General features: G+C 37.6%; 2 protein-coding genes across 2 annotated transcripts; both read right to left on the reverse strand.

Moving 5' to 3' along the window:
• Positions 1 to 11,275: 11,275 nt before the first annotated feature.
• Positions 11,276 to 25,601, reverse strand: LOC131680888 (uncharacterized). The gene is made up of 5 exons (XM_058961604.1): positions 25,219 to 25,601; positions 12,492 to 12,752; positions 11,644 to 11,961; positions 11,432 to 11,590; positions 11,276 to 11,380 (listed from the first exon to the last, which is right to left on the reverse strand). Exons 1-5 carry the CDS (start codon positions 25,576 to 25,578, stop codon positions 11,276 to 11,278), a joined length of 1,203 nt encoding a protein of 400 aa, XP_058817587.1. The 5' UTR covers positions 25,579 to 25,601.
• Positions 25,602 to 25,674: 73 nt separating this feature from the next.
• On the reverse strand, positions 25,675 to 27,033 carry LOC131680889 (uncharacterized). Its single transcript, XM_058961605.1, has 4 exons — positions 26,635 to 27,033; positions 26,196 to 26,579; positions 25,796 to 26,137; positions 25,675 to 25,731 (listed from the first exon to the last, which is right to left on the reverse strand). The coding sequence occupies exons 1-4, from the start codon at positions 27,031 to 27,033 to the stop codon at positions 25,675 to 25,677; spliced, it is 1,182 nt and encodes a 393-aa protein (XP_058817588.1).
• Between the last annotated feature and the right edge of the window lie 45,056 nt (positions 27,034 to 72,089).

Consider the following 72,089-nt stretch of genomic DNA (forward strand, 5'->3'; position numbering starts at 1 on the left):
TTTATTTCTTTTTAATAAACCGAAGCTATTTAGCAATTTAGGTTTTGTGATAGCTTTATAGCCACTCATAAAACTTAGTTTGCACTTGTAGTGTGCTATAAAACTTCAATTGTTGCTTGGGATAATACTGGTTGGTCGATAAAATCGGGTCAAAAAACTGATAAAAACAGGGGCTGATAAAAATAGGTTTTCAATGTATATAAATTATAATTAATTTATTTTTTAAAGATAAAAAATTATTTTAGGAGGTTAGTTGTTTATTGGTTATAATCTTTCCAAAAATTATTTCTCTGAAATTTATTTTATTTAAATAATTTTTTTCGAGATTTCATTTTTTTATATTCATTATTTTCTAGTTTATTCATTTCAATAATTTAGACACAATTCAATTTGAGAGGCTGAGAGCAAGAGTGGGTTAAAATATTCTGTTAGATCAGATATTTTTATCACAACCTCAGACAAGAGTGGGTCAAATAGTGGGAACTAGCGAATAAATACTTCGACAAAATTTTCAGGGCACGAAAGGTGTAGAATGTAAATCCATTTTTGCGCTAAGAGAATAATAAATAAAATGAGTTCATAACAGGCGTTCAGAATATTTCTTATTCGGACTTGTAGGTAATGAAATTTTAGTAAATTTTTCGATGCGATAGAAATCGTGAGATATGGGATCCATGTAGTTTGGTAGCTAACGGAAATTGTTTATTGACGCCCCATTCATTTGGATCTGAAATTGACGATTGGCGCCATTTCGAAATCTAAGATGGCGACTTTCGGTTACCATAAAATAGTGAGAACCATCGTCGATATGGTTGTTATTTGAAAGAAGCGGTCAGCAAACTTCGGAGATTGACGATTAGCGCCAGTTTGAAAACCAAGATGGCGACTTCCGGTTACCACTAAATAGTGAGAACTTTTATTTCAATATGGATGTCATTTGAAAAGGGGTTGTCAGCAGACATCAGAAATTGACGATTAACGCCATGATCGTTATTTTTTATTAGTTCAAATGATTGCATGGTTCTATGTTGCTAGGGCCGCGGGTAGAGACTTCCGGACGTAATCGGTTCATGATCAAGTGAACACGGGCGTTTCTAGGTTTGACAGCCCGTGCTGGTAAATTAGTAAGTGCTAAACGGTTCTCTTTATCTCCGGGGTGTTTTCATGTTTGGGAGATCGCTGGCGTAGGTTTGTGTGGATAATCGCGATGGGCTGTTAAAGATCATCTGGTATTGTGTTATCTTCGGCAGTCCTGGCATGGGACACTCTAAGTTTAAAAGAGTTTCCAAATAGGGCTCATAGCTAAGCCCAGGGTACCTCCAGAGAGAACTTGGCCCTAAACCTATTTCGCACATTATTTCGACCATGGAATGATTAGGTAATATTATAATTATAATAGGCCGCAAAGATAATAAATAATTTCGATCACAACTTAACTAAAGAGAAAGTAGTTGTAGCCAAGGTTTCTATGTGATATAATCACTATAGTGCTGTTTTACTGCAAAGCTCAGACCACGTCAAGGAACAGTATGATGCTAAGAGATTCAGCTTTGTTACCGATCGTTTCATATAAAACCTTTATTAAACTCTAAAAGAAGAATATCAATAGATAATCGCGATTCAGATTATGCAGCATAATTGGAAGAAAAACTATCGATCTAGTTGAATTATGCTTTCGAAAAAATGGCTGTCATTTTTTGTCGCACTACAACACTGAACTGGGATGCGAAACGTTATCTATTCAATATCAATTCTTCAAAAGGGCTAATAAGATTTTTATAAACAAACTTATTTCGCTCATTACTCCGCTGTCGAGTCAAATTTCATGAAAGATACACATGAATCAACATCTTTACCCTTGGTAGAATCAATTTCAAATGTCTTCTGGGTTGAAAATATAACAAATTAAGAGAAATCAGCAAAACAAAAGTTTGTTTACAAATCTTATTAGCCCTATTCTAATGTTGATATGGTATTCATATCATATCGTCCTATGTCCGTACTAATCAGGAAGTATCCATAGTGTAAGTAAGATCGTAACGCTAGTCATGTAACTGGCATCCTTGCCTATTGACAACTCCATTTCAAATGATACCCATATTCTCACTATTTTGCGGTAACCGGAATTCGCCATCTTGGATTTCACTCATGAATTTTCGATGTCTACCACTTCTTTACAAATGACACCAATATTGATGACGGTTTTCACTATTTTGTGATCACCGGGAGTCGCCATCTTGGATTTCAAAATGGCGTTAATCATCAATTTCTGATGTCTGCTGATCACTGCCTTTCAAAGGACATCCATATTCATGATGGTTATCACTATTTTGTGGTAACCGAAAGTCGCCATCTTGGATGGCGCTAATCATCAATTTCAAAATGGCGACAATCACGCATTTTCGATGTATACTGGTTCGGAAAAATCTTAAAAATATTTTATTTAAATGTTAGTCTTTCTATAATGTGTATATGTTGAAAAACTGTGTATCGCATATTCTTGGTACTGCAAGTTCTGACTTTCTTATAGTGAAGAAATGAACCGTTGAAAACTGTGAAGTATTCTTGTTCGAGTGTGAATAATAATATTGTCGGTTTAGTGAAAACGTCAGCATCGGTGTCGGTTTGCCACTCATTTTCTGTAAGAATCGTCACCCCTCATCGATGTCTTCTTCGTCAACTGCATCGATGTCTTCTTCGTCAACTGCATCTCAAAGTTTTAATTGCTGTGGTTCCTAATGCCTACCACCACCCAAATAAATTTGGTGAGATCAATCCGGTTTATAAAAATTTTCATTATTCATTTTGTTGAATATATAAAATTACTCCAGACCCACATCCCATTTTCCCTCCCTACTAACAAAATCTAACATCCGTAATACCTATGGAGATTGCGTGCGTTCCCCGTATCTTCTTAAGGAGGTATTCAACTAACATTCTCTTCCCTTTAGCGATCGTAAGGACATGGTCAGGTGTGCAGTGAACTATACGGTCGTATAAAAATAATTCACTGTATCAGTCACCCATGATGAAAGCGGTCGTTTTTGCTATGCTATGCTATGCTATGCTATCACGCATTTTCGATGTATACTAACCACCCCCTTTCAAATAACACATATGTTGATGATTTTGACTATATTGTGAACACCGAAAGACGCCATATTGGATTTCAAAATGGCGCTAATCATCAATTTCCGATGCTTACTAACTACCCCCTTTCAAATGACAACCATATTGAAGATGGCTCTCAGTATTTTGTGATAAACGGATGTCGCCGAATTGGATTTGAAAATGGCGCTAATCATCCATTTCCAATGTTTATTAATTTTGTTAATTTCATTTTTATTTATTTAAAAAAATCTAGTTCATTTATTTTATTCAGTTTTTTTCATTTTACTAATTTTTCAACTCTGTCCAGTCATTCTTTTTATTCATTTCATCCAATCAATTAGATTGAATCAATTTGATTTACTCTATTCGTTTTGCATTAATTTTTAAATATAGTCTACTTTTTATTTGAGCTGAACTAGTTTGATTTATTTATGTTATTATATTATTCATTCTACCCATTTTATGAATTTTATGATTTTTTTCATATTTTTGGTTTATTAATATTTTTAATTTTATGTGTCTTATTGATTTTCAGTAATTCTATCAGATTATTGGAAGCTTTACAAACTTATGTATGATCAAACAGTGATAGTTTGTATTTCTCATCTCATTTCTGGGTAGATTAAATCGATTTTGTTAAGGTACACCTGGGCAAGTTGAAACGGATTTTTCAAAGTTAAAATTTGAACTTCTCTAAAGTAATCATAAAATAAACGATTTCCAATCTAATACCGGAATAATATCCATTTATACCTCCTTATTATTTCGCGCTAAATCGTATTCAGAGTTGGCAGCACCTTCTCAGATTTTAATGAAACTTTCTGTACATGAAGACTTTGTCACAAAAAGCCATTTTGCATACTTTGCTTTTCCAAAAATGATCTAGACTGTCTTTTGAAAAGGGGCAAATTTTTACCATTTTTTTCAAAAGGTTATAGTCTAAAATAACAAATCCTTTAAAAAATATTGTAGGAGTGATTTTCATAAAATTAGTCAAATTTTTGAATAAAAATATTGAAAAAGTTTTTCATCGACTCCTACAATGGAAAAAAACAACGATTAAAAAAAAATTAAGCCGATTAACAAATAGAAAATCTTTGATTTGGATGAAATTTTGTTCCAAGATAGGTAATTATGTTCCCTACCTACCCTCAAAAATTCAAGTTGTGAACTTTCAAGGAAAAAAAAAATTATTTGAAAAAAAATTTCTTATCCTAGCTGAATTTTTTTTCAGTGTATTTTTATTGAAAACTAAACCAATGGAAGTCATAATCATCTCAGAATCTAATAAAATTCAGTTTGTGAGAAGATATTGTCTAGTTTAGTAACTAAGTAGTTTTTTAAACATTGAAAAGAGTTTATCTCATTTAATAAATATTCCATTATTACTTCATTATTTCCTTGTTTAGTTCTGAGGAAGGATCAGGGAAAGAAATAACCACCACAACATTATGTATTGAGTTTTACATAATTATTTATTTATTTATATTTATAACATTGTACTTTCCGTTGAATCTATTCCGAATATATATTTTCGCACGGATTGCGTAATTTGCAATGATTTTTTGATACGATATTTCCAATTTTAAAATTCCTTTTTGCCGCTTGCCGCTCGTAGTGCGATAAGTTAAAATATTATGATTTCACGAATTGGAGGTTTAGTTTTTGGACCAAACATTGCATGATACACAAAATCACGCTCGCCGTACTGAATTGTATGGTTAGTTACCTCGTCGTTCAATATTTCGGTGCTGCGCATTCATTCAGTTATTTTCTGTTCAAATGCAATTTTGTTGCAAACTGAATTTCGATTCTACACTGTCTCTGAGTGGAATTATCGAGCAAAAATACATCTACCTCCAATTTGTCCATATATATCAAATGAATACTTTGGTTGCTAAATGTATTCAAAAATTTTCTACATTGGTGGCATTGGATTCTACATGAAATTTCAGTCAGCTTAGAAGTGAATGAGTGGGAAAGGCGTTGAAACTGAATGATGGTTTCGGTCAATTCAAATAGGCAATTCTAAATTAGAGATTTCGCATCACTGCTGCCGATCAAATTACAAATGAAAATAAATTAAATATTGCGCACTTCCCACCAACCTGGACTCCGCACTTTCAAAGTGCGAGTGATCAAACTGCTACTGAAAACTGCGAGCTGTTAAAACACATGCATTTCAAGTGATGGAGATTGTACTTTCATTGACAGACAAGTAGAACTAACCAGTCTATGAGAAGAATTTAATAGAATAATAGTAAGTGCGCATTGCGGTTAGAATCCAGTTTTTAGTGCAACAAACAATATGTATCAACTTGTTATAAACATGTAGAAGAATTGTGTGGCTTCCTGGCGTACTAGTGGACGATAATGGGTGCTAAAACAAAATTATCAACTCCGAATCGAAGATTAGTGAATTATTACTATCGTTCCAACTTGCTCCTCTGTATGCAGTTCCATTTGCCCTAAGGAGTGTCAAAATACGGGGTATGATGAAACGATAAAAATTCAACCTGCACAATGGTTTCTCAGCAGACATTTCATAAAACCAATCGATATTTGCGCATGCAATTTTAATACCCAAGCCCACTGTCCGTCATGTAAATAATGTTTGAAAAAAAACCCTATCGCTGAGTAGCAAAACTATAATTAGTCCAACAGACCTTAACTGTCTATAAACATATATAAATTTAGGCGTATACCAACCCACTCACTCCAACTGATACAAGATTAATTAAAAGCGGATACAGCTTCCTAGCCAATCAAAATTCAGTATGCTAATTAGAATAAAACAATAGCTTGAACCGGAAACAATTTTGTAGCCAATCAGATCGTACATCAAACAATCCTGTACTGGGCTGAAGGCGCAGTACAGTTTGAGATTCCATTTCTCGATCAATTTGGTGGAGACCGTACTTGAGTGAAGGTGTTATTTCGAGGAATTCGAGAGGTTTATAGGAGCGCGAGTAGTAACTTTAAAAAAAAGCTGTGAGTTAATTAATTTTTAAATGGATCAAAGAAATTCTCTAATCGGTTTTTCAAATAGTGCTTAGAGTTTTGATGCGCGTACGTGACTTGGATTGTGATAGTTTTGAACTAGAATTGGTCTGAATTAAGGTAAGCTTTATTATTCCAAAAATTTTGTGAGTGCAACTTAGACTAAGAATACACGTTGAACAGGTCCGTTAACCCATTCAACGTGGGTGTTTGGTCTGGGGACCAGTGACACACGGGCGTAGCTGGAAGGCAAGCAGCTGGTTCTCCGCCAAATTTCATCCGGGAACGCAACCATCCCGTCGATATTCGTCCGGGAAAACACGAATCCCGCCTACCGGCCATCGCTACATCGGCCGAGCTGTGCGGCCTTCCAGTCCTTCCCGCCATCCGTGGTCCATGCGGTCACAGTCACACCGCTAGAATCGTTCCGGATCGTCATCCTTCAAACCGTCGCATCCGTCGTTGGAACACCGTCGTGGCTGGCCAGCGATACCAAGTAAGACCGTTCATTTTGTACTCACTAACCAGAGCTCTGGGGGGAAGAAACCAACCATTGTAAATAATGTTAAACGCCAGTGTAAATATAAAAGGCTAGATTAGATGTGATAATTTTGCGATCTTTAGTTTATTTTTAATTTTGGTTCAGAATTACGGTCTCGGATTAAATCTCGATACAATTTTTTGGTATTATTATTATTATTTGGGAAACGTTTTAGAGAACTAGTTCGGTGTAGGGCAAAATCGGGGGACGACCTCGTTAAAACATCTGGAATTGTGCGTTGTAATGCTTGAGCGACGGTGCGTCTCCATTGAACAGATCGTTTGCTTCGCGTTGTTCGAGCAGTTGGCTCGCTGATTCAAGACTCGAACCTGTTCCCGATTTCGAAGCTTTTGGGTGGTTGGGAGTGAAGTGCAGTTTGGGTGAGAATTGGGATACGTTTTACCCGCCCTAATTACCCTAATACGGGATACATTTTCTGCTATATCGCAAACAGCACATTTTCGCTACATCAATACATTTATTTACAATTCTTCACATTCCTCATTCTGAGATTCATTTCGACCTAGCTATGCAGTTTTCCCTTCCCATTTGCTCGTGTTCCCTCTCCTATCTCTAGAGCGACGCTCTACTATCTATTGTGCGTGCTCTCGGGGTGTGCTTGTTCGGGGCTGTGCTAATTGAACGGCAATCTATATGGTCGAGCCACGCATGGCAAAATTTGACGGTAGGGTATGGCCGTCTATGGTGACCCCATGCGCATGGACATCACAAACATAAAATCACTCTACTCACGACCTAGGGTTTACGTGACGATGTTGGGCGGGAGACGGCGCTTCCTTCTACTGCTACTGCTGCTGATGCGACGTGCGATCACTCCTGATCGCACCTAACGGACGACGATAATCTCCACCGCCGATTCGTGGACTGCTGGCGGGGTAGTTCCGCCTAATCTTCCGGTCATCACCGGAAAATGTGCTGGATGTGCTGGTACTGGTTTCGGTAGTCGAATGGTCCTGCCAAGGCGCGGTTTAACGGATGCTGCCTTCTTCCGGCCACGTGTTCCACCGGGATCAACCTTGAACCGTGGGGTCAAGAATAGTTACCAATGAGGAGATGTGATGCTTCTGGACGCTCGACGGCTGCCACGAACCTGTGAAATAGATTGCCGTTGCACGGGAACAAATAAGCACAAGCACATTTTTTTGGTAACCAAAATTACGGGTTTACCTTAAAATCTTCTTCGGCGCGCACACAAGAATCACCAAGCTAATTGGGTTGCACTATCAATTGCTATTCTGTTAGGGAAGGGAAACTGATTATTGAACTTGGTGAAGCTTTTAAGGTCGAATTTAATTACCACGCTGAATACATCACGGTCCGAACAAATGACGAACCACTCTTACCTCTTCCACTGATTAGTTCAAAGTGGTTTATTAGGCTTTGAGAATCCTCAGATTAACCGCGGTTTGAAGGTCTTCGTTAGCGGATCTGACGTATTTTCCAAGAAGTGGACAATAGCGACATTCTCGAATTCGCATTAACAGTCCCGAGTTTCCCCAGCTGCATAACTGCATCTCATTTCTACGGGTGGCTTCAATTGTGCCAGCCTGTCGCTTGCCAGCCATCAGAGTGAAACAGACTCTTCACCGAAGGGTGCAAGGACTCGTGAACTCTTGATAAGGTCGATAGCCTCTTTCGGTAGCCAAATTACACTCCCATCGGTAGCGACGCTAGGCGAAGCAAACTACAAATTGGCGCGTGCGAAGAACGGTGGTAACTGTAGTGGATTATAGCAAGTCTATTTTAAAGAAGTCTCTCTCGCGCTCCTGTACTGGTTCAATTTTATGAACGTGAGAAATATACATAATGAACAATTAACTATTAACAATATTAAACGAAACTAAATTAAATTATAATTACAGAACTATATACATTTACATATTTACCATAATGTTCTTGTTACTTACTGACAAATGTAAAGTCAAATTTTATTAGTCATTTCTAGCGTACTTGTTGTTTTCTATAGCGTTGAAATTTGTTGAGCTGGTCTCATTTACAGATTCGAGTGGTTGAGATGTTTCTATTCAAAATTATTGTTGATTTAATGCGGGAAGTTGAATAGGGTGTTAGTCACGGAAAAGCCCACAAAATAATTATGCTATTCCATGTACTATTTCTCAGGGTTGTATTTCGACTCAAAAAAATGGAAAATAATTGGAAATAATGTTCATTAACCTACTATATTAAGCTTGTATTCTAAATATTTAATGCTAACTTAAATTGCTAATTGTGACCCTAATCTAATTTATGTACAATCTACTTACTAGTGTTTTGAGTAATGTGTTCGTTGGGGCCCAGAGACGGTTTCCTGCGATATCCTGCGGTTACTGGCTCCACGGTTGTTGGGACGACTCTCGGGTAGGTTACCCTATAGCGGAGCGGTGCTGAGAATGAGCGCGCCTCGTTGCTCGGTGAAACGATTCGGTGCGGCAGATTGGATTTTAGTTTTCTGGGAAAATTGTTCGCCGGGTGATGGGCGCACTCGGACTCGATGGAGGTAATCAAATGATGTTTTATCCGAATTTATCATTTAAAATTAATCCGCAGTGCATGCGAACGATGACACTGCAATATGGTGATGGTATGGAGAATATGGTTTAGTTTACGATTTGGCTATAATTTTCCGTGCCGTTTGTGTTTAGTTACCTTGATCCTTCTTACACTCTCTCTCTCCAAATTTATCGAAGGCGGAGAGTTCCAAACACTGCGGATTAATCGAACAATTTACACTATGGCCTAGCTTTGCTTCCACAATTCGGTACTACTTCGGAAGATTAGCCACACGTAAGTGAACGAGACATTCATCTCCTGATAGCCAGTCACCTCCGGGAAAACTTTTAGTACTTCCCGGTTTAGTTTTTTTTATTGTTGGTAGCTACTGAACGATGGGTAGCAGCAGGTAGCCTCGGAATGTAAGTGATGTTAAGTGTGAACCAAGCTGAATATAATACCTACCAGTCTATACATTTAATTTGATTTTTATTTTGCTCTATTATTTCTATTTCGTTTATTTATTTAATTCATAAGTTCTCTTAATTTCAAATATTCTATGCTCTAGATTTAGTCGGAACCAATTCCTGGTTACGTAGCGTTAGAGTAGCATAATTTTAAATGTTTTACTTCGTCTATAATTGTGATTGCATGTAAACGCAAGAGACAGACAGTCATCGAACCATTGTAAACGATTTGGTCGGTTACAAGGGAATACACAAAGTGTACTAATGTTTAACATTTCGAAGACCTCCTGGTAAAGAAATGAAAAGATCTGGTCACGCCAAAAATGCATATCCACGTGGAGTTTATTTCTGTTCATGTGATATATTAATAGACTTACTAGCCGTTTAGTGGCGGATACAGGGGGAGGGTCTTGGGGGTCTGGACCCCCTCCAAAATTTTTAAAATAGTCGAGAAATTTTAAATTAGTTTATTTTTTACTTTTTTACTTTTTTATTTCGACTATGTTAGTCACATTTTTATTACATTCGCTCTTAACTCAAAATCATGCCAACCCAGTTTCGCCTCATCAGAAACCGACACTAACTTTTTGTCGGATAGATAGATTAGTACCGGCTTTACGCAAATCCCTACTAAGCCAAGACAAGTTTCGGCTTCACTGTGTCTCATCGGCATAAACAGAACTTATGCTCGGACGGGACATCACGTTTTATCAGTCGTGGTACTTTTCTATACCCGAGCAGAAGAAAATAACTGCGGAATACTAAATTTAGGTATCAATACCAACGACTGTTTACCACAATATGGTATTAATGAGCTCTACATAAGAGGTAAAATACCAAAAAAATAACACAGGCATGTTCCACAAATAACTATTTGATAATGAAACGAGTTATTATAATACCTGAATAATAATAAAACATTTTTCAACCTTCCAGTAACAAAATTCACTCTATAGAGGTATTCAATAAGGTATTGATTTGGTATTTGTAAAAATCACTAGAATACATAAATAATACTAAAATAAGGTATTATACCTCATTGAGGTATTAAGCAGGTATTGAAAAATGTTTCTTCAATACCTGCTTAATACCTCAATGAGGTATAATAATCAAGTAATACCAAGTTTGGGTATGAATACCAAAAAATAGTATTCTCGGGTTATTGTCCAGTTATTTTCTCCTGGTCGGGTATTTACCAAACCTAAATATCCGTCCTGTTTGACAGCTAGTGTTCATTGGCAGGTAGGTCTGTTTATTGGTTTGTCTTTGTTGAATGGTACCCGTAGCTGCTTAACCAGCAGCTACTGTTGTCGGTTAGATTTGATTGCAGTAAATGCATTTTCTTCCGCTACTTCCACTAATGATTTTCGATGGTGTCTTGTCCGATTACAGAACCTTCATGTAGGAATCTATCCTCGATGGGTACATAGTGTGGTTTATTATAAAAGCACAGGTTTTTACAATACCAATTCCGTGGAATAAGAGAAGTACTTTTAATCAAAGGAAAATTATATTGTGTGTCAGTGTATACATTAAACTTGAAACCAAAAGTTAAAGCTATTCTTTTGCAACTAAAAGATTTATGGAAAGTTTGGAATATTAGCACAGTTTTCAAATTTTAATGCAATATGAGTTGAGTTTCACTTCATCGAGGCGCTAAATTTTTCTTATCCGCAGAGTTGGCGTAGTCGATGTTGGCCAGATCAAACTGCATCAATATAACAAGATAGGTTGTTAGTGATGCTGCCATCTGCTGGATAAAAATAGTAACTACTAGTTTTAGAATCGTGACTGCATTTACCGTATAGAACAATGTCCAATCAAAATCGAACAGATTGCAGGAAACCTTTGGAGCATGGTGCCATAGCTGTTGGGAAAAGATCCTCAACTCTTTGCGTACATTCCTGTCGTACGTACCGTAGCAGATCACCTTGTGGATCATAACCGATGTTCTTTTGCACTGAAATAACAAAGAGTTTATCCTTACGTTTCGAATATGGACTACCTACCAACCTCCACAAACACCAAACTGGAAAATACTATCAGCTGGACGATAAACGCTATGTAGAACCCATCGTAGGTCATGTTGGACCATGCCATGCGCAGTGTTGCCTCATTCGCACTTATAACGTGCGAGTGGATCACGCCGAATACCGAGAAAACCGTAAATCCAAAAGCGGATGCCAGAGCGAACATGGCCTGGGTGGAGAAGCACCGGTTGAACACTTCGATCGTGTCACACAACTGAGCGTGTATCATGGCAAACTTCCGGACCATTTTGCAGCAACTTTCCGTATCGGTGAGCTTCTGTGGATCCCTTTCGGGAGTTGTCTGAAATGAATCCCTTGTGGAACAGAGCAAGTGTTAGTCAGTAGCATTCGCTTTGTTATGTGCAGTCTAGTTTAAATAATATTCATGAATTTTATTAGTAAATCTTTAATTTAACAGATCCGAATGAGGTAATAAAAGTGGCTTCGAAACAATTAGACAAACTCTTCCATATAACCACGACGCACTCACCCGAATAATTTATTCAGAGCAACGAATCGGCTCCGAATCGCTAGCAGCGACAATATAAAATAAATTCCGCTGGTCTGGTAGCAACACATGGTCCAAAAAGAAGAAAGTATTGCTGGAAACAGAACGAACCACTCAAGCGTCATTGGGAAACTATATCCAAATGAGCTGATGACCATCATTAACAAAATAAACTCAAGGTACCCTAAAGTAATTAATCCGATTCCGTTCCGATGGTCTTTCTGGTAGTTCCACTGGTACCCGAAATAAGTGAAGAGCTAAAATCAATTTTCTCCATTATAAATCCCTATTTCAAAAGAAAAGCAATGTACAAAGAACACTACCTGTTGGTCAACCTTGTTCAGAACCGTCGCACCCCGGAATACCTCGAGGCCATTTACATAGTTCGAGATAATTGTGGTCAGCAGAGAACAAACGGAAACAATCATCGATCCGTACAGGCCGAAGGTTAAAATGGTGGAATCGCTCATCTGCTGCAACTGCACCCGAAAGATCCTGTGCGAAAAGCACAGTGTCGAGCAGCACAGAAATATTCCTAGGATCAACACTAGCTGATCAGTCGGAGTCTGTTCGGCAGATTTATCCTGAAAGTTGATGGTTACAGGCGAAAGTGAGAAAGCTCTGGTGACCAGATAAATTGGACGCGCTGCTTCTAAAAAGTTCCCAACAAAGAACCACTTCATGGCTACGGATTGGTTAGGACTGATTTTACTGAGTACCGGTTGAGGGATACTTTCGGATATTCGTGATGGGTAGCAATTAATCCAAACACTGCCACTTACTACATTTAGAACTTTATCAGAGGTAGCCTAAAGACTGATAGTATTTAGTTTACTTAGATGATTAGCGGTTAGTGCAGCTCAAACAGGAGATACGTGACGCACGGGACCTGGTCAGTGGCGAAGCTTTAGACTGGTCACAAATCACTCGCATCAGTACGCACTTGTTTAGTCTTTCAATAAAACACCACAGCAATTTAAAAAAGGTTTTGTGAATCATTCGTGATCATAAACAGAGGGATTTGCAGCACTCAGTGCCTTCAAAATCCACTTTCGCCCTTTTTTAATTAAATAACGATCAAAGCCGTTGTTCGGCCCGATTTGTCTTCATGTCACTACTCCAAAACCGAGCAGGAGCTTGGCTCAATGTCATCATACCTGATCTGCAAGTCCTGAATGTTTTTAAGAACGTCACATCTTACAATTAAGACATAAATTTCAATCTAATCTCAGCCACCAAAGATATCGGTCACGATTCCCAGTGTTCTTTCTGCGTCTACCCAAGTTAGCGCAAATGGTTACTTTAAAGTTGAACAGAGAATGGGCAAAAATCGAAAACGAAAAAAGCAGTTTTTTTCACGCCATGTGTTAGATCTCCATAAAAATCAATCAGCCTATATACAATGTTATGACAGTACTGCTGATTGATTTTTATGGAGATCTAACACATGGCGTGAAAAAAAATACTGCTTTTTTCGTTTTTGATTTTTGCGTTTTCATTCTCTGTCGAACGTTGATATTGTGTGTATTATCTGAAGACCAAACGAAATCATTACTTTTATTCTTGTGTGGTGATCTCTCAAGATGACTGAAACTCACCAAAAATATGGTTGTTTGCGCCAGCTTTAGGGTTGCATAAGTTCGAGGAAGTGAGACTTCACTGTAGTACAGGACAGTTAGGTATCGCATACCAACTAGGGTTCGTCGCGGTGCGGATGTGGGCGGTAAATGGATTATCCGCACCGCAACCGCAAAAAAATATCAAAACCGCACCGCTTACCGCAACCGCACTTTATTTACCGCACCGCACCGCGCGGTAATGCGGTAAATTTTTTATATTTTTAAAAATAGTGTTGAAAAATTGTTCATTTGTATAACCATATATAATAAAATGTTATTCTTATTTACACGAAATTTAACTTTAAGAGACTCCTCAGAATGTAATGTTTAAGAAAAAATCAACTTTTGCATTTTCTATTAATAAAACTCCGTACATTTAAAATGCAAGCATTATACATTCAAAAACGTTGTACTGCAGTAATAGGAAAACTTTTATTTTAGCAACCCTTCAGTTAATTGAAAAAATGTAATAAAAATGTTATAAGAAATGAAGTATTTTTTTCTTTAAATTGTCATATTTTCAATGTGTTTGACATATGAAAATGAAATAGATTATTTTCGCATTTACGTAGTAAAAACCACCTTCATTCTTAAAGGAATTTCAACAAAAAAAAATTTAAAGTCGAAATACCAGTACTTCTATATAGTAGCGCAAATATTCCAATATAGTGAAATAAAAACATTGTATTTCATCAATAAGAACGACGCCATATTTGATGAAAAAATTGCTCTATACATTACATCTAATCAGGAGTCCGGTCTCAACCGGTACAGAATTATTGGACATTAGAAAAACTGCTAAAACTGTATGATTTGTAACATACAGCAGAAATGTTATTAAAAATAGGGGTTTTATAGACAAAATATCCTAAAACTCTAACTTCCGCATTTTTTCAAGAAACATATGTATTCTCATTCAGAAACTAAGATTGCTCCCTTTAAAAATCTATGAAGTGAAATTTTCTAAAGGCTAGTTCTAGAAAGTTCTAGCATTTAATGTATTTTCCTATAATATTTTCCCAAAGAGCCAATGACAAAAACTTCAATTAAAGTGGACGGGAGTCAAACGATGTGGTATTTAGCAAAAATAGTTTCAAAAAAGCTACAAAATAGTCTTAACCCTCCAGCACACGCGCCGTTATATTTTGTGAAACACCTTCCGAAACTCTCATGAAACCTTCCTTCAGCAACAGCGGCTGCTCATTCGGGGAACCATTCGCGCGAGTGATGGAGGGTTAACTGAAAAATATTAGGACTTAATTTGGTAGAAAACTATCGTAAATTTGAATGGAAGTACGCGAAAAAAAGTTATGTAGCATACTTTTTGAGAAAGAGTCCAATAAAATTGACTGCATTGACTCACATTGAATTTACATAGCAATCAAAGAAGATAGAAATACGATGTTGATGAACGAATGATAGAATAATCATCCTAATTTGGACCCCTCCTTATTTTGGACGATTTCATACATTTGTATCCTTTACTGCCAATTACTCCAAATTCGTTTGGTTTGATGAAGATAATTATATTCTTTGGGTTGTGTTTAAGTCCCAGCATAATTAGTTTATCTCTAATTTCTTTAAATTAATCAAAATTCACAGTTGAAAAATTGATATCGGAAACGATTCATAATTCAACGATTTCCAACAGAAATCGGGAGAAGTGATGCACTTTTAAATTGTATTTAAGAGTAAAAATTTATTGTTTTTAAATGATCTAATAATTTTGTCTCTATTTGGATCTTGCATTTTATGTATTTGAAATGGTTAGTTTGTGAAGTCTTACTTAGAAGTATGAAATAACTAGTATCCAAAATATGTCGTAAAATAATAGCGTCAAAATATTTCGGACACAGCTAGATTTTCTTGGCAGTCTGTTTATCAATTTAGAATAACCAAAATTATCACTTTATCAATTATTTTTTTGCGGTGCGGTTGCGGTAAAACCGCGCGGTAAAAGCTCTTTCCCGCACCGCATCCGCGGGAAAAAGTGTCTTACCGCACCGCAGATTTTGCGGTGCGGATGCGGTAAATACCGCGCGGTTGCGGTAATTACCGCAACCGCGACGAACCCTAATACCAACTACTATAGGCGTTACGGAAGAGTTTGTTGCGTCCAACACTCATACTGCAGTCAGTTTTCTAGAATATTCTCACTTCCTGAGCAGAACATTTGTGTTCATCTAATAATTGTAGCAACCTATATATAGTAGGGTGGAGCATTGTTGTATGGAAAAACGTAATCATAACCTCATCAACCGAGCACAGCACTTTTTTGGTTCCATTTGGGGTCCCAAACAACTGTGCAAAATTTGGAGTCGATTGGATTTGACCCGGCGTAGTGCATTGCGTTTGAAATTTGTATGGAAATTAGTATGGGAAAACCTACTTTTTTGCATTTTTAATTTTACAGACTACAATTCTTCCTGCACTATGCCAACAAATAGATAAAAGTATAGTCCAGGCTATGCTGAACAACTTTACCGAAAGTTGTATGGTGTTAGAATGTCTCTAAACCAAGTTATAGCTGTTCAAAGTTCGATACATCGAATTAAATGCCAAAAATCATTTTTATTGCCAACACTGCGGGTGTACAAATGATATTTCATATAGCATTCCAAAATAACATCATATACTTTAGATTTACCATATTGGTATGTTTTGATGAATTATTCTAAAGCCTTAGCTCAATTTCATGGGCGCAGGTAGTTTCGCAATAGGGCGTAGTGAGGGGAGAGGGGGGGGAGGCTTCAACATATAGAAATTCTAACTGAAATATCTGAAATCTTGTCGAGTTGAAATGTTAATGTATTATTTTAAAACATTTGCACAATGTCCTATGCATAATAATAACGATGAAACGAAACATACTGTATCCCTTTGAATTGACTTGACATTGACTATATCAATTAAAGTAACGTTGTAGACTGAATCAACTGATGTCGAGTTGATATGTCAGAGGAATGCATTGATTATATTTCAGTTTAATACGCACTATGATTTGATAGGATACTCTTTTCGATGTTGTTCGATCACCTGAAGTAAAAATTGCTGTTGAACTGGGGCTCTTGTGGATTGTATAAATGTTGCAAAATAATTCATCTGAACATTCCAATTCAATAAGATTTTAGTTATTTCAGTTGAAATTTCCATATTTAAAAGTCTCCCTCCCTCTCCCCCTCACTACGCCCTATTGCGAAACTACCTATGTCCATGAAATTGAGCTAAGACTTATGATTAATTCATCCAAACATACCAATGTTGTAAATCTAATGTATATGATGTTATTTTGGTATGCTATATGAAATGTCATTGGTACACCCGCAGTGTTGGCAAAAAAAAAATGATTTTTGGCAATTAATTCGATCTATCGAACCTTGAACAGCTACAACTTGTTGTAGAGACATTCTAGCACCATGCATCCTTCGGCAAAGTTGTTCAGCATATCCTGGACTACACTTCTATTTAATTGTTGGTATACTGCAGGAAGAATTGTTGTCTGTAAAATTGAAAATGCAAAAAAGTAGGTTTTCCCATACTAATTACCATACAAATTTCAAACGCAATGCGCTACGCCGGGTCAAATCCAATCGACCCCAAATTTTGCACAGTTGTTTGGGACCCCAAATGGAACCAAAAAAGTGCTGTGCTGAAAAAACGATCATTTTGCCCCACCCTAATATATAGTGCGAATTGCAATCAGAACAGTCAGTCATTATTCATAGTTAAGCAGTATCAATAGTTACTCCTAATAACTTGTAACAAACCTTATCATACTACAAGGTCACAATTATAGAAGAAAATGAATTACATACAGAATAGTGCCACGTTTTATACTGAACAGTTTGGGCTTATAATAACTAGTTCTATTGAATAAACCCACGGAATTTATCTATGTGACCGCGAGTTCTTACTGCACCGTGAACCGAACAGTTTTCCCTCTTCATAAAATCCGACAGAAAAAAAATTTACCACCTGTGATGCCCAAAATAGAAAAAATATAAGTGAAATTTTCCAAAAGTCTATTAAAAATCGAAATGTTTTCAAAAATGGGTGAAAATCTGTGAAATTTGTTTCAAAATGCCAAAAATCTGTCATCTGTAAAAACATTCTGTAACCAAAAATGATTAAATAAATCATTGTATAACGTATTGCATGGGTTTCTTTTTCCGAGCGCCACTCATAATACCATGTCGACAGGTCAGTGGCGTAGCCCGAAATTCTGTTTGGTGGGGGATTTTGATGTAAATGTAAAAATAGTCTCTAAAAAAAGGATTAATATAGAATAGCTTTCACGCCTCCACAGACAACTTTCATTTTAAAAGATGAAGAATATACACTTTGAAAGTGAAATAAATATTCGAAAACTTTTTTTACGATGGTCTGTTGTAGCATGCAAAAAAATCGACTTTTTCTTTATCCGCTTAATTGTTAGTATTGACTCGGTGGCCACGCTGAACTTCTTTTGTTATAAACAGCCATGCATTCTTCGCGCGTATTTGCTATAACACGCGCAGATTTAAATCTATCGGCAACAATTTTCGAAAAACTTACAACGATAAAATTACAGTGTAAACAATACACTCTAAACTGCTTCTACCCAAATTTTCAAGAGAAAATACCCAACGGGTAATTTTTTGCAGCACTTTTTCCGTGATGCAATTTAATGTTGGACACCCTTTAATAGCGTTTTTTTTCTCAAAACCGCGTTTTTTTTCAAATTGGCGACCACGGTAGCTTAAAAACTAATCAACCAATTGATTTGACTGTTTTATGAGAATGCACAAAATGTGAAGCCTATAGATAATTCACAGAAAACCGAATAAAAGAAATTTCTCCCTGTAAAATCTGAGATTTTTCAGTTTTCATTAGGCATTTTTGTTACTATGTTTTAATTGCCGCAAGGTTCTACTGTATCGATTTTGTTGGCTATTTTCGGCAAATTTGAGACTAAGAGAAACGAAAGCAATGAAATTGAAAGACGGATAGGTATTCAAGAGCGAATCAGTTATAAACTTAGAAGTTTATAACTGATTCGCTCTAGAATACCTATCCGTATTTGGCCATCATGGTGGTACCAGTTTATATGGGAATTCGCTGTGTGACTGCATTCTTCATCCTGTAACTCCGGAACCAGAGCTCCAATCCAAATAAAATTCAATAACGATCTATGGCGATGCTGCACCTTTCATTTGAATATAACATTATGGATCACGAGAGGCGACTATGTAGAACGAGTGGAGATAGCGGCCCGGAGTTGGGACCTAATAAAATGGAGAAAAAACAAGAAGGCACGGCAAATCCGTTCGCCAGAGGTGTGTTGGTGAGGTCACCACCACCACCAGCAGCTGAACTCATTCAGCAAAAGCAGGAGGAGGACTAGTAGCAGCAATAGCCAAAGCAGAGCGGGATGAACTAAACCCCACAGAAGCCAAAAGTAGTGACAGCAAAGCACTTGGAGCGCTACAAGTTTGTGGATGCGAGAAACAATGTCCATAAGGACAGTAAAGAGAGGGTAATCAGAATCCGAAAGGAGCTACTGTCTGCCGTTAATGAGTTTGACACGGCAACGCAGAGGGCTGATGTAGTTGAGCGAGCATTGGCGTCGGCTAAGGCTACTTTCTTCCTAGCCCCTCCGAAGGAGGGTAAGGAGAAGCAAGCTGGCGTGGAAAACACGCCAGTTGCTGTGACTCCAAAGAGGACAAAATCCTTGCCAGGAGACCGAAAACTAGGCGGACTCAAAAAGCATACGCTCGAAGATACTGTTGCTGTTGCCGAAGAAAAAACAACACCCAACATGGAGAAAGCTGGAGTACCGTTGTAGGTCGGAAGGAGAAACAAAGAAAACAGCAGAGGAAAAAGAAGGAAGAGCAAAAAAGGGAGCAGAAGAAGGAAGGAAAACCTTCGACTCGTCAGACAGCGCCAAATGGAGATGCACTGATCGTCGAAGCGAACGATACGACGTCCTATGCCGCTAATCTCAAGAAAGTGAGAGAGAGAACCCAGAGCTAAAGGAGTTGGGAGAGAACGTTTTTGGACCAAGGCGCACTCCAAAGGGTGAGACGATCTTCCAGCTGAAGAAGAATCCTTCCGTTAAGAGCTCGACCTACCGCGAGCTCGTTGATAAATCTGAGCTCTGTTGCAGGAAACCGTGGTCGAGTGCAAGGGTCTAGACCAGATAACGACCGTAGAAAAACTGAAGGGTGCACTGATCGAACGGTGCAAACGGGATGTACTGGCGACTACCAGTGGCCGTTGCCAACAAGTAGGCGGAGTCCGGTAAGATGAAAGTCGGATGGTCGGTGTGCTGGCTGAGAGTCACTCCGTGAGTTACCAAGCAGATGCTTCAGGTGCTTGGACATCGGGCATCAGGTCAGGAACTACAAGGGCCCGGACATGTCTGCTCTGCGTAGAAAAGGGGCAACTTTCTAGATACTGCACGAAGCAGCCAAGGTGCATGATTTGCAAACCGGAAAACGGAAATGACCACACGACGGGAGGCTTCAAATGCTCACAAAGGCGAAGGCAGGCCAACGATGATGATGGAGATAACCCAGCTTAATCTCAATCATTGCGACATTGCACAGCAACTGTTGTGGTAGTCGACAACAGAAACGAAGTTCGACGTTGCAATTATTGCAGAGCCGTATCGTGTTCCTCCCGGTAACGGTAACTGGGTGGTGGATAGTGCAGCGATGGCGGCAATCCAAGTAATGTGCAGTTTTTCAGTTCAAGAGGTGGTGGATAACACACACGAAAGTTTCGTGATCGCTAAGACCAACGGTGTTTTGTCTATAGCTGCTATGCGCCCCCAAGATGGATACTAGAGCAGTTGGAGTGTGGTAGCAGGCTAACCAACGTTAGAGCTTGTTGGAAGACTTGGAAAAGCTGAATGTGAGACTGTGCAACGAAGGTTCCGCTACCACATTCCGTAAAGACGGTTGAGAATCCATCATCGACATAACATGCTGCAGACCTTCGCTGATGGATAACGCGAATTGGTGAGTTAGTGAGCAGTACACACATAGTGACCACCAAGCGATCCACTACACCATTGGTTGGCGAAATTACCATGTCGTTATGGTCAGGATCAATGGCAGTGTTACGAAATTTCAAAATCAGTTACCTATTTCTGCTTGCATTTACCGAAACCCACTTTCAGATTCGACGCCTCCCTCATTCATTCACTTTCCAGCTGACTGAAATTTCATGCAGAATCGAATGCTTGGGTGCAGAGGAAATATAAATTCATTCACCAACCATAGCATTCATTTGTTATTATGTGGACAGTTTTAAGGCAGAAGTTAGCATCTTCTACATTTTCGAGCATAAGGGAGTTGCGTAATCTATATTTGGTGCACTTTTGATCAATAATCCCTCTCAGAGCTAGAATAGAAATAAAATTCACTTTGCTTCTGAAACCGAACATGTCCGTACCTGAAAGCGCTGTGTCGGCCGAACGAATGACGATTGAAACGAACCAAAAATTTCATTCATCGCTGCGGCCGTGAATTGAATTTTGTTTTCTTTCAAGTTCAGGCAACGATATCAATTTTTTTAAGCTCTGATCAAGGGTCCTATGACTTCAGTCGAAATGTGCGCCGACAAACACCGCACGTTTATGTAGACGGCGGAAATGCTGGTGACAATCGAGTTTCCAACGACGAGCTCCTTATTGTGGCAAAAGGGCTGAAAACGAAGAAAGCTCACGGATCGGATGATATCCCTAACGTGGCACTGAAGACTGCGATCCTGGCGTTTCCGGGCATGTTCAGGATAGTCCTACAGAAATGCCTGGACTATGGCTACTTCCCGGATAGATGGAAGATCCAGAAGCCGGTGTTGCGGCCAAACCCAAGGAAACCACCAGGAGATCCAGCATCGTATCGGCCGATATGCCTGCTGAATACTCTTGGTAAGCTCCTGGAAAGGGTCATCCACAACAGGCCGACGACCTATGCTGAAAGTGAGAACGGATTATCGCAGAGGCAGTTCGGGTTCCGGAAAAGGATATCGACGGTGGACGTCATCCGCACAGTCATCGCGAGCGTGGAGAAAGCATTGAAGCAAAAGAGAAGGGTCAATCGCTACTGCGCCGTGATAACGATAGACGTGAGGAACGCGTTCAACAGTGCTAGCTAGGGGGTTATCGCCGTAGCGTTGCACAGAATGCGGCTTCCGGAATATCTATGTAAGGTTCTGAAAAGTTACTTACAGAACCGAGTACTGGTTTACGAAACGAACATGGGGCAGAAGTTGATCAGGATCACGGCGGGAGTACCTCAAGGCTCCATACTCGGCCCAACGCTTTGGAATATAATGTACAACGGAGTGTTAACACTGGAACATCCCAAGGGAGTTAAGATCGCGGGCTTTGCATATGATGTTGTCCGGACGATAGCCGACGAGACCCATGAGGAGTTGGAGATGTTGACGGCTGAGACAACCCAACAAACAACGAAAGCTGAACAAGCCTTATATCGGAGAGAATAAGCTGAACAAGAACCGTTTAAGCCATTATCTAGCTAAATTGTTTGTTGGGAATGGGCATTGTGGAAACCTGAACGGCTGACGTTAAATTGCAGCTGGCTCACCAAAAGACCGACTGTAATAAAATGGTCAGCAATTGTAAAAAATCCAGCGTGTCGAGATCGGGGGAAATGCATTCCACGTGGGTGTGATGGTCGACGATCGGTTAAATTACAACAGCCATGTCGACTATGTATGTGAGAAGACTGCGAGGACAACTAAAGCATTGGCAAGGATCATGCCGAATCACGGAAGAGCAGGAGGCAGCACTAGACACCTGGTGTCCTGGCGGTTGTCTCATCCTCAATACTGAGGTATGGCGTACCGGCCTGGGCTGCTGCACTGAACTCAAAGCGGAACCGGACGAAGTTGACTAGCACGCACGCTTAATAGCTGTTCGTGTCGCGAGTGCGTACGATATCGTCGGCGGCGGTATGGGTAATTGCCGGGATGAGTGGAGAAATGCACGTAATGCAAGGAGACTGGTCCGAGCGGACTCGTTAGCTAAGTGGCAGCAGGAGTGGGACAACGCGGAAGGAAGGAAGGTGGACTCACCGACTCATCCCAAATATGTCTGCTAGGGTACATAGGAAGCATGGAGAGGTGAACTTCCATTTGATGCAGTTCTTGTCCGGACACAGATGCTTCCGGAAGTACCTACATAGATTTGCACACGCTTCGTCGAAGAGATGTGCGATGACGAGCAAACCTGGGACGACCTGTCAAAAGAGTGGTTACGAGTATACAGAGGAAGTGGCGAAGGGACCAACAAAGTAGCGCCATAGCGGTTTCGAGAGAAATTCCGCCACCGGGGAACTCTCCGATCGTGTAGACTAGGTTCACCGCCGGAGACCAGTTGCGAATCGGACGTCAGGCTTCACCGGAATCGCCGGAGCGACCTCGACACCTACCGGGTAGCTCGTGAGTAGGCTAGATCCACCGCCGGGGATTAGACCAAGTACACCGCGTCGAATAGCTAGCAGTGGGTCGTTGGGGCGCCAGTGAACCCAAAGCTATGCTTCACCCAGAATCGTTGGATGGACCTCAGCACCTACTGGCTGGCACGTTGAGTAGGCTATGTCCACTGCCGGGAACTAGATCGAGTAAATCAGGACGAAGCGCGGAACTAAATGGCTCAAAGAACATCGGTGTCGGGAGAACCTCTCTCGCCGGGGGATCTTCTCCATCGTAGTAGGCTAGATCCATCGTCGGGGACTAGATCGAGTAATTCGCGAACAAGATTTTAGTAAAGTCGGAAACTGAATGGCTCATCGAGGCAAAATGAAACGAGGGCGGAACCAACGAGCGTAATGGAATTGCGGTGCTAAATGGCACCGGACAGGGAGCCAAAGGACTCAACAAGTTGTGGTGCTAAAACCAAAGAAGAGTCGGTATCGGGAGAACTTCCTTCATCGGGGAACTCTCCGCCGGCGTAAGCTAGATTCACCACTGGGGACTGGACTGAGTAGACGAAGCACCACCAGTCGCGGGTCGTCGGAGCACCAGCGAACCGGACGCTCCACCGGAACCGCCAAACTGACCTCGACACCTGGTTGGTTGACTCGGTTACGGGAGAACTTTTTTCGCTGGCGAATTCTCCGTCGGAGTTGGCTAGGTTCATCGTCGGGGACTAGACCGAGTAGTTCGTAAAACAAGTCGGGAGCTTAACGAGTAAGTGGTGCTGAATGGTACGAGAAGGGAGTTGTGGTGCTAAATGGCGCAAGGGAGCTGAAGAGCTCGGTAAATTAGACAATCTGAAGTTTTTATCCGTAGGGGAAGAGTACTAAGTCTCGACCCACAGCTAGCTTTTCGACTGCCATTCAGAAACTGTCAGTCTGTGTGTATAGTGGAGAATTGGTTGCGTGTCGCAGAGTGGTGCTGTAACCCTAATGAAGGAACTAACTACTAAGTAGTTGAAAACTACTTCCAAATTGTGACATGTTGTGGCATACGGGGGTGGGGGAGTAAGCTACAACGTTATGAAACGTGTTTTACTGAAGGATTTTTTTTAAAGAATTTGTTACGTAATACGGGAGGGGGGATGAAGAAATTTGGGATAATTTGTTACATGGGCAATTTTTGTGTGGCGTAATTTATGGATGGTCCCTAAGGTAGTGCCGGGGAGGAATCAGATTCTGGGCGAGAGCAGTGGGTTTTAGTGAGTCGGGTGGCAGCTAAAATCCATTCCCTGAGACGTTGGGGTTTTGTACATTTTTTCCTGGTTTTTTTTTTAAATTTTTCTGCCCTTAAAAACACTGACATACAGACATTTTTCGATCTCGACAAACTGAGTCGATTGATATAAGAGACCGACCCTCCGGGTTTCGGAAAAAGTTTTCGAAGTTTCAGGAAATCCTGCACATTCCTTTTGTAAGACATATTAAACCGATTGTTTCCGTGGTGAGGTTATGAAATAATGATCAAGCCCTAAATCAGCATTAAGAAGTATCATGGACAAAGGTAATTTAACCGCGCACCATGTTTGTTCGGAGCAAAATAATAGTGACATCAATGTCCTAGTGGACGCCAGTCTCTCCTATCCCTATTAGTTTAAACCATAAAAACTTACCCAATCAGTTTATTCAGAACGCTGAATCTCTTCCGAATAGCCACAAGCGTCAATACGAAATAGATTCCGCTGGTCTGGTAGCAACTCATGATCCAGAAAGAAGTAAGCATTGTTGGAATTAGAACAAGCCAGCCGATCTTCGATGGAAACCCATATCCAAACGTGCTGATGGCAAGCATTACCGAAAAGAACTCAAGGTATCCAATCGTTATTAATCCGACTCCATTCCGATGGTCCTTCTGGTAGTTCCAGCGATAACCGAAATTAGCAAAGAGCTAAAATTTTTCCTCGATGTTAATTTGCACGAAACTAAAACACTGTCAAAATATTTACCTGTTGATCAACTTTGTTCAGAATCGATGCACCCCGGAAGACCTCAAGGCCATTTGCGTAATTCGAGATGATGGCGGCCATTAGCGAGCCAACGAAAGCAGACATCGACCCGAACATACCGGCATTGAAAATGTGGGAATCGCTAAATCTCTCCAGCTGCGCCCGAAAGGCACCATACGAAAAGTAAAGCGCTAAGCAACACATACATAATCCACGAATTAGTACCAGCTGATCGGCCGTTGTCTGTTCGGCCGTTTCATCCTGGAAGTTGATAGTTACAGAGGAGAGTGAGAATGCTCTGCTGACCAGATAGATTGGGTGCAATGCTTGGAAAAAGCTACCAACGTAAAACCACTTCATGGCGGCGGTTTGATTAGGACTGATACTATTGAACCGGGATAGGGGGCTAATTACGGTTATTTGTGGTGGGTGGCAATCACTTTAAAAGCCTTCACATTACTGCATTTCGAACTGGATTAGTATCAGCATATAGGTTGCCAGTTCACCGCCAGCCTAAAGGTAGAATAATTATCGAAAATTGAGTCAGCCCAATCGAATAGTGTTTCCCTAAATTTACCTGGATAATTAGAGATGGGTGCAGTTCGAACAGGAAGAACGTGACGGACGGAGCTCGGTTATCGATTTGCTCCGAAAGCTGTTGAAGCCTCGTGATAATGCGTCGATTGTGAGGCTGGTTGAGATGACGATGGACAGCACCCACAAAGGTGCTCGTTTGCTGGCGCAGTCTAGTGGCAAAGGTGACCGTTTGGAACACGAATATATTGAAGTAACCGGACCAGCTCAGGTACAGCAGCGAGTTGGACGTTTCCGATGGTGTCGCTCGGTTCAGCAGAATTCGCATGCAGGCGTAGCAGGATGTGACGTGCAGGAAGAAGGTATTGATGAAATTGAAGAAGAGCTATAGGCGAGAAATTTCCAAACGTAAATAGTGGAACTAATCAAATGAAAATACTTACTGGAGCGCACAACACGACGTTGATGATCTCCGTCACATCACAGAGCTTATCGTACAGTCTGGCCAGCTGCATCACCAAGTCTTCCTTCTGTCTCCCGTTGCCTCCTTCAGGTCCCAGCATCTCGCGAATGTATCGGTTCATCAGTTCCATTCGGCTGTGGGTAGCGAAAATCATCATATTCAGTCCGGCGTGCTGTAGCGTGTAGGCAAAGCAGGTCGCGTTAAAGGTGCTCAGAAATAGTAGAGCTTCCCAGAGAAAGTTTCGATCACGTAACATAAACGTAATTGCAAAAATTATCGCCAATGCAGTAAGGCACAGCAAAACATAGCCAGTGGTTCGGAAGTGATGATAGCGATGATCACGAGGGTATCCAAGTCGGTTGAACTGTAACAAAACTACGTTAACTATCAAACTTCTCAAAATTTAAGGGTCAACTCACTTCCTCATCAAACTCGTTTAAAAGCTGCAGCAGAACCTCAAACCGTCGATGAAGAAGCATCAAATAGAACGGCAACACCGTCAGTAACACTATCATGAAGAAAATCGTAAATCCCATGCCGTACATCACCGCCTGCAAATCGGACTCAACCAGCGGCTGCCAGCGGTCGTTCACCAGTCCATCCACCGTTCCGTAGACCCTGAGGGTCGTAAAAATTGCCAACAGTAGCCAATCACCAAGTGTTATCTCGATCCGACAGCTCACTCGATCGACGACGGTGTAGATCATAACACCAAACAGTTTCAGCACCACCTGGAGCTGACTCAAACTTTCCAAATTGTTGCGAACAGGGAACCACCAGGCAAGGGACCGGCCCCGAATGGCCGGCAGGAAATTCATGCCAGCTGCTGTTTGCTGCCAGTTGGTGATAAATTATCCGCTAGATAATTTATCACGGACACACTACTGGCTGCGGGCGGTGCTGGTGTCGTTTTGCTGCCGGATTGTTGAAGTTTGAAAAATGGAAATGCCGTTTGCTAGGAAATTTGAGGCAGCTTGTGGTTTTCATTTATAATTATCGGCAACCCGCACCCGGTTTGTGCAGGTGAAGGTGGCTTAAATCACTTACCCAACAATTGATGATTAATGGCTTTTAATTATTTATTTATTTGGCTTTAAATGTTACAACGTTAGGGGTTCAATTATTTTGAAATTAAAATGGATATCGGGAAAACCCGGAAAATCGAGCAATTAATTAAATGTCGTTTATCACCCGTCCGATCTGTGAGAGGTAATGAAATAACTCAGTGGTGCTCAAATGTTGTTTTCAATGACATATCAGGACAAGCAGTTTCAGTTCGAGAGCAATGCTAAAAGAAAGAATAAGTACAGAGGAAGTACAACAAATGTCAAACGAAAGTAAAGGGGAAGCTATCAAAAGCGAAAGCAGAACAAAAAGTGATTGCGAAAGCAGTGTGAAAGCAACGCGAAACTAAAGTGAAGCAAAGCGAAATCCATTTTCTATTCATTTCGTTTATTTGATAGGCACAAATGCGTTAGCTTGGCGGTGCCGAATTCTTTTGTTTTTACATTTTGAATATCTTAAAACTAGGAGGTTACAATGTTGAAATATTTTTTTTATAAAAGAGAAAAAATTTACAGCTATCTTAAGACTAGAAAAAAAATTCTATATATAAGAGAGGGGGCAAAAGATTTTTTTTTATGAAAAATTTAAAACAAGGAATTCAATAGTAATAGTTTTTTAGGAAATATTTACAGTTATCTTAAAACTAACAATATAGTTTGGTACACAAAAGGGGGAACAAATATTTATGAAAAATTTCACAGATGTTTCAAAACTAGGGATACAATTCTATTTATAAGATGGGGGACAATAGTTAAATCCAAAACAGTTACTTGTGGGTCTTGTTAGTGTACTTGAACGTAGAATTGTACATAAAGTGAAACACAAAGTAGAGAGAAAACATAGTATTAGACAATACAAGCCGGTAAACTTGTGTGCGAACTTGTACGAATACTTAGGAAACTTGAAACGTAAATATGAAACGCAACCATTTCAGACGCCTAATTGAAACGCAAGAATGAAACGCAGACTTAAAACGCAAGTTCGTTGCTTCGATTTTTTTCGGTTTTTGTTTCCATTTTTGGTTTTTTCGTTTTTGGGTTTTTTGGATTTTTGATTTTTTTTTGTGTTTTCGTATTCCGGTTTTTTAGTTTCCTTTTTTGGCTTTTTCGTTTTTTTTCTTTTCTATTTTGTATTCTTGTTGTTTATCGTTTTTTAGTTTTTTGCTTTTTTTTTGTTTTTTTTTGCTTCTTCGTAATTTGTTTTTTATCTTTCGTTCTTTTGTCTTTTGGTTTTTCGATTTTTGGTTATTTGGTTTTTTGGGTTTTTAGTTTTTTGGTCTTTTCGTTTTTTGATTTTTTCGTTATTTTTTTTTTTTTGCTTTTACGTGTTTCCTTTTTTATTTATTTTTTTGGTTCATTTCATTTTTTGTTCGTTTTTGTTTTCTCGTATTTTTTTTGTTATTTCGTTTTATTAGTTTTTCGGTTTATTATTCTTTTTCTTTTTTTCGCTTCTTTGTTTTTTTGTTATTTGGTTATTTTGTTATTTTTTGCTTGTTTTTGTTTAATCGTTCTTCCCTTTTTTGGTTTTTTGTTCACTGTTTTTTTTTGTTTTTTTGGTATTTCTGTTTTTTTTGGTATTTCAGTTTTCGGTTACTTGGTTCTTTGGTTCCTTGGTTCCTTGGTTCTTTGGTTCTTTGGTTTTTTTGGTTCTTTGGTTCTTTGGTTCTTTGGTTCTTTGGTTCTTTGGTTCTTTGGTTCTTTGGTTCTTTGGTTCTTTGATTCTTTGTTTCTTTGTTTCTTTGATTCTTTGATTCTTTGATTCTTTGATTCTTTGATTCTTTGATTCTTTGATTCTTTGATTCTTTGATTCTTTGATTCTTTGATTCTTTGATTCTTTGATTCTTTGATTCTTTGATTCTTTGATTCTTTGATTCTTTGATTCTTTGATTCTTTGATTCTTTGATTCTTTGATTCTTTGATTCTTTGATTCTTTGATTCTTTGATTCTTTGATTCTTTGATTCTTTGGTTCTTTGGTTCTTTGGTTCTTTGGTTCTTTGGTTCTTTGGTTTTTTGGTTCTTTGGTTCTTTGGTTCTTTGGTTCTTTGGTTCTTTGGTTCTTTGGTTCTTTGGTTCTTTGGTTCTTTGGTTCTTTGGTTCTTTGGTTCTTTAGTTCTTTGATTCTTTGTTTCTTTGATTCTTTGATTCTTTGATTCTTTGATTCTTTGATTCTTTGATTCTTTGATTCTTTGATTCTTTGATTCTTTGATTCTTTGATTCTTTGATTCTTTGATTCTTTGATTCTTTGATTCTTTGATTCTTTGATTCTTTGATTCTTTGATTCTTTGATTCTTTGATTCTTTGATTCTTTGATTCTTTGATTCTTTGATTCTTTGATTCTTTGATTCTTTGATTCTTTGGTTCTTTGGTTCTTTGGTTCTTTGGTTCTTTGGTTCTTTGGTTCTTTGGTTCTTTGGTTTTTTGGTTCTTTGGTTCTTTGGTTCTTTGGTTCTTTGGTTCTTTGGTTCTTTGGCTCTTTGGTTCTTTGGTTCTTTGGTTTTTTGGTTTTTTGGTTTTTTGGTTTTTTGGTTTTTTGGTTTTTTGGTTTTTTGGTTTTTTGGTTTTTTGGTTTTTTGGTTTTTTAGTTTTTTGGTTTTTTGGTTTTTTGGTTTTTTGGTTTTTTGGTTTTTTGGTTTTTTGGTTTTTTGGTTTTTTGGTTTTTTGGTTTTTTGGTTTTTTGGTTTTTTGGTTTTTTGGTTTTTTGGTTTTTCGGTTCTTTGGTTCTTTGGTTCTTTGGATCTTTGGTTCTTTGTTTCTTTGGTTCTTTGGTTCTTTGGTTCTTTGGTTTTTTGGTTCTTTGTCTCTTTGGTTCTTTGGTTTTTTGGTTCTTTAGTTCTTTAATTCTTTGGTACTTTGGTTCTTTGGCTTTTCGATTATTTTTTGTGTTTTGGTTTTTTGATGTTTTGGTTTTTTTGTATTTTCGCTATTTGTTTTTTTTTTTGTTTTTTATTTTATTGTTATTTCGTTTTTTAGTTTTATTGTTTTTTCACGTTTGTATTTTCGTTTTTTGCTATTTTTGTATCTTCGTTTTTTCCGTTCCTTTTTTTTCATTTTTTGTTTTTTTTTATAGTTTTTTCGTTTTCACGTTTTTTGGTTTTTTGTTATTTTGTTTCTTTAGTTTTTCATTTTTACGTTCTTACATTTTTCACGTCATTACGACTTTAACGATTTTTTACGCTTCTACGTTTTTTACGTTTTTAAAGTCTTAGGTTTTTTTAATTTTTTTACTTTTTTTACGTTTTTTACGTTTTTAACGTTTTTTACGTTTTTTACGTTTTTTACGTTTTTTACGTTTTTTACGTTTTTTACGTTTTTTTACGTTTTTGACGTTTTTTACGTTTTCACATTTTTTACGTTTTTTACGTCTTACGTTTTTTATATATTTGACTTTTTTGTTTTTGTCTTTTACGTTTTTTGTTATTTTGTTTCATCAGTTTTTCGTTTTTTACGATTAAACGTTTTTTTAAGTTTCAACGTTTTTGGTGTTTTTTACGTAGAAGTTTGTGACGTTTTTAACGTTTTTAACGATATTAACGTTTTTGACTTTCATGACGTTCTTCAAATTTTTGATGTTTTTAAAGTTTTTTCGTTTTTCGTTCTTCGTTCTTTGTTCTTCGTTTTTCGTTCTTCGTTCTTCGTTCTTCGTTCTTCGTTCTTCGTTCTTCGTTCTTCGTTCTTCGTTCTTCGTTCTTCGTTCTTCGTTCTTCGTTCTTCGTTCTTCGTTCTTCGTTCTTCGTTCTTCGTTCTTCGTTCTTCGTTCTTCGTTCTTCGTTCTTCGTTCTTCGTTCTTCGTTCTTCGTTCTTCGTTCTTCGTTCTTCGTTCTTCGTTCTTCGTTCTTCGTTCTTCGTTCTTCGTTCTTCGTTCTTCGTTCTTCGTTCTTCGTTCTTCGTTCTTCGTTCTTCGTTCTTCGTTCTTCGTTCTTCGTTCTTCGTTCTTCGTTCTTCGTTCTTCGTTCTTCGTTCTTCGTTCTTCGTTCTTCGTTCTTCGTTCTTCGTTCTTCGTTCTTCGTTCTTCGTTCTTCGTTCTTCGTTCTTCGTTCTTCGTTCTTCGTTCTTCGTTCTTCGTTCTTCGTTCTTCGTTCTTCGTTCTTCGTTCTTCGTTCTTCGTTCTTCGTTCTTCGTTCTTCGTTCTTCGTTCTTCGTTCTTCGTTCTTCGTTCTTCGTTCTTCGTTCTTCGTTCTTCGTTCTTCGTTCTTCGTTCTTCGTTCTTCGTTCTTCGTTCTTCGTTCTTCGTTCTTCGTTCTTCGTTCTTCGTTCTTCGTTCTTCGTTCTTCGTTCTTCGTTCTTCGTTCTTCGTTCTTCGTCCTTCGTTCTTCGTTCTTCATTCTTCATTCTTCGTTCTTCGTTCTTCGTTCTTCGTTCTTCGTTCTTCGTTCTTCGTTCTTCGTTCTTCGTTCTTCGTTCTTCGTTCTTCGTTCTTCGTTCTTCGTTCTTCGTTCTTCGTTGTTCGTTTTTCGTTTTTCATTTTTCATTTTTCATTTTTCGTTTTTCGTTTTTCGTTTTTGTTTTTCGTTTTTCGTTTTTTGTTTTATGTTTCGGGATAAAGGGAAAAAGGGTAAAAGGGCATAAGGAAAAAGGCTAAAAGGGATAAAGGGAAAAGGAAAAAAGGACAAAAGAGAAAAAAGAGGAAAGGAAAAAAAGGGAAAAAAGGAAAAAATGGAAAAAGGGACAAAGGGAAAAGGGAAAAAGGGAAAAAGGGAAAAAGGGAAAAAGGGAAAAAGGGAAAAAGGGAAAAAGGGAAAAAGGGAAAAAGGGAAAAAGGGAAAAAGGGAAAAAGGGAAAAAGGGAAAAAGGGAAAAAGGGAAAAAGGGGAAAAATGTTTTTAACGTTTTTACCGTTTTTTACGCCTATTACGCCTTTTAAGTTTTTTACGTTTTTTTAAGTTTTTTAAGTTTTTACGTTTTTTACGTTTTTCACGTTTTTTACGTTTCTTTACGTTTTTTACGTTTTTTACGTTTTATACGTTTTGTACGTTTTTTACGTTTTTTATGTTTTTTACGTTTTTTACGTTTTTTACGTTTTTTACGTTTTTTACGTTTTTTACGTTTTTTACGTTTTTTACGTTTTTTACGTTTTTTACGTTTTTTACGTTTTTTACGTTTTTTACGTTTTTTACGTTTTTTCGTTTTTTACGTTTTTTACGTTTTTGATGTTTTTGACGTTTTTTACGGTTTTTTACGTTTTTTACGTTTTTTACGTTTTTTACATTGCGGGAAAAGGGAAAAATAGAAAAAAGGAAAAATGAAAAAAGGGAAAAATGAAAACAAGGAAAAAAGGAAAAAAGAAAAAAAGAGAAAAAGGGAAAAGGAAAAAGGGAAAAGGGAAAAGGGAAAAGGGAAAAGGGAAAAGGGAAAAGGGAAAAGGGAAAAGGGAAAAGGGAAAAGGGAAAAGGGAAAAGGGAAAAGGGAAAAGGGAAAAGGGAAAAGGGAAAAGGGAAAAGGGAAAAGGGAAAAGGGAAAAGGGAAAAGGGAAAAGGGAAAAGGGAAAAGGGAAAAGGGAAAAGGGAAAAGGGAAAAGGGAAAAGGGAAAAGGGAAAAGGGAAAAGGGAAAAGGGAAAAGGGAAAAGATAAAAGGGAAAAGGGAAAAGGGAAAAGGGAAAAGGGAAAAGGGAAAAGGGAAAAGGGAAAAGGGAAAAGGGAAAAGGGAAAAGGGAAAAGGGAAAAGGGAAAAGGGAAAAGGGAAAAGGGAAAAGGGAAAAAGAGAAAAAGAGAAAAAGAGAAAAAGGGAAAAAGGGAAAAAGGTAAAAAGGGAAAAAGAGAAAAAGGGAAATAGAGAAAAAGAGAAAAAGGGATAAAATGGAAAGGAAAAAGGGGAAAAGTAAAAAAGGGAAAAGAGGGAAAAGGGGAAGACGGAAAAAGGGAAAAAGAAAAAAAGAGAAAAAGAAATAAAAGGTAAAGGAAAAAGGGGAAAAGGAAAAAAGGGAAAAGGGAAAAGGGAAAAAGGGAAAAATGGAAAAGGGAAAAAGGGAAAAAGAGAAAAAGGGAAAAAGGGAAAAAGGGAAAAAGGTAAAAAGGGAAAAAGAGAAAAAGGGAAAAAGAAAAAAAGAGGAAAAGGGGATAAAAGGGAAAGGAAAAAGGGGAAAAGGAAAAAAGTGAAAAAGAGGGAAAAGGGGAAGAGGGGAAAATGGGAAAAGGGGAAAAAGAGAAAAAGGGAAAAAAGGGAAAAGGGAAAAAGAGAAAAAGGGAAACCGGGAAAAAGGGAAAATAAACGAAAAAACCAAAAGAAAAAATGAAACGAAAAAAACAAATTGCGAAAAGGAAAAAGAAAAAAGTAACATACCAAGAAAACGAAAAATATAAAGCTACATATGAAAAATCAAAAAAATAACGAGGAAACAAAAAATAAAACAAAAGACGGTGAAATAGCAAAAAATGAAAAAGAAAGGAAAACAAATATAGAAATAAATAATAAAATTATGGAACCAATAAAACGAAAAGCTTACACAGGAATAAAAAAAACGTGAAAAAAACAAGAAACGTAAAAAGAAAACGAAAATAAAAAAAACACGAAAAATTTGATTCTTTGATTCTTTGATTCTTTGATTCTTTGATTCTTTGATTCTTTGATTCTTTGATTCTTTGATTCTTTGATTCTTTGATTCTTTGATTCTTTGATTCTTTGATTCTTTGATTCTTTGATTCTTTGATTCTTTGATTCTTTGATTCTTTGATTCTTTGATTCTTTGATTCTTTGATTCTTTGATTCTTTGATTCTTTGATTCTTTGATTCTTTGATTCTTTGATTCTTTGATTCTTTGATTCTTTGATTCTTTGATTCTTTGATTCTTTGATTCTTTGGTTCTTTGGTTCTTTGGTTCTTTGGTTCTTTGGTTCTTTGGTTTTTTGGTTCTTTGGTTCTTTGGTTCTTTGGTTCTTTGGTTCTTTGGTTCTTTGGTTCTTTGGTTCTTTGGTTCTTTGGTTCTTTGGTTCTTTGGTTCTTTGGTTCTTTGGTTCTTTGATTCTTTGTTTCTTTGATTCTTTGATTCTTTGATTCTTTGATTCTTTGATTCTTTGATTCTTTGATTCTTTGATTCTTTGATTCTTTGATTCTTTGATTCTTTGATTCTTTGATTCTTTGATTCTTTGATTCTTTGATTCTTTGATTCTTTGATTCTTTGATTCTTTGATTCTTTGATTCTTTGATTCTTTGATTCTTTGATTCTTTGATTCTTTGATTCTTTGATTCTTTGATTCTTTGATTCTTTGATTCTTTGATTCTTTGATTCTTTGGTTCTTTGGTTCTTTGGTTCTTTGGTTCTTTGGTTCTTTGGTTTTTTGGTTCTTTGGTTTTTTGGTTCTTTGGTTCTTTGGTTCTTTGGTTCTTTGGTTCTTTGGTTCTTTGGCTCTTTGGTTCTTTGGTTCTTTGGTTTTTTGGTTTTTTGGTTTTTTGGTTTTTTGGTTTTTTGGTTTTTTAGTTTTTTGGTTTTTTGGTTTTTTGGTTTTTTGGTTTTTTGGTTTTTTGGTTTTTTGGTTTTTTGGTTTTTCGGTTCTTTGGTTCTTTGGTTCTTTGGATCTTTGGTTCTTTGTTTCTTTGGTTCTTTGGTTCTTTGGTTCTTTGGTTTTTTGGTTCTTTGTCTCTTTGGTTCTTTGGTTTTTTGGTTCTTTAGTTCTTTAATTCTTTGGTACTTTGGTTCTTTGGCTTTTCGATTATTTTTTGTGTTTTGGTTTTTTGATGTTTTGGTTTTTTTGTATTTTCGCTATTTGTTTTTTTTTTGTTTTTTATTTTGTTATTTCGTTTTTTTGTTATTTCGTTTTTTAGTTTTATTGTTTTTTCACGTTTGTATTTTCGTTTTTTGCTATTTTTGTATCTTCGTTTTTTCCGTTCCTTTTTTTTCATTTTTTGTTTTTTTTTATAGTTTTTTCGTTTTCACGTTTTTTGGTTTTTTGTTATTTTGTTTCTTTAGTTTTTCATTTTTACGTTCTTACATTTTTCACGTCATTACGACTTTAACGATTTTTTACGCTTCTACGTTTTTTACGTTTTTAAAGTCTTAGGTTTTTTTAATTTTTTTACTTTTTTTACGTTTTTTACGTTTTTAACGTTTTTTACGTTTTTTACGTTTTTTACGTTTTTTACGTTTTTTACGTTTTTTACGTTTTTTTACGTTTTTGACGTTTTTTACGTTTTTTACGTCTTACGTTTTTTATATATTTGACTTTTTTGTTTTTGTCTTTTACGTTTTTTGTTATTTTGTTTCATCAGTTTTTCGTTTTTTACGATTAAACGTTTTTTTAAGTTTCAACGTTTTTGGTGTTTTTTACGTAGAAGTTTGTGACGTTTTTAACGTTTTTAACGATATTAACGTTTTTGACTTTCATGACGTTCTTCAAATTTTTGATGTTTTTAAAGTTTTTTCGTTTTTCGTTCTTCGTTCTTTGTTCTTCGTTTTTCGTTCTTCGTTCTTCGTTCTTCGTTCTTCGTTCTTCGTTCTTCGTTCTTCGTTCTTCGTTCTTCGTTCTTCGTTCTTCGTTCTTCGTTCTTCGTTCTTCGTTCTTCGTTCTTCGTTCTTCGTTCTTCGTTCTTCGTTCTTCGTTCTTCGTTCTTCGTTCTTCGTTCTTCGTTCTTCGTTCTTCGTTCTTCGTTCTTCGTTCTTCGTTCTTCGTTCTTCGTTCTTCGTTCTTCGTTCTTCGTTCTTCGTTCTTCGTTCTTCGTTCTTCGTTCTTCGTTCTTCGTTCTTCGTTCTTCGTTCTTCGTTCTTCGTTCTTCGTTCTTCGTTCTTCGTTCTTCGTTCTTCGTTCTTCGTTCTTCGTTCTTCGTTCTTCGTTCTTCGTTCTTCGTTCTTCGTTCTTCGTTCTTCGTTCTTCGTTCTTCGTTCTTCGTTCTTCGTTCTTCGTTCTTCGTTCTTCGTTCTTCGTTCTTCGTTCTTCGTTCTTCGTTCTTCGTTCTTCGTTCTTCGTTCTTCGTTCTTCGTTCTTCGTTCTTCGTTCTTCGTTCTTCGTTCTTCGTTCTTCGTTCTTCGTTCTTCGTTCTTCGTTCTTCGTTCTTCGTTCTTCGTTCTTCGTTCTTCGTTCTTCGTTCTTCGTTCTTCGTTCTTCGTTCTTCGTTCTTCGTTCTTCGTTCTTCGTTCTTCGTTCTTCGTTCTTCGTTCTTCGTTCTTCGTTCTTCGTTCTTCGTTCTTCGTTCTTCGTTCTTCGTTCTTCGTTCTTCGTTCTTCGTTCTTCGTTCTTCGTTCTTCGTTCTTCGTTCTTCGTTCTTCGTTCTTCGTTCTTCGTTCTTCGTTCTTCGTTCTTCGTTCTTCGTTCTTCGTTCTTCGTTCTTCGTTCTTCGTTCTTCGTTCTTCGTTCTTCGTTCTTCGTTCTTCGTTCTTCGTTCTTCGTTCTTCGTTCTTCGTTCTTCGTTCTTCGTTCTTCGTTCTTCGTTCTTCGTTCTTCGTTCTTCGTTCTTCGTTCTTCGTTCTTCGTTCTTCGTTCTTCGTTCTTCGTTCTTCGTTCTTCGTTCTTCGTTCTTCGTTCTTCGTTCTTCGTTCTTCGTTCTTCGTTCTTCGTTCTTCGTTCTTCGTTCTTCGTTCTTCGTTCTTCGTTCTTCGTTCTTCGTTCTTCGTTCTTCGTTCTTCGTTCTTCGTTCTTCGTTCTTCGTTCTTCGTTCTTCGTTCTTCGTTCTTCGTTCTTCGTTCTTCGTTCTTCGTTCTTCGTTCTTCGTTCTTCGTTCTTCGTTCTTCGTTCTTCGTTCTTCGTTCTTCGTTCTTCGTTCTTCGTTCTTCGTTCTTCGTTCTTCGTTCTTCGTTCTTCGTTCTTCGTTCTTCGTTCTTCGTTCTTCGTTCTTCGTTCTTCGTTCTTCGTTCTTCGTTCTTCGTTCTTCGTTCTTCGTTCTTCGTTCTTCGTTCTTCGTTCTTCGTTCTTCGTTCTTCGTTCTTCGTTCTTCGTTCTTCGTTCTTCGTTCTTCGTTCTTCGTTCTTCGTTCTTCGTTCTTCGTTCTTCGTTCTTCGTTCTTCGTTCTTCGTTCTTCGTTCTTCGTTCTTCGTTCTTCGTTCTTCGTTCTTCGTTCTTCGTTCTTCGTTCTTCGTTCTTCGTTCTTCGTTCTTCGTTCTTCGTTCTTCGTTCTTCGTTCTTCGTTCTTCGTTCTTCGTTCTTCGTTCTTCGTTCTTCGTTCTTCGTTCTTCGTTCTTCGTTCTTCGTTCTTCGTTCTTCGTTCTTCGTTCTTCGTTCTTCGTTCTTCGTTCTTCGTTCTTCGTTCTTCGTTCTTCGTTCTTCGTTCTTCGTCCTTCGTTCTCCGTTCTTCATTCTTCGTTCTTCGTTCTTCGTTCTTCGTTCTTCGTTCTTCGTTCTTCGTTCTTCGTTCTTCGTTCTTCGTTCTTCGTTCTTCGTTCTTCGTTCTTCGTTCTTCGTTCTTCGTTGTTCGTTTTTCGTTTTTCGTTTTTCATTTTTCATTTTTCATTTTTCATTTTTCGTTTTTCGTTTTTCGTTTTTGTTTTTCGTTTTTCGTTTTTTGTTTTATGTTTCGGGATAAAGGGAAAAAGGGTAAAAGGGCATAAGGAAAAAGGCTAAAAGGGATAAAGGGAAAAGGAAAAAAGGACAAAAGAGAAAAAAGAGGAAAGGAAAAAAAGGGAAAAAAGGAAAAAATGGAAAAAGGGACAAAGGGAAAAGGGAAAAAGGGAAAAAGGGAAAAAGGGAAAAAGGGAAAAAGGGAAAAAGGGAAAAAGGGAAAAAGGGAAAAAGGGAAAAAGGGAAAAAGGGAAAAAGGGAAAAAGGGAAAAAGGGAAAAAGGGGAAAAATGTTTTTAACGTTTTTACCGTTTTTTACGCCTATTACGCCTTTTAAGTTTTTTACGTTTTTTTAAGTTTTTTAAGTTTTTACGTTTTTTACGTTTTTCACGTTTTTTACGTTTTTTACGTTTTTTACGTTTTATACGTTTTGTACGTTTTTTACGTTTTTTATGTTTTTTACGTTTTTTACGTTTTTTACGTTTTTTACGTTTTTTACGTTTTTTACGTTTTTTACGTTTTTTACGTTTTTTACGTTTTTTACGTTTTTTACGTTTTTTACGTTTTTTACGTTTTTTACGTTTTTTACGTTTTTTACGTTTTTTACGTTTTTTACGTTTTTTACGTTTTTTACGTTTTTTACGTTTTTTACGTTTTTTACGTTTTTTCGTTTTTTACGTTTTTTACGTTTTTGATGTTTTTGACGTTTTTTACGGTTTTTTACGTTTTTTACGTTTTTTACGTTTTTTACATTGCGGGAAAAGGGAAAAATAGAAAAAAGGAAAAATGAAAAAAGGGAAAAATGAAAACAAGGAAAAAAGGAAAAAAGAAAAAAAGAGAAAAAGGGAAAAGGAAAAAGTGAAAAGGGAAAAGGGAAAAGGGAAAAGGGAAAAGGGAAAAGGGAAAAGGGAAAAGGGAAAAGGGAAAAGGGAAAAGGGAAAAGGGAAAAGGGAAAAGGGAAAAGGGAAAAGGGAAAAGGGAAAAGGGAAAAGGGAAAAGGGAAAAGGGAAAAGGGAAAAGGGAAAAGGGAAAAGGGAAAAGGGAAAAGGGAAAAGGGAAAAGGGAAAAAGAGAAAAAGAGAAAAAGGGAAAAAGGGAAAAAGGTAAAAAGGGAAAAAGAGAAAAAGGGAAATAGAGAAAAAGAGAAAAAGGGATAAAATGGAAAGGAAAAAGGGGAAAAGTAAAAAAGGGAAAAGAGGGAAAAGGGGAAGACGGAAAAAGGGAAAAAGAAAAAAAGAGAAAAAGAAATAAAAGGTAAAGGAAAAAGGGGAAAAGGAAAAAAGGGAAAAGGGAAAAGGGAAAAAGGGAAAAATGGAAAAGGGAAAAAGGGAAAAAGAGAAAAAGGGAAAAAGGGAAAAAGGGAAAAAGGGAAAAAGGTAAAAAGGGAAAAAGAGAAAAAGGGAAAAAGAAAAAAAGAGGAAAAGGGGATAAAAGGGAAAGGAAAAAGGGGAAAAGGAAAAAAGTGAAAAAGAGGGAAAAGGGGAAGAGGGGAAAATGGGAAAAGGGGAAAAAGAGAAAAAGGGAAAAAAGGGAAAAGGGAAAAAGAGAAAAAGGGAAACCGGGAAAAAGGGAAAATAAACGAAAAAACCAAAAGAAAAAATGAAACGAAAAAAACAAATTGCGAAAAGGAAAAAGAAAAAAGTAACATACCAAGAAAACGAAAAATATAAAGCTACATATGAAAAATCAAAAAAATAACGAGGAAACAAAAAATAAAACAAAAGACGGTGAAATAGCAAAAAATGAAAAAGAAAGGAAAACAAATATAGAAATAAATAATAAAATTATGGAACCAATAAAACGAAAAGCTTACACAGGAATAAAAAAAACGTGAAAAAAACAAGAAACGTAAAAAGAAAACGAAAATAAAAAAAACGCAAAAACAAAATAAACGAAAAACTGAACGTAAGAAAGGCCAGAAATCTATAAAACAAAAACGTGTAAAATTTGATATAACGAAAAAAAATCCGAAACGACGAAACGAAGAAAAAAGCCAAAAAACCAAAGATACCAATAAACCAAAAACAAGGAACAAAACATAAAACCAAAAAGCCAAAAAAAAACACAATAAAACAAAGAAATTTAAAAACGAGAAATCGAAAAAAATAGCAAAACTGGACCAAAAATATAACGATAATACGATTGCCCAAGAAACAAGAAACAAAAAAATCGACAAGGTAAAGAAACAGAAAAGGTGGGAAACAAAAAAAACCCGGAAAAATCAAAAACGGAAGAAAAAAAAACAAAACGAAAAGATCAAAGAAAACTGAAAGACGAAAAAAGTAAAGAAACAAAAAACGGGACAGCGAAGGATAAAAAAAACGAGAATAAAAAAAACGAGAATAAAAAAAAAGAAACATAGAAACAAAAAGTCTAAATCAACGAAAATACAAAAAAAGAAAAAAAACGCAAAGCTATTTGTAGCTACAAAAAGCGAGAAAAGAAAAAAAAACTAAAAACGTGGAAAAACAGAAACGAAAAAATGTCAAAACAAAAAACAAACCAGGAACAACATAAAAGAAAACAAAAATTAAAATAAAAAAAAACATAGGAACGTAAAACTAAAAAGCAACAAATCCAAACAAACGAAAAAACAAAAACAAACGAAAAAGCAAAAACACGAAGAAAACGAAAAAAAAGAATGAACGAAAAAACAAAACAAAAATTAACAATTAGAAAAAAACAGAGAAACGAAAAAATCAAAGACGCAAAAAAATAAATGATGAACCTCTTAAGATAGATGTCTTCCGATTAATAAACGAAAAAAAGTAAAAACCAACAAACTGAAGAAACCGAGAAAACGAAACTAGGAAAAAGCGTGAAAAACATAAAAGCGAAAAAAAAATAATAACGAGTCAACGTAAAAAAAAACAGACAACGGAAACGGGAAGTGAAAACAAAGCTAAGTGAACCCCGAATGCATGCAAAGCGCAATGGAAATCCGAAAGAAATCTAAGCGGAATCAAAAACAAAGAAACATCAAACAGCGTTACCTTTTAATCCTTTTCATTCAATTGAACAACTACCACAACTTTCCTTCTACCATCCCGGATGCAAATGCATCTGCTATCTCCAGTAGTTTTTCCATGCTTGAAAATAAAACTTTCAGTTAGCCATACTTCCAGCTATTTTATCCCGAAGCGAGGAAAACTGCCAAAGCAACACAGCAGATGTACTTGGAAACTATTTGCTTGCTGCATTGCTCGCTGCTTCCCGTTGTTCCCCGGAGGGCCACTCAAAGTGTGCAACCTCTCCCGCTGCTAGGTGGGAATAAAAGCTCTCGCGTAACTTTCGGCTAAATGGTTTTACACAGCACTACTTTCCCCCTATTCTGTCGCAACAACGGCACCCAATAATGTGGCGTAATGTGGCAAGCGAATGGCTTTCGAAAGAACCGAAGAACATTTTGCTATTATTTTCCGCATCGTACAAACTAATTTGGAGCACGTCCAAATGACTCCAATAACGGATGCCGGCTTCGCCATTCGGCATCACATCATCGGGGCGGCGCGCGGTGGCGCCTCTGAGCGAAAGGGTGGTGTGCACAAGTTGGCGAACTTCCGCATTAGTTCTGAGTTGTTTTTACGTGCGAGTGATTATAGAATCTTTTTTGAATTGTTAGTCTAGTAGTCCTTTGGACAGGATTGAATAGGAAATTTTATACTAGTACCTGTTTTCAAGAAAATTGAATTAATGTTTAGTTTTATATGCTTTGTGAAGAGCGCTTCTTGGTTATCCGTTCCTCGGCATGTTTGCATCTCAAGCCCATGTTGGCGTAGCCGTCAACTCGTTCGAACTTAGACTCAAGAGGACGTGCACGTCCTTATCAAATATCGAGATTTTGCACCTCCGCTCGATTATCTACCTTCCGTGTGATTCAAACTGTGTCATGTTCCCAACGCTGTGCCGTTGATGGTCGTAGTGGGTATACTACTCGCGCACTCTGCAGTTAATTTACCCAGTCAGTTCAGGGCTGTAGAAAGTGACATCGATTGTAGATTCACTGTCCCCATGTGGTAAGTTCGTACCTTCGTTAACAAGATCTAGATTTAGTTTTCATCACTGATGGCCAATCAAACTACCTTTGAAAACTGTGTCCTCCCCAACAATTCCGTAACTCCCATGTTCTGGGAATGATGCAGAATTCTTGGTTCCTCGGAAAAGACAAATTCGGATTTCATAGACTTGATCTCAATTGTAAGATTCTCAAAGGCTGCTGGTGAAGTTCGTATGAGCTAGATCTATGGCTGGGGAAATACAGTCTAAATACTACGGTCCCATATGGAATCTCTAAATGTCAAAAGTCTTTCAGTCATACTTATGCAACGAACCCCTCACAAATCGCCAGTAGTTCGATTTGAATTCAAATTCCTTTTTTAACGAATTTACAGTTCGAATTCAACACCCGATATCAATCAAGCTGTATTAGTCTTTCCACGAGACTTCATTTGTCAATTCACAGCACACATTCTACTCTTTTCTGCAGATCTGGCATCACTGCTGAATGCTCTCGTTATGTACCCGTACCGCAGCCATAAAGCAAATAAAAAATACCAATGCTGTAAATTTTTCTACAGATTTGCTAGCGAATTGCAGCCATTTTGGCGTTTCACTTTAATTGAGCTTACAACGTTATTCAGGTGCGCTTTAGCGCAAAATTAAGGCGGTTTTATATTTATGATGGTCGTTATCTTAAGTGTAGAAGCTACGAAAAATAAAATCTTAAACGTTGAAACTGTTCGAGTTACTTTATGACTACTTGCACAATGGAGTTGGTAAAATTGTGACGTACTCCATCAACAATCCAATTAAATTGAATGTCCAACCTCTTCCTATGTGTGCTGAAAGTTCTGTTTACAGCAACAGTAAATTATATTCCTGCATAATCCTCCTCCAAACTGTCACGTCAAGCCGTTTAAGTTCTAATTTAATTGCTCCACCTACAACACCGTTTACGAGCGCTACCAGTAGCCGCAGTAATCGTGAGTTCCTCCCCGTACCCCGTAAACCGTACACTGCTCCAATAACATCTGCGATTGAAACTTCCGTCCTGCAGCATAAATAAATTGCCATCGAGTCGATTGCACGCGATACACATACCCTACCTACTGACCGCCATCTCCTCATGGCCTGGATGAACATCTAATGCAACTGGCGATCAACACCCCGGCTAGTAGAGAGCTCTGCTATCATAATTATCGTCAGTCGGCCACTCGGTGGCGGCGTCGACATGGCCAATGGCACGTGACCTCGAGACATTAATCACCGGCAGTGAACTGGGAGGGGCGGCGGCAATCGGTCATTAGGTTTAGCTAGGTAAGCCGATATTTTTCAAGTTGGAAGGAACACAGTCTGCACGCACATCATATCAGTCGCGCGGGGGTTTCGCGAGGGATCTCCTCAGTTGGTATCGTTTAGCATCAGTACTTGTGGTGAGGTGGAGCTAGAATGTAATTGATATACATCGTTCAAAGTTGTTGGCATAGTCATATAATTAAGCAGTTGACTTTTCCGAAGATTTTGTATTCCTACACTTTTTGACCTATTTTCAATGATTTCGATCGCAGCTTTTGCTTTTTTGCTATTTACACAGTTATTAATATTTCCAAACCTTTTAAAATTTTCCGTTTTTTTCTTTTTTTCTTTTCCACTAAATTTATTGATTTACTGTTTTTGATATTTTTTGCTGCTATTACTATTACTATTTGGTCGGTGTTAAGTTAGACCGGACTAAGTCGCACAACATCAAAAAAGGAGAAAATCATAACTTTGGACAAAGAATTTTTTCAGCTACATTCGGCTGTTGCCAGATTTGAAATATGTAACTATAAACAAGAATTATGACAAAAAATAATTTTCAATTATTACGTAGAGGATGCCGCGATTTAAACTTTAAACCCGTTTTTCTCGAAATCAATATTTTGTCACTTAGTCCGGTCTGACTTAACACCGACCATTTGTCTTTACTCTTTTATATCCGTAAGCACAAAGCCGTACCAACAGTTTTTAAACCGGACTAACTTTAAAACCGGCCTAAAATATTTGGTAAGCTTTAATCAAACGATGCTGTCATTTATATGGCTGCGTTCTGATCTGCGTTACACGTCAATGTTAAAAAACAACAAATTCAAGTTAAAGAAAATGAGTAAATTAGACAACATAGTGAATTGTTTTTCTTTTCGATATTTTCGTGCAGCAATATAGCTGTCTCGTTCTATAGCGTTTGTGTACAATTTTTGTCAACTTGTAGCCGATATGTTTCTGAACTTAGAACTTTAACGTGTTGGATAGTTGAAAGTTGGCCGATGATGTACAGCACTTTGTAGTGACATAATATTAAATGCACAAAAGAAAATAAATTGGTATACATATGCATGTTTTTATTCAGTTTCTATAGGCGCTCGTCGAGTTAGAGGTTGTGGTTGTAATTGGTGCCATGATAGTTATTTCTCGACAAACATATGATTACGGGTTAAAAGCCAACTGTCAAAATTCTCTTTGAAAGGAAATTCTGGACAAACCGTTACTGGATAAACACAGTTCATATCAGTTACACACTTAAAATCTATTACCTACCAGTAGGTAATTATAATTTGCTGTCCTTATTTCACGGCCGGAAAACAAGGGAGAGCGAATGATTTTTTTTACTCAAAATTAATAGGATGAAGTTTAGTCGGCTTTAAGGAATATCTCATTATTTTTGGGTAAATTTGGAGTCCCTCTCTTTCGTTTTTCGTTGGAGGAAGTAGGATGCGCAGATTTAAGATTACCTACTGCTAGGAAATGCAAGTTTTCTGTGTAATGCGGATAAATATACACGGTAAAAAAACTTTACCCATTGTATTCAAATTGCCTAATTTCGGAAATTATTCGAGCTGTCAAAAAATGGGTATTTTTGCTACTAACTTTTTACCCATTTCACAACTACTCGATGAGGTAATGTCCATTGACATTTTAATCTTAATAATGAGTGAAAATCATTAAGAATCATTTTAAGCGAGTTAACCTGCAAACTAAGGTTCGTAGCGGAACCTGCAAATTATCGGCCTGCATCGGAATCCGTGGCGGAAACGGAACATTTCAGCAACGCTCATAAAACAACGGCTGTTTAGACTACTGAGGATGTTGCAAATATGCGCCAGTTCGGCATTTTTAGAGCAGCCAAAAGATCCAGCTATCAAAAATATATCCAGTTGGCGATTTTATTTTGTTAAGTAGTTAAGGAGACAATAATGTTAAATGAATGTTAATTTATGTTTTTTTTTAAATTTAGAAATAATTCTATTGGCAGTATTTTTCATTCTGTCGCGATTTTCATGAATGGATATTTTTTACGCATTTTGTTGTAACAATTCTACGAAAAATAATGGGTAAAACATACCCAGGTTGACGTACAAGATCTGCATTCATTTATGGGTACGGACTCTTTACCCAGTTAATGGGTTATTCCACTTTTATTGAAAATGCATTAATTAGTACTTTATTTTATCAGTGTAGTTCGTCAGTGCTTGTCTTTCCTACCTGATAAACTGGCTTATTTATTGCCATCTTTATTGCGAGCAAAGTGAGCCATATTTATCGAGAAGAAAGCCGAAGAGAAGATTGAAAATAACGAAATGTATGCAAGAGAAGCATGGCAAATTTTTGCATATTTTTGTCTTCTTCCGGTAACATGATGCTGCATTTGCATTGCTGCGTTCTGGTCAGCAATAAACGGCAATGTTAAAAAACTGTACAGTGAAGTTAATTTAAAATTCACTGTTTATGCCATTTATTAGTCTAGGTATTTATGTTTTAGCTTATGGGGTTACACCACTGTAGAGCACGAAAAAATAGGCTTATTTAGAGAATTTTTTATTGCTCAATAAAAAGGTCAATCGACAGCTTGTTGAATGGGATTTATAACATAAGTATTGAATCAAACAAAATAACTTTTTCGAGCAATTTCATCACAAGATGGCGGCTCTGCGGCTTTTTACCTTATGTGCGTTTTTCAAAAGGGGTCCACGGTCGTGATTTTTACCCTAGTGCCAAAAACTAAAGTTTTTCTGATTCCTTATGTCAATAGCGACGTACGTAGGATTTTTTCGATATTTTAATTTTACGCGGAATGGCTTTTGAGTGAAAAAACGTCGAAAATGTCATAAATCTTTTGAAATATTTGTATCAGTCGTCCATAGAATAGAAATCTGATTTTTTAGCCTGGTGGAGCTTATTATACCATCCTACCCACCTTCTCTACTAACCATGCATATGGAAGACCTACTTTGCTGAAAATGAAGTAATCCAAATTATCAGCACGATTACCCAATCAAGCCTGAAATACCAAAAGTCCAGTAATTTTAATGAATAAAAATTACAATTAGTTACTTCCTATAGTCTGCGATCTGTCTGATAATGAATTGACCATTATAAATTTACAAATTGAATCTGATACTACTGGATGCAGACAGTGAATCTTCACGATCTCGACGAAATCCGGTGTAAATCATATCTCAAAATTTCTTGGACCAATCGATTTGAATTTTGCACAGTTTTTCTTCTTCACATCATTGCCCAGGCTACAAGAGCTTTTTGCAAACTGCTTAATATTATTATTTTACAATAACGTGTTAATCGTTGTTTTAGCAATAATCGGACTTAGATTTTAAAGTGGTACGAAAAAATCGAAAATCGACCAAAAAATAAAAGCTCCCTTATTTACTTGTGAAATGCTGTGAAAAACAACTGTGCAAATGTCTCAACGTTTGGTCCTAAGACAAGACATGACAATAGAGGGGGTCTATTTGATCCAATTTTACGTCAGAATGTTCTAGCTCCTGATTGGTTGATTCTGACTTTTTGCACCGTACGCAATGTTACTGCAGGGATAGCTAAATGGTGTTTGGCAGTGTTGCTATATTTATAGAAAAATAATGTAATTACTTTTCACAAATAATATTATTATCGTTAAAAGAGTAAAAATGAATAAATTAATCTAAAATTTGTCAGAAAATGGTTTCATCAAACCTTACTAAACACCCATGACATTGAAAAACGGTGCCCTTTATTAATATAATGGATTCAAGATACAAAATATTGCAGGAATAAAATAAATTAACAAGGATCCATTTTCATTTTAAAAAATAGCGGAAGATTTTGGCCGGGTGGAAATCAGCGAAAAGAAGAATGTCGAATGAAAAACAAGAAGCCGATTGTCACGTCTTGTCTTAGGTTTGGTCCAGTAGATTTTGAGTTATAGTGTATACCACAAAACAAGTTTTCGATGTGGCGCCTGACTGAAAAGACAAACAATCTTTGTATCTAAAACCTGTCGATAACATTTTACACAACCCCCCTTAAGTTCCGACACGATTTAGGCGATTTTTCCGTATTCAACTTGCTGCTCTATCATTAAGAATTAAACCAAAATTAGTACGTCAGCAGAAATGCAAATCGTTCAAGATATGCTAAAAAAGTATAAATTACGAAACAATATAAGCAAGCTCCGATAACATTTAAATAACGATCAAAATGAGATTATTTGTAGCAGCTTGTTTGCCATTATATTTAAAAGTGTTCCTTAGGCTATATGACATAGCTTCATTTACAATTTTTTATTCAATCTTAGTTTTGAGCTCCTTAGAAAGCAGTAAAAATATAAATAAACTTGCACTTGCTTATTGTATTTCTTGTGAGAAGATATAACTAGAAAAGGGTACAAATTGTGATTATATATTCTTTTCTTTTACTCTTGTTAATATAACTAAAAAATTGTGAGCAAATTAAACTTCACTCATTTTGATAGCCATAGGTAAACTAACAATTGAAAACAATTTTGATCTTTGAATCCAATTATAAAATGTTGTTCGACGGTTTGTTTCAAAATGATTCGACTTCTGCTAACCTGCAATATAACTCTTCGATGTGGCGTTTTGAAATGAGCGTGTAGTACCTTCTAGATATAGGACGATAAAGAATATTTAAAAAATGCATTTAAAATTCGATTACACCTGTTTTTCGTACGGGATAAAACTTGCTTACTTTCCCTCATATGGTTAGTGTGCAACATGGGCCATGATAATGCAAATGAAGGTCAAAAAGTTGATTCAAATTATTGAGATGTATGAACATGGCGGCCTTTTAAACTGTTTTCGTTTGGTTTCAGGATGCAGCCATTTATGCAATGACAGGTACTAGCGTCTTAGGCCGGACTAAACTCAGGCCTAAAATCAAAGATAGTACCGTGTGGCGGTACCAACTAATTTCAAGCTTACCGCTATTAAAAGTACTAAGAAAATAGATATTTTACATTAAGGAGTATAGTCCTACGTCTACAGTTCGTGCAACCCCATAGAGCTGTTCCTTGTAGTTTTTAATTGCAAAAACAGCTGTGTAAGTGAAAGTACGGAATTTATTAAATCAATGATATATAAGTTTGTTTAAACAAAAATAAGTGAGAAAATCGCGGTTTTGACTTTTTTCACAAAAATTACTATAACTTTGCGAATTTTTAACCTATTTAAGAATTAAAATTGAAATTAAAAAATTTAATTTGAATGAATCTAAAAGTTGAAACAATGGTCTAGAAAGGGTATGAAATGAAATTTCGATATATTTAAAAAAGCGCATATATTTTGAAAAATGTTTAAAAATCGGGTTTTGAAGAATATTACGAAATGGGGTGGAAAGTGAAAAAAAAAAAAATTCTGACCAGTAATACATTGGCAACACCAAACGTTACTGTTACAGCGGTTACTATGCGCAAATTATACTTGCGAGCCATTGTTTTGAAAAATTATAAAAATGAAATAATAAAAAGCAGCAAAAATGAGAACGATTTTTTTTCAACTTCAAAATTAAATTCAATTAATTGAATAAATGATTAAAAATTATTTTATAGCACTAATTGTTACTTCCGTAGTAAAACAATTAGTATTTAAACTGGTAATGTCACGAATCACATTTCCACTGACAGCACGACAACTGACGAAACGCTAACGGCAACCGTACACTGGGGTACAAATGTACCCCACACCAACTTTGACACCTGCTTCCACGAAGTCTATAAGCAAACTGGCTATACCATCTTTTCCTACTCTAACTTGGAACTCTAAATTGAAGTGTTGTTCTAGGGTTAAGCGACAAAAATATTTGGCGAAATAATAAGCGATGCATACTGAAAAAGGGTCCACCTCCTCTCCCTCTCCCTACCTCATGCTTTCCCGGGTCATATGATTACAACGACCGCCAGCTAAGAGTTGTGTGCTTAGCTGGCAGTGCAGCCTGGGCACTGTTGTCCTTCTGACTTCAGCTAGATTGAGGAGGTACGTCCCGAGCGTCTGTTCACCAAGGAGGTGCGGCTCAAACAGCGTCTGTTCTGGCATTCAGCGGCTGAGTATGAAATGCTGTATGGCGTCAGCTATACATAAGGTGGCAGCCCCACCAGCGCGAATCTGTGTATTGAGGGTACGGGGCAAATTCTACAGCTTGATCAACATCTATGCACCGACAAACGATAAACCCGATAACGTGAAGGACGCGTTTTACGAGTGTCTCGACAAAACCTACGGAGAGTGCCCAAAGCATGACGTGAAAATTGTTATCTGGGACGCCAACGCTCAGGTCGGTAGAGAGGACTTTTTCCGTCCAATCATTGGTAAGGAGAGCCTTCACTCTGTAACTTATGACAACGGCCTGAGACTAGTGACCTTCGCTGCAGCTAGAGGGATGGCCATCAGCAGCACTTATTTTGCACGCAAAGACATCCTTAAGCACACCTGGATGCACCCGAATGGCGAAACTTGCAATCAAATAGACCATGTCCTGGTAGACGGCCGACACTGTTATAGATGCGAGGACCTTCAGAGGAGGGGGGGGGGGGGGAATCAACGTAGACAACAACCTCAACAATCTGTGGGAGTCAATCCACGGACCGGTGAGTACAGCAGCGCGAGAAGTAATAGTTACTGCTCAGAGACGACCCAGAAACGGTTGGTTCGATGAGGAGTGCCAGAGAGTGACGGATGAGAAAAATGCTGCCAGAAGCCGGATGTTAGTGTCTGGTACCCGGCAGAACAGAGAGCGGTACAAGGAAGCAAGAGAAGCCGAAAAAAGAATTCACCCCAGAAAGAAAAAGCAGTATGAGGAGAACGTCATTACTGAGACGCAAAACAATATGGAACAAAATGATATGCGGAAATTTTATGGAACTGTAAATGGCGAAAACAGCGCCGTCTCCCGGCATGTGCAATGACCGTAATGGTACTAACAGATAAAACTATGGTAGCAGCGAGGCACCGAAGTGGAGAGAACATTGTTGAATGGAGAGAATGTTAGCGCGTCAACGAACAGAATAAGAATACGTGACGATGGACAAGCTGTGGAGTCTCCGACGCTAGAAGGGGTGGAAAAGGCAATCAAAGAGCTGAAAAACTGTAAGGTTGCTGTAAAGGACGAGCTCCCGGCCGAACTTTTCAAACACGGTAGTGAGCAGCTGCACGAAATACTTCACCGTACTCTTTTGAAGGTATGGGAACTGCTGACTGGCCAGAGGGCCTTATTTGTCCCTTATACAAAAAGGGACACAGACTGGAGTGCGCCAATTATCGAGGAATATCGCTCCTCAATTCGGCGTACAAAATTATGTCACGTATTCTGTTCAACAGACAGTCTTTCGTCGGCGAATACCAAGGTGGTTTTCGTGAAAGCCGATCAACAACGGATCAAATGTTTACACTGCGACAGAACCTAGATAAATTCCGGGAATACAACTTGCAGACACACCATCTCTTTATTGATTTCAAAGCGGCGTACGATTCAGTGAAAAGAAACGAATTATTGCAGATAATGGTAGAACATGGTTTTCCGACGAAACTGATTAGGCTGATTCGTGCAACGCTGGATGGATCCAAATCAAGTGTTCGGGTTGCAGATGAGATTTCGACGTCCTTCGTAACCTTAGACGGATTGAAGCAGGGTGATGCGCTGTCAAACTTGCTGTTCAACATTGCTCTTGGAGGTGCCATCCGGAGAGCAGGCCTGCAAAGGAACGGTACCATCGTCACTCGGTCGCATATGCTCCTAGGATTTGCGGACGATATTGATATCATTGGAATCGACCGCGGAGCCGTGGAAGAGGCATCCGTTCCTTTTAAAAGGGAGACAGCAAGAATTGGTCTCACAATCTCAACGCCAGCAGGACGAAGTACATGATAGCTGGAAGAATACGTGGGTCCAATAGTGATGTTGGTGGTGAAGTGGTGTTAGGTGGTGATAAATTTGAAGTAGTGGAAGAATTTGTGTACCTTGGAAATCTAGTGACGTGCGATAATAATGTTACTCGCGAGGTGAAAAGGCGTCTTGCAGCTGCAAATAGGGCTTTTTACGGACTTCGTAGCCAGCTGAAGTACCGTAGGTTGCAGACGAGGACAAAATTCGCGTTGTACAAGATATTGATAGTTCCGGTTGCACGGTCATAAGAGCACGGGATGCGTGAATAAAGAAACATGCTCCAGATGTAATGGAGCACATAGAACATCTGAATGCTCGTCAACGGATTTTAAATGCGTTAATTGTATTAAAAAGAATAATGAACGTAAAATGAATTTGGACGTAAATCATGCGGCATTTAGTAAGCAGTGTTCAGTATATCGGAGACTGCTAGAATTGAAAAAAAGCAACGTTTGGTCAAGTGAATAGCAACTAACAAACGAGAGGTTGTCTGAAACATTGTATTTAAATATAGCTGGGTTATCTACAAACTTTGTCGCAATGCGACATCTTGTAGAAAACAAACGTCCATTGTTGGTTTTAATATCAGAAACACATATTGTTGATGCTGATGCATTTGATCAGTATAGCATTCCGGGTTATAAAGTTGCTTTTTGCCTATCTCATTCCAGACATACCGGTGGAGTTGCTATTTACGCCAAAGAATCGATTAAATTCAACGTTCGGTTAAACGAAGCAGTTGATAATAATTGGTTCTTGGGTATATCAGTTGAAAGAGGCATGCAGATGGGAAATTTTGCAGTAGTATACCATTCTCCTAGTTCAAGCGATCGACGGTTTTTAGAAATTTTAGAAAACTGGTGGGAGAATTTCGTTGACTTAAGTAAACTTAATGTAATTTCGGGCGATTTCAATATTGATTGGCTCAATGATCAAAATTCGAATCAGTTGAAGCAGTTGGCAGAGTTTTTCAATTTCAAGCAAACGGTTAGTGAGTTTACAAGAATTTCCAGACACAGTAGAACATTGATAGATCACGTGTATTCCAATTTTGATGGGGTTCATTCGTATGTAGAGGCCGATTGTAAAATTTCAGACCATGAGACAATTTCAATTTTACTGGAGAATGAACCTAACCATGAAGAGGATAAAGTTAAAATCAAGTGCTGGAAAAGATATTCGAAACAAGCTATGTCTCAACTGGTTTCGAGAAGCATGGATTTTACGGAATTGAATGGAAATTTGGATAACAAGGCAGCTGTTCTAACTAACGTGTTAAAAGAGTGTACAAATAGTTTAGTTTCTCAAAAGTTTGTTAATTCAAATAAATCGAACAGCTGGTACTCTTTAGATCTTTTGCGTCTTAAACGTAAAAGGGATAAAAAGTACAAGAAATTTTGCAGAACTAATAGTGAACGTCTTTGGAATGGGTACACACACGCGCGAAATATTTATTCACGGGCCTTGAAGAAGACCAAATGTGAATATATTCAAAGGAAGATCGATCAACATCAAAACAACAGCAAAGAGTTATGGAAAATCCTAAAGAATTTAATTGAACCTAAACGTAGTTCCTCGCAGTCCATAACTTTTAACGGGATAGAAGAACAATCTGAACAAATAATAGCTGAAAAATTGAACAGTTATTTCGTTAACAGTGTCCAACTGATCAATCAAAGTATTGAGCTGGTCAGTGAACCTGTGGAAATAACACAGCCGATTAATACTAACTGTAGATTTGACGGATTTCACCCAATCACTTTTGAACAATTGAAAGATATTTGTTTTTCTTTGGGAAAATCGGCTGGTATCGATAATGTCAATGCAAAAGTGATACAGGATTGCTTTCATGTCATCGGACACGATCTGCTGGATCTTGTAAATGAATCGCTACAAACTGGGCACGTGCCGACAGTTTGGAAGGAGTCACTTGTGATTCCTATTCCCAAAGTTACTGGGACGGATAAAGCCGAAGAGTACCGCCCCATTAACATGTTGCACACATTAGAGAAAATTTTAGAACTTGTTGTTAAGGGCCAGCTGATGAGTTATTTGAATAATAATAATTTGCTAATTCCGGAGCAATCGGGATACCGAGAGGGACACTCTTGCGAAACCGCTTTGAATCTAGTGTTAGCAAAATGGAAAGAGAAAATCGAGGTTAAAGAAACTATATTTGCTGTATTTTTGGATCTGAAACGCGCTTTTGAGACAATTTCGAGACCTTTACTTTTGAAAACTTTAGAGCGATTTGGTATCGGAGGGATAGCACATAAGTGGTTTGAAAACTATCTATGTGATAGAACTCAGAAAACTAGTTTTAACGATTTTGTATCTAGTCCTCTCGACAATCCTCTTGGAGTGCCGCAAGGTAGTGTCTTGGGTCCTATTTTATTTATTATGTATATAAATGACATTAGGCGAGTTTTACGATTTTGTGACCTAAATTTGTTTGCTGACGACACTGTTCTGTTCATTGCAGCTAAGGATATAGATGAAGCCGTGGCGCATTTGAACGAAGATTTGCATTCCCTTGCTCGTTGGTTAAAATTTAAACAATTAAAGTTAAATGTTGCTAAAACTAAATATATGATTATCTCTTCGGCTAATACTAGGCCTGACGTTAACGTTAAAATAAATGGTGAGACTATTGATCGCGTTAGTGAATTAAAATATCTTGGAATAATCATTGATGATAAGTTAACCTTTAAGTCTCACATCGACAATGTCATCAAAAAGATTGCTAAAAAGTATGGTATATTGTGTCGTCTGAAAAATGATTTAACAATTAGTAGTAAAATTTTATTATATAAATCTATTGTTTCACCACATATTGACTTCTGCCCGTCCATTTTGTTTCTTGCCAATCAAACACAAATATTGAGGTTACAGCGATTGCAAAATAGAATCATGCGATTAATTTTAACATGTAACAGATACACTTCCTCTAGTTTCATGCTAAGCGCATTACAATGGCTCTCTGTGAAGCAAAGAATTTATTACTTAACAATGGTGTTCATTTTTAAAATTATTAATGGAATGCTACCTCGATATTTGTGTGATCGAATTGAAAGAGGAAGTGATGTGCATAGGTACAACACTAGAAACGCGTCTGATGCAAGAACACCTAACTTTTTATTTAGTAGATCACAGAACTCCTTGTTGTACAAAGGAATAAGTTTTTTCAATTCGATGCCTAGACATATTAAACGTGCGGCAACATTAGCGGAGTTCAAAACACTATGTATTTCACACGTAAAATCTGCTTTGTAGACAGATTTGTTGAATTTTCATATTTTGGAGTTATTTGAATAACTATGTAATACCACGAAGATTGTATTTTTTTTTCTCTTCTATTATTTGCATTTAGTCACACGAAGTTATTATATTCGCTATGATGATGATGGATTTTTGTTAATTGTTTATTATAGTTTTTAAAAATAATGAGATGTCTACAGAAGTCTGAGCCACGCGCGCGATAAACAGATAGAGACTAACTTGAAATCGAACATGGTGACCAGTACTAAGAGCTCATCGGGTTGAATTGAAGCTTTTAGACTTTTGTTGTGATCAGGGTCTGATTTGATGATGGAGTTGCTTTGCTGGCTTTGCTCGACAATAGAGTTAATCTCGGTTATTGCTGCCATAGCGGCAATAACGGAGTTGGTTCGTTGAGTGGGGGGCTTGGTGATTTCTTCTGATAAAACAAGATATCGGGTTCAATTCCTGATCAATCCAGGGTATTCCCGGAAAGGAATATCCCTGGGTTGCCTTGGGTTAGTGGTACGCAACTTTCAATAAAGGGGCCTGATGTGGATGATATAACTCGATTAGACTCTGCACTGCCACTAGGCTCGTCACTTCTCACCTTAGCAGGTGGTTGTACCGATGTCTTGGTCAGGCGGGAGGAGTCTTACAGAGAATTATCAGAAATGGAAGCTATTGGGTTCAATTCCCGATTCTATCAAGTATCTTCCCGGAATGGAAATTTTCTTGATGGACCCTGGTTGTTGATGGAATATTCGAAATATATCTGGTTACGTTCTTTTGAAGGAAAGGCTATGTCTGTAAATTGAACCAGTCCGTTTTTTTTGTTAACTGGTCTTGTCATGATTTAAAATATTAATTATCTTCTAGATAACTCGTTCAGCTCACACCTTTGTGGGGGTATGAGGTGGGACCATCATCATCATCAATTATCAATTTCGTAGAGTGTTCGGTGTCTTCGAACTTAACCCATTATTGCCCAACCTACTATATATAGTAGGTGCTAAGAATAACTCCTATTAGTCAATTAATAACGCAGAACAGGCATTATAAACGAGTTAATATTGTTCATATACTCTTGCAGAATATGTTTAGAGAAGTTAGAGTGGTTAAACCGGTGTTTATGTTTTGTTTTTAATCAATTTTCACTTAAGGGGTTACACATTTTTGTTAGGATGAAAAAAATCGAATTTTTGTAAATTAGATATTCTGAAACTACATACGCCGAGGAAAATTTTCTCAAAGTTTCAATAAGATCGGAATACTACAACTTAAGTTACAGCTATTCATAGACCCATTACCCATTCACCACTTGTAGGCGGTTCGTAGTGTTTGATACGCTAGACCGTTGACTCGCTGGACCGACAGTAAAACTTGATTATATCGGAGTTGTATTTTGTTGAAAAGTTCATCCGCGGCGATCACGATATCTCAGGAACCGATTAGCCGATCAATCTTAAACTTTCACTGGTTGTTCCTTATAATATCAGCTACTTTGAGTACAAAAATAATTTTACTGGAATGACCACATCATTTTTCTTCGATCGGAAAACACAATTTGTGATGCGCGTGAAAAATAAGTTGGGCAATAATGGGTTAAGGTGCTGCGAACAATACTCGGCGGTAAGGGAGAAAATGGCATCTGGCGGCGTCGCATGAATCACGAGTTATACCAAGTATATAAAGGAGTGGATATTGTCAAGCTATTAAAAAAAACGGCAGGCTGCGGTGGGCTGGTCATGTGGCACGAATGCCGACGACTCCATGGCAGGCCGCGTATGCGATGGCTGTTTGCAGTGGAAAAGGACCTAAAAGCACTCAATGTCCAGGGTGACTGGAAGAGATTAACACAGGACCGGGTCCAGTGGAGGAGAATTCTTCACTCGGCGTAGATTCAACGAAGCGAATTGTTGCCCATCAAATATCAAGTAAGCAGCATACTGAAAATTCATGTCTTATTGATGTTGTAAGTGCTGCTTCCATGTTTCGCTTTAGTTCTAATTTCTTAATTCTATTTAATATTCCAAATAAAACGAGTTTTGCGTCAAGATAATCGGTGGATGGGCCCTTTTACAATAGTTTTGCAAAGGCAAAGTAACCATATTGGGAATTTACGAGTCCGCACATGTCTACTAGGGTGGATGTACCAATAGTCGCATACTTAAGGAAAACTTTTGCTAAAAATCGATGAATAGACCTATGGGCAATGTTAATATATTAAACGAAAGCTTTTAATCCCTACTTCATAGGAAAAATATAAATATGGTTTAATAACCAATTTATGTATTCAAAACCGCTAGTACCATTATAGGAACACAAGTACCAATAGTGGTACAATCGCTAATTTCGGTTCCTATTGTTACAAATCCCATTGATTTCGTATGGGACTTGAAACTATAGGTACACTATATCAACTATAGGTGCAAGAGAGCTCAAAATTCAAAGAAAATCATTTTTTTTCAATAATTATTTGAGCAAATTTCAAGGATAACAGTTTTATTGTCGCATAATTTCAGTGCGATGAATCGATCAAAAAATATTTATTGATGGTTGGTACCTTAGTTAGGCGTATAACCTACTACTGCAACTATTGGTACACCTCAACTATAGGAGTACCCACCCTATAAGATCAAATGTATCTTTCCGATAGCCGCTTTCGAAGTTTTTGTTCTTCAATATAAATTGTTTCCCTCTGTTGAATAAAATTATATAAATTTTAAAAACTTCATTGAAATTACTATCGTTAGAAACGATGTGCTATAAACTATTATCCAAAAAGCTCTCGAAAATAATGATTAAATTTTACCTCGAGACCCATCGTCCACCCCTTTTCACTAGTGCCAACATTTGGTAATAAATTTAAATACCTTTAACATCCTCTGATAGCTTCCTAGTTGAATAATTTGCAATGGTACGAAGTACCCATCCTTTTCACTTAAACTCATCGATGCTGCCTGTAGAATCCCCGAAAATCACCACCGGAACCGCGCTTCCCTGCATCCAAGCACCCAGATGATCCTGGCAGGGCCGTCGAGAGCGGCGGCGGGCCCCAAGGCTAGTGTTACTGACGAGCCCTTCTCAACTTACTTATTTGAATCTTGATTAGAGGACTTGTATATATTCATTCATATATCAAACTATGTTGCTGTTGCTAAAATTGCTATGGTTACGAGTTTTTCAACTAGCGGGTTCCTGGGTACTCTTTTGCCCTGTTAAAAATGTACACAATGGTTAACAACCTTATTAGAGGTATATGGAGATAATCCGTGTATTCGCACCACGTTTGTGTCATCGCCTTTATATATACAGAGGTACTGACTTCATGTTGCCACATTCAATAATATATTTAATTTTGCGCAATAAACGCTTCTACTTGATTATTAGTCTGAAAAATAATCAGTACACTATGTCCAACTATGAAATTGTAAGGTATAGACATTGATCATCTTTACCTCCATCTGCAAATTTGATATTTTTAACTTCTCCAACAGGTGATTTTAAGGGACACCTCGAAAAGTAAACAGGAATACAGTTTGACCACAGTACGGCCATTTTCCGCTTTGATCGTCATTCATTTTTATTCACGTTCGACACAGTAGGTTGAAGTAGGGGAGACTGGGGCTAGTCGGCGGGGTTTTTTGGTTTCAATTTTTATCGCCGATTTTTTTAAAGTGTTTGATGCATTGTCTCCATTTTTAGAGACAAAAATATGTGACGCGGAAAACCCGCTAACTTACCCCGGCCCCGGGGTAAGTTGGCGGTATGTGGATATACGCCAAAAACTAAGCAATCAAATGGAGATTCAATTACTTCAAGGGTCCTTTTGGAACGTGCTGAATGTCTTTTCGAGAAAACTGTTTATTAACCGACATTTGCTATTATATTTCAGTTTCCCCGCAATTTTGACTTTGACGCGTACTCCCTATACAAAAGAAAATTTTCGAAATTTTTTATGCAATTGGCCGGAATGAATGTCTCCTACATTGGCGAGATACACAAGAAAAAGATTTTCTTACTTTGGAGTGAATTCCAGAAATAAAAATATTTCATGATTTTATTGCACTGTAAGTAGTGCCGCCAACTTATCCCACGTGCAGCACCGCCAACTTGCCTCAACCGCATATTTTATTAAAAATTATTTAAAAAATTACTTTTGTTTGTGGATAGATGTAATACACCCAAAACGAATCGCTGAGAGCGGAATTGATTCTGTTTTTTTCGCTCTCGAACTGTGAGCGAAAAGCTCCCAAACGATGCATTAGTGTTCAACCAACCTCATACTTGTGGAATACAATATCGTACCCCATAGATACACACTGTTGGCTCATGTAGTGCAGGGATAACTTGAATAACACATACCATCGTCTCCATACTGTCCCATTTGTGATCACTGCTGCAATGATGCGAAGTTTATATAGCCCATTCGAACGACTGCTCATTATGTGTCGTTATGGCATAAGGTGTAAAGCAGGCGTTTTAGCGAGTGGATGTTTGTCGGTTCCAGTCTTAATGCTACCCGTTAATCTTTTTTTCTAGTAAGGCTTAGTTCCCAACCCATACATACAAACAAAATATTAATAACAGCGGGGAAATGGTACAAAGCAAAATGCGTCAATGACGATGCTGAAATACCGACGCGGCGGCGGGATGCAAACGATATTATCTCACTCATCATAAGTGTGAAGCTTTATATACGCCATTATACTACTCCACCAGTGTGTCGTCATGGTACGGGCAATAAAGAGGTGTTTTTACCGATCAGAAGTTTGTCGGTTCTAATCTTGAATCTGATATAAGTTTTTTTTACTAGAAGTTTCAGGTCACGAGCTATTTATAGCAGCGAAGAAAAGAATGAAACAAAACAAAATGCAATGCAGCAGCAATGGTGATGAGATTGCTTGTGGTGGTTGGGTGGGGGAAATGTAAGGTGTAGAAGAAAGATACGAAACTATAACAAAGTTTCCTTGTATGTGAGTGTGTCTCGTTTTTTTTTTGCGTGAGCGTTGCGCTCATCCCGAATTGTGCGCGAACAGCTCAATGTTCAAAAAGGATTGCTTTTGGGAATGAGATTGTGAGCCCAAAAACAGAAAATCTGAGCTCACCGTTTTGGGTGTATCTATACGGATGCTCTTTTCACGCGCTATCGAAAAATATAATCATTCGGGAAATAGATTTAAAATCACTCTAAATAACGCAAAGCATTTAAAATTTAGAACATTTACGTGGTATACTCGAAAACACAATATCACCCACAACTTCCACCAAACAAATCGTTTTGCAACAAAAACACATTGGATAACGGGTTTTACCTAACTTGAGGTACACAAGAAGAGCCAGCGCTATATGTCTAATTGAAACAGAGAAAAAGGGATTCCGCCAACTTACCTCAACCGCCAACTAGCCCCGGGCTCCCCTACGATATTTTGCTTCTGTGGTTTAGACAAAATGATACACGGGTAGATTTATCTGTTGGTAGCGGTGGAGCAGTTTTTAGCTTTTGTTGTTAGGTAGCAAATTCAGCTCGTAATTCTCGTTTAACCCTACAACGGTTTCGTAACTTTTTCTATACGTAAACGGTTTTGTGGGTACATTCGTACCCCAGAATTAAAACCGCTGTAATATGCCTAGTTTTTATTGAATTTATAATTAAATTAGATAGTTTTATTCAAAAATAGGCCAATCAAAGCAGCCTTTTCAAAAATAATCGTGCTTTGCAAATTTTTTATGCACATTTTCATTTTTATACAATTTGTCCTAAAAATACGTCAACATCCCTTTTTAACCTTAATATTTCTATAACTTCGGAAGCTTCTAATCGATTTTTACTATCTATACGTCGTTGTAAATATTATTAAATTGCCTTTTGAACAAATAGTAAATAATTTAAAAACCGACCAAAAAGTGCATTTATTCCGATGCTTGTTTGAACACCAAATACAAATACAATACAAATAGTAAATATACAGCAATATGCAGTAACGAAGTTAAAATAGGCGATGAAGGAACAGACCAGTGCATTGTACGTTCCAGAACTTGGGCTACAGAAGATGAGGAATTGAGTGGTGCGTAGTACATATTATATACAAATCATATTTTGACATCAAAACCAAAAAATACGATTACGATCCAAGCGCCTTTTCTAGTTACTTTGCTATAGTAGCATTATTAAATCAAATAACAGATTTAATTGTTCAGCAGTGTTGAAGCCTATACAATTTCACGCAAGTTACTATGTATCGATATTTTGCTTATAAAAAAGATATAATAAATTTTCCGAATTATACACACATGGTAAAACACTAACGTAAACGGTTTTGTGGGGTACATTTGTACCCCAGACAAATTTTAAGCAGGCACTGTTAGGTTATTTAAGTGAAACAAATAGGTTGCACCAGCTTTAATGGAAGTTTAATAATCAAATTGATTTATGATAAAGTTTGCTTGCAGTTAAAATAAACCGTAACGGAATAACAGGGATTGCAAATAGCTCTGGGGTACAAATGTACCCCACAAAACCGTTGTAGGATTAAAAATATAGAACAACCGAGAAAATTTTCTAATCATAGCTTTTATGAAGGTTTTTTTGGAAAGGAATGTGACGTTTTAATGTAGAAGTCGGTTTTAATACGCTGTTGGAATATGCAGTAATAGACAAAAAATGACACAGAACGCAGTAATAAGGAATTAAACGCAAATGAAACAACTGCGAGTACAGCGGGCAAACGACTGCTAGTACTGGTGACTGAATTGAACTGATTTGATTTCCTTATTTGGCACATAGCAATTGGCTTCTTATGGATATCACAAACATCTCTAGCGACGCCCAAAATTAGTGTTCCATCTTAACACAAAGCATTTTTGGCGAAAAATTATTTTAACGTGCTATAAAAATACTAATATACAAATAAAAATTTATTTCAATTACCGGTTAATTAAGGTCAGTCTACCTTCTCATCCCTCCCGGAGTCCAAGCTAAAATCGTTCCGCCATAGATCCCCTGCAAAAACTAGCCCCACTGTGGATAAATTGTGTTGCTATTGTTTTTTTGGAAATGTTCTTTGAGACCAGCTATTCGAGAAGTGAAACAATTACTAAAAGTGAAAAAGATGCTCAATGTGGCAGGAGCTAATATCCTACAATTGCACCATATAAAACATTAATCACAGTCATTCGTTACGCGAAACAACATACAACACGCCAACGAATGCGGCAACGTTAACTAAAGCATCCCCGTATATATAGACAACGGCTCTAAACAGGTGCGCTTACACGATTTATCTCTGCCCACTCCTGACATGGCGATAAAAAAAAGTTTATATCAAGGTACGGAGAAATGGATTTAATAACATTGAGGAACATTTTCCAGGGTAATTCTAATCCTTTTCCTGTGGTGAGAATGCTTGTGAACAAACTAATTCCTTTTTACAAAACCATTTTATGCATATTAACCGAACATGGAACATCTCATCAGACAACACCGGTTATGCACCCAGGGCAGATTCCTATGCGCAAATTCTCCAAAAAACACTGCACCACCTAAACCATTGTACAGAAGTAGCTAAGAAAAGTCCGCCTACTATAACCGCTAACAGCACATCGTTATCTTATGCCAAACCACAAAAAGCTTCAAAACCAAGATTTGTGGATCTTACAGAAACAAATATTCACTCAATAAAATACTCCCAGTGTCTGCAATCCAACAACCGGTTCCACCAGTAAAGAAACGAACGCAGAAGAGGACGGATACGTCCGTGTGCTTGCATTTCTGTTTGGCGCTGTTCTCTTCGAAAATACATTGAATTGGCTTCTGAAACTTTTGTAAAGTATTCTGCCAATTCAAACAAAAAACTCGGTTTTGTTGACCTAGTACATAAAGTAGACAACTCCTCTAAGAACGTTTGTTTTAACAAATGTTAAATATATCGTCGGTTGTCACGGTAAAGATGGACACGTCTATCGATACCAAGACACATGTTAGTGAACTCGGGTGATTCGTAGTTATACTGCCTAAGCTCGACCCTCATTAACAGAAGACAAAGATTAAGCCCGTACGATATTAAGCCTGTTCTAATGACCCTGCCACTTCTACTTTTCCGATCTGTTTACTTCACATCCTTGCTCTCACTTGAGTACTATGGCTCTAATTTTCATAAATTTTCCTACCCAGTAATCTCTAGCTAATTGAATGTCGTTAAAATGTAAAAAGAAAATGTGACTAACATAGCCGAAATAAAGGAAAAAAGTTAAATATAAAATAAAGCTCTGGTATCCACAATTTCGAATTCTCAAGTTATTAGATTAAAATGTCTTTCAAATTTTTCTCCGCTTTCATCATATGACAATTTAATAGGGTGAATAATTACAAAGAAATTACAATTCTTATTTTTCTTGCTCTTCTATGAATACCAGACGTTTTCACCCATCTTCCGGATAAAAATTCGGGCCCCCAAACGCGACCCGGGCCCCAGGGCAATTGCCCCGGCTGACCCCCCCTCTCATCGGGCCTGGATCCTGGCATCGCCAATGGCTGGTTGCATCGATTCAACATTAGAACGCACGGTGAAAGCATCACAATCAATACACCTGCCTCCGCCTCTTCTCACTTGACCGACCAAACTCTCGCATGAGCGGGTTGGAAGCTGTTCAAACAGCATCATTTTCGCTTTCATTCCCACCGGGCAAAGGTAGGTACCTACTCTCATTCTCTCCTACGCTGACTTACGATGCAGCCGGTCCCAAGTGGCAGCTCATATGCATATATGCAAAATTGGTATTAAACTATCCGGAGCATATTCAGTAATGTAGCATAGCAGTGACACGCGGTGGGTCATGCCTTGGATTTTGTAACAGAAATCGGAGCTTTCGCTCCGGCTTCGAATAAGCAGAACATCCTGCAACGGAGACCACGCTTTGTCTGGATGACTTCACCCGCTCTGAGCCAAATATGCAAGGGGAGCTCAGCTGCCCAGGTGCAAAAAACAGAATTCAAAGTCAAACACACGCCTTACCAGGACGACGTTGCTGCTTTGCAGTGTGGGTGATGGCGCCGGAACGGATCTCGGATGTTGATGACGAACGACGGGCCAAAGAAGCCAAGTTGAAGCCATCCGAGGTGCAAGCCAACAACAATGAACAGCAACATGAACATAAGCATGAGCTCAGGCTGGTTACAGTTTAAGCTTAGCCGGTCCAGCAGCAGGAGAGCAACAGAGTCTCTTTACGCTGCATGAAGGGCTGCTGCTGGTGGTCATTCGGCAAACAAGCGGTAAATAGGCAAATTTCATGCTCGTTACACACAACTCGGCTTGGTAGGCAAAAACCGAGCGGTAAAGGGTCATTGTGAGGGTGTGTGTGGTGGTTTATAAATGCTGAGCGTACCCATCAATGCCAATTACGAGCATATTATGAAGCTACTTTGAGCTAGTTAGGGAGAAAAATGGTGCAAATTCAAGGAAATGTTGCAACTTTTGGCTTGCTATATTGTATGTTACATTGTATGGCACAATGGATGCAATACAGTTCAAGGACTTATTAGGTATTTTTGACGGTCGGGGCTCATTAAATTCATAAAAGCATCACGTAATAAATTGATCAATCCAACCCTTGTCCGACTCCCAGTTTCATGACAAATTAAGAAAAGCTATAATTCTTTATTCCATTGTAGAGCTTTACGTTACGACTGCGTAGCCAATTCTCAAACGATTAAGTAAATATTTGATCATCTAAATCCATCACTTGACTACGTCCAAATTCAAACAAAATTCCGACAAACAACACTTAACTAAGAATGGTACTAGCAGCGACAGTAAGATGAAGTAATTTTCCTGACCAACTCATCCCCACAGATTAATTCCTCGATTCATCTTGGTCCCACCGTCTCTATATCACCTTCAGCATGAGCAAACGTTCTTTCCAGCTTCTTGTGACTTGCCAGCCAGAGTAGAATCGGTGCTGGTTTGACTGGCAAGCGACGGGGGATGCTGGATGAACAATAGTTTGTTCATTCCTCGCATAGCTCGTTGTTTTTTAGTATTTCCACAATAAAACCACATACAGCAATTGCTCTAGCCTTTCATTGTGGGAACCGAAAAAGGCACCGGAAAATTGCAGAACACGATGCATGACGACTAACGATCATATTGCGTATCACCCCTGACTCGACGTCCGTACATCCCGACCACCCCGGACAACCTTCCCGTGTCAAGTGTGAAGCATTCCGGATTCTTGAAGCTAAGTTTTGTTGGTTAGGGAATGTGTATGGCCCGTGTGGAACAACTTCTGGTTACTGGAGGTCGTGCAGGGTTGGGTCGGGTCGGGTCGGGTCTAGGTCGGGTTCTCGAAACCGTGTGCATTGTTTTGATTTTCTTTTGTTTCCCGAGTCAGGTCAGGACGAGTGCTACTGAAGAACTTCCAACACAGCCTCCTGCCCGGGCGAAACTTTGGCTACGATACGATGCGATGCGATGTGATGTGGTTTGTGAGGAAAAGTTTGCGTATGAGTGACAAACAAGTTGGCTCGGGAAATATCCGAACAAGTGGGTGAAAGTCGTTTGCCATAGTTTCGAGATTTGACTTTACTGATTAGATTTTCGGTTTGGATGTATTCGACGGGGAGAGACCAAATTTTCGGAGCGGTTTTGGGAAAATGCAGCGATGACTATGCTTTGCGGTGATGCTGTGAGTTATGCTGTACGTTGGTGATGATGAATAAGTGGGGAGTAATTTCGTTTTTGGCATAGCGAGACAGGAAAGGAACATACCTTGAAGCGCACGATATGAAAGTTGACTGCTTGTTATACATCAAACATCATTAATTCGCACAAAGTCAAAGGAAGCATAGTCCACAGAATGTTGGGTCGTCATTTACCATTTGCATGCAATTTGGAAACTTAAATATTAAATCTTATTTCAGCTTCCAAATTTAGTTTGTTCGAGAACCGGATACAGAAAACATCAAATTGGAACCGTTACCGACGGCAACGTTAGCATTTATAAAATGATGCAACACGAGATTAAGACAAACCAGAAAATTTAAGAGCTGGTAATGAAACTAAACAAACATGTGTACTTTATGTGTATGGTTTCTTATTTCACATGCATTGTTAACCAATAAAATAAAACACTAATAAACAATATAAATTAACCGTTAATTTATCCCCCGGTCCCGGTGTTGTGAAGGGGACCCGGACTTCGAACAGATGGAATTATTCTGTCAAATATTGTTTCAATAACAATTTATTGGAAAATTCAATTAGAGTTTCAATATTGGTATGATTTAATTTTCTACAAATTCTATCATAAAGTTAATCGTACATTACATTATAAAGTTTCTGCTGTATGAAAAAAAAAAATTTGAAACTTAGAACTCAAAACCGATTTGAACGCGCAGTGGGAAAAAAAAGAAATAAAATTTTTTTTTGTAAATTGTTTATTAAAAACTGAAACTTAATTTCTATTTCATACTTTACAACAATTATTTCATAGATTTTGACTAACTATTTAAAAAATTGAGCTAGTTAAAGTTGAAAGTTCTGTGCTCTCGAAGTTGATTTTGATTCGCATTATAATAATTAATTTTAAAACTTTCAATCTGTTGAAGGGTTTCAAATCAAAAAAGGATTCTAATTATTGGTCCAATTGCGATTTTTTATGTTTCCAGGACAATTTGTGACTTCTATTTCTACTTATTTCAATCCGTCGTGGCTGCTAAATGAATCAGAAAAGAATCTATTAGAAAAAAACCATCTTTTAGAACGCTCACCTGTTCAAATAGAATTTGTTAGACGAACTCCACCAATCCAAAAATAACATGAAAATCCACGAAGAAAACAATGTTAACTAATTTTTCGCAGTCACAGGAATTTTTTTGTTTAAATTCGCGAACCCGAAAGTTTTTGTCATCTTTAACTAAATTTCTCAATTTAAATGAATTTTTCCATTTTTACTCTTGTTTCATATCTGCTTTGTTTGTTTATTTTTCCATTTCATCTAGGTTTTGTATTCTTTCTAATTTTTTCATTCAATCTAATTTTTTTTTGCCTATTTTGTTCCATATTTTCCTTTTTTAACCATTTTTGCTTCCCTTTTAAAATTTGTCCAACTTTTTGTATTTGTTCCAATTTTCAAATTTGTTTCATTTTTTTGCATTTTTTCTATCGTTTTATTCGTTTCTTTTTTATTTGTTTGTTTAACTGATTTCATTAAATTTATTTAATTTATTTAACTAAACTTTTATTACCTATTATTTCTTTAAATTTTTTCATATCTTCCAATAAATTTATTTTAGTAGTTCTCTACCTGTTTTTTTAGGTTTCCCTCGTTTGCTCTATATATTTTTTTTTCAATTTCTTTCGTTTTAATTTGTTTCGTGTTGTGAAATTTTCTGTTTTCTATTTATCAGTTTTGAAATATATGCTTTTCTTTGGTATGGAATTTGTTCAATATTCTTCCATATTTGTTTATTAGTATGTTCCATTACCTTTAGTATTTTCCTTTTTTACCCATTTAAACAATTTTGAATTCCATGTTTTCTATTTTGTTACTTCTTTTATTTAAATATTTTTCCTATTATTTTATATTGATCTTTAGTTTTTGAATGTTTTCGGTTTTCTATTTCATCAAGTTTTAAATTTTTAATCTTTCATTTTTAGCCCATTTTTTTAATTTTCTCTTGTTTTTCTTTCTGATAATATTTCTGTTTATTAATTTATTCTAGGATTTTCATTTTTACCAATTAAAAACAATTTTGATTTTACATGTTTTCTACGATTTCACTATCGTCTGTTTTTGGGCTATTTCAACTTGTTCCTGTTTTCTATTTTTTTTCAATCTATTTCGTCCAATTGTTCTCATTTATTTTCATTTCTATCAGTTGTTTAAAAAAGTTTGTCCATTTTCAGATTTTTCGCAGTCATTTTATTTTGATCTTTTTATTCCATTCTTGTACATTATCATTTCTTCTATTTTGAAACATTTTTAATATTTTCCTATTTTCTTGTTTTTATGCTTTCCATTTCTTAATGGAAAGCATAAATTTTGTTACCAATTTCTATATTTCAAACATTTTGTATAACTTTTATTTTTTCGTTTAACTCTATTTCATTCATTTTTATATTTATTTATTGTAGTCTTGTTTTAATATTTTTGGTTGTAGGGTGGATGTACCAATAGTCGCATGCTTAAGGAAAACTGTTGATAAAAAATCGACCTATTAATAGACCTATGGGCAATGTTAATACATTAAACGAAAGCTACTTCCCCCTACTTCATAGGAAAAATATAAAGATGGCTTAGTAACCAATTTGTGTATTCAAAACCGCTTGTACCACTATAGGAACACATGTACCAATAGTGGTGCAATCGCTAATTTCGGTTCCTATTGTTGCAAATCCCATTGCTTTCTTATGGGACTTGCAACTATAGGTACACTACATCAACTATAGGTGCAAGGGAGCTCAAAATTCTAAGAAAATATTTTTTTCAATAGTTATTTGAGCAAATTTCAAGGATAACAGTTTTATTGTCGCATAATTTTAGTACGATGAATCGATAAAAAAATATTTGTTGATGGTTGGTATCTTAGTTAGGCGTATAACCCACTACTGCAACTATTGGTACACCTCAACTATAGGAGCACCCACCCTATTAATTTTTCTTTCTTTTGCCATTTTTACTGTTTTCCATTTTCATGATGTTTAATTTATCCGTTTTTTATTGATTTACCTATTTTTCAATATTTTTCTATTTTTACGCTGTTACCGCTGTTCTGAATATGGCCACAAAGCAGCGACATGTAAAAAGTTAGTATGCTGTCCAAAGTGCGCAGAATAACATCCAGTAAACGAGTGCAGCTCTGATTTCGAAAAGTGTGTTAACTGCCAACTATTTAACTCAAAGCAGGAACTTGATGCCGACAAGCTAGATTTTATTCATCCCTCTTGGAGATCTGAATGCCCGCTGTGCCAAAAACGCTTGAAGAAAGCCAAACTTAGAATTGACTACTCGACATAGCAACCAACGAAGCTAGCCATCCGCAATCCAAATTATGATGACTGCACGACAGTTTCTCCAGGTAAAGCCAAAGAGGGTATATGTCCTCCCGAAGTTACCTACGATACTGCACCCCCTCAAAATAAATTTCGGTTCTAGTCTACCGTTGAACAACCTACTTCCGGCTCCGTAGCTGATATTCATCTAGCCATCCGCAGTCCGTATAATGATGACCACAAGACTGTTTCTCCAGGTAAAAGTCAACTCAAAATTTAGTACCAGAACGTGAGAGGACTACGCACAAAGATCGATAAGCTGTTCATAGCTGTATCCGACGTAGAACATGATGTCATTATCCTGACAGAAACATGGCTGAACGACGAAATCAACTCGCTGCAGCTATTCGGACCTAGATATTAGGTATATCGTAACGACCGTGACCCAATCGTTGCTGGTAAAAAAGGGTGGTGGTGTACTTATAGCTGTTTCCAATCGGTTAGCGTCTAAACAAAAGAGTTATGACAATAGAGGTCTAGAATAACTCTGGGTAAACATTAATAGCCATGGTACTAACACATGTGTGGGCGTCGTATATCTTCCTCCGGACTCCGCTGATAACATAAACGTTATTCAAAATCACATTCAATCTGCACTCGACACCGCCAATTCGCTAGAACCTCAAACCTCTCATTTGTTTTTCGGAGATTACAACCAGCCTTGTCTTGTCTGGAAAAGCACTTCCTTCGGGTACGCCTATGCCGACCCCTCTAATCTAGCAGTGCTTTACTAGACGGGATGTCTCTACTGAACATGCTGCAAATGTGTACGATTCAGAACGGACGAAATCGTCCGTTGGATCTTCTGTTTATAAACGAAGACGCATACATGAACTGTCATGGGTACCAAGCAGATGAACCACTCGTTGATATAGATTCCCATCATCCGCCCCTCTTAGTTGAGCAGACCTGTCAACGACAGGTTATTTTTGATGAGATACTGGAAGATTTCAAATATAACTTTTCAAAAACTGATTTTCTTGGACTCAACAACTCACTGCAAACTATTGACTGGATTACCTCGCTCAACAGTGCAACCGATGTAAATGACGCAGTAGAAACATTTTCGTCGATACTGACACAACTGTTTGAAATATATGTCCCAGCACCGCGTCCTAGACAGGAACCACTTTGGTCCAATCGACGACTCCGAGAACTTAAACGACTGAGAGCAGCCGCGCTTGGTCACTATACCAATCGACGGAATCCGAATACAAAGCGTGAATTGATGTACGCCAGTAACAATTACAATGCTTATAACCGCTTCCTCTATTCTAGGCACGTGTTACAAATGCAATCTGACCTTGAGCGAAACCCCAAACGTTTCTGGTCTTTTGTTAACGGGAAGCGCAAGGAGAGCGGACTTTCTTCCAGTATGACGTGGCATTTGTAATCTGTTTGCAAAACATTTTTCGAGTGCATTTGAAACAGTTCCGACTACTCCAGCACAGGTTGAAATCGGACTACGCGATGTTCCCAGTGACGTGAAGAATCAAGGTAGCATTCGTTTTTCCGAAAAAGATATTGTTGCTGCCATTAAAAAATTTAAATCCTCGACATCGGCTGGTCCAGATGGGATTCCTGTCATTATTTTAAAAAGATGTGCTAGAGCCCTTTCTGCTCCTCGAAAACTGATCTTTAATCAATCGTTGTAGCAAGGGACATTTCCTCTGTGTTGGAAAAAGTCAGTTATGTTTCCTGTCTTTAAAAAAGGTGATAAGCAGGATATAGCAAATTATCGAGGCATAACCTCTCTCCGTGCGGGGTCTAAGCTGTTCGAAGTTCTAGTAAGCAATGTGTTGTTCCGGGAAGCAAAACATATATATCGACAGATCAACATGGGTTCTTCCCAGATAGATCAACATCAACGAACATAGCACACTTCACTTCTCATTGTATTAAAAGTATGGAAGGCGGAGCACAAGTAGATACTATTTACACTGACCTTAAAGCAGCGGTCGATTGTGTTGATTACTCGCTCCTACTGGCGAAAATAGAAACCTTGTTGGCCGTACCCTATCTGTCAAACTAGGAAATATCGAATCACATAACTTCATAAATTTATCAGGTGTACCCCAGGGTAGTAATCTCGAACCCTTGCTATTCTCCTTATTCTTCAATGACGTTTGTTATATCCTTCCACCAGGATGCAAACTTATCTATGCAGATGACCTTAAACTGTTCCTCATTGTGCGATCTGAATTGGACTGCATCGAACTACAGCGACAACTAGATGAGTTTTGTAACTGGTGTGCTCGAAACCGGTTAACTCTCAGTGTATCTATATGCTCAGTAATTTCTTTCACGCGTAAAAAAAATCCAATCTTGTGGTGTTATACTATCTCAGGGAAAACACTTGAAAGAGTGTCAGTTGTCAGGGACCTTGGAATACTGCTGGATTCTAAATTGGCGTTCAGAGATCACTATTCCCACATCATTGCGAAAGCCAACAGGAACCTTGGTTTTATCATCAGAATAGCCAAAGAGTTTACTGATCCATATTGCCTGAGAGCCAATAGTTTACTGATCCATATTCTCTCTCGTTCGCTCTGTCCTGGAAGCTTCAGCTATCATCTGGTGTCCGTATGCGAGTATCTGGATTAACAGGATTGAATCTATACAAGCTAGATTTCTCCGATTTGCTCTTAAATCTCTGCCATGGCGCAACCCGATAGAACTGCCACCTTACATTGATCGTTGTCGTTTGCTTGATATGGACACACTTTCAAAAAGGCGAAATATCTCCAGAGCAGTCTTTGTAGGAAAAGTTCTAACAGGTGAAATAGATGCCCCAAATATACTTTCACAGATAAATGTAAACGTACCCCCTAGAAGCTTAAGATCGTGGGATTTTCTAAGACTCGACTATCAAGGTACTGATTATGGACAGAACGAACCCGTAAGGGCGATGTGTAGTGTTTTTAATAGTGTGCATGAATTTTTTGACTTCTCTGTATCATGTGATATTTTTAGAAATAGGCTTAAACGGTTGACTTAGTGCATTAGATTATGATTTATTGGATGTATTATTAATTAAGCAATGTAATGTAATTTAACGTGAAATATTGTTTAATGTGTATATGTGAAAAGATAATGAGGCTTTTACGCGCTTTTGAACGGTGTCACACCAACTGCAAATTCCACATATCATGTAGACCATGTAGGTCAGATGTAAAATCAATAAATAAATAAATAAATAAATAAATAAATAAATAAATTTCTTCAATATTGCATAATGTTCATTTTTCATTTCCTTCGTTTAATTTCATTGTTTCAATTACACTAGTTTGCACCATTTCTGAACTAAATAAGCTAGTGGTCATTTTCAATGTAAAATCGTGTGCAGAATCTGAAAATGAGGTCCAAAAAAATTCCAGTAGAACAGTTTACGAATTACAGTGAAAAAATGAATTGTACCTTTAAAATTAAAAGTACGTTTAGTAAAATCCAAATATCTTCGGTTGTAGTGTATCGATATGGAATATTATTCTATTGAATTAAAGGTAATTGAATGCACTTTAGATTATTGAAACATGCTGTTTTAGTGCGATTACTGGTTCTGATGTTATTTACGAATCCATTGAACTTTTTCTTAATTTTTCGTCATTTTTTGAAGAAAAATGAGCATGTGGTCAATATTTTTGGCAAGATAAAGCAATCCTAAAAATTATATTTTATGGGAAATTAAAGCCTGCTAAAAACAAATGAAAAAAGCACTTGTTAGTTTAAATTCGGTGAAAATTGCGAAAGTTCTTCAATTTTTTGTAAAATGGTAATTTTTGTGTTTCTCTGGGTCAACTTATTGAACAGTTTCGATTCCAATATTTTCTAGGGCACATCGGAAGCTTATTACGGTGCAAAATGCGAAA

Source organism: Topomyia yanbarensis, chromosome 2, assembly GCF_030247195.1.
Source record: "Topomyia yanbarensis strain Yona2022 chromosome 2, ASM3024719v1, whole genome shotgun sequence".
Lineage (NCBI taxonomy): Eukaryota > Metazoa > Arthropoda > Insecta > Diptera > Culicidae > Topomyia > Topomyia yanbarensis.

Coding starts and splice junctions, on each gene's coding strand:
- LOC131680888 (XM_058961604.1), bottom strand. CDS start 25,578: ATGAAGTGGTTTTACGTTGGTAGCTTTTTCCAAGCATTGCACCCAATC. Junction 11,962..12,491: donor TGAACAAGGTTGACCAACAG/GTAGTGTTCTTT, acceptor GATTCATTTCAG/ACAACTCCCGAAAGGGATCC. Junction 11,591..11,643: donor CCAGTTTGGTGTTTGTGGAG/GTTGGTAGGTAG, acceptor TTGTTATTTCAG/TGCAAAAGAACATCGGTTAT.
- LOC131680889 (XM_058961605.1), bottom strand. CDS start 27,033: ATGAATTTCCTGCCGGCCATTCGGGGCCGGTCCCTTGCCTGGTGGTTC. Junction 26,580..26,634: donor TAAACGAGTTTGATGAGGAA/GTGAGTTGACCC, acceptor GTTTTGTTACAG/TTCAACCGACTTGGATACCC. Junction 26,138..26,195: donor ACGTCGTGTTGTGCGCTCCA/GTAAGTATTTTC, acceptor TCTCGCCTATAG/CTCTTCTTCAATTTCATCAA.